This window comes from Akebia trifoliata, chromosome 11, assembly GCF_017979445.1.
Source record: "Akebia trifoliata isolate Shusen 1 chromosome 11, ASM1797944v1, whole genome shotgun sequence".
NCBI lineage: Eukaryota > Viridiplantae > Streptophyta > Magnoliopsida > Ranunculales > Lardizabalaceae > Akebia > Akebia trifoliata.
In genome coordinates, this window is record NC_141385.1 from 3,097,882 (window position 1) to 3,168,428 (window position 70,547).

General features: G+C 35.6%; 9 protein-coding genes across 20 annotated transcripts in view; 4 read left to right on the forward strand and 5 right to left on the reverse strand.

Annotated features, from left to right (window-relative positions):
- Positions 1-2,899, reverse strand: part of LOC147390353 (Met-10+ like family protein) — a 12,760-nt gene extending 9,861 nt beyond the window's left edge. The window contains exons 1-3 of one of the 2 annotated variants that reach the window (XR_015182771.1): positions 1,812-2,899; positions 641-739; positions 67-186 (exon numbers count right to left, since the gene is read on the reverse strand). Coding sequence is in view for 1 of the 2 variants with exons in the window: in XM_086458392.1 (XP_086314518.1) it covers positions 67-186; positions 641-739; positions 1,812-2,687 (1,095 nt within the window). In the remaining variant the exon portion in view is untranslated. The remainder of the gene's footprint in view (positions 1-66; positions 187-640; positions 740-1,811) is intronic. The other variant, XM_086458392.1, reaches the window with a different exon arrangement.
- A 5,855-nt stretch (positions 2,900-8,754) lies between these two features.
- On the forward strand, positions 8,755-23,506 carry UBP14 (ubiquitin-specific protease 14). The gene is made up of 20 exons (XM_086457955.1): positions 8,755-9,036; positions 9,152-9,323; positions 12,896-13,008; positions 13,096-13,432; positions 13,590-13,684; positions 14,717-14,850; positions 14,982-15,038; positions 15,165-15,242; positions 16,990-17,044; positions 17,130-17,171; positions 17,620-17,700; positions 18,921-19,119; positions 19,197-19,254; positions 19,336-19,458; positions 20,211-20,299; positions 20,424-20,513; positions 21,630-21,800; positions 21,889-22,022; positions 22,715-22,841; positions 22,945-23,506. The coding sequence occupies exons 1-20, from the start codon at positions 8,929-8,931 to the stop codon at positions 23,121-23,123; spliced, it is 2,442 nt and encodes an 813-aa protein (XP_086314081.1). The 5' UTR covers positions 8,755-8,928; the 3' UTR covers positions 23,124-23,506.
- Positions 23,507-26,206: 2,700 nt separating this feature from the next.
- On the reverse strand, positions 26,207-33,950 carry LOC147390355 (heme A synthase COX15-like). 9 transcript variants are annotated; one of them, XM_086458740.1, is made up of 9 exons: positions 29,540-33,460; positions 29,367-29,436; positions 28,690-29,028; positions 27,998-28,593; positions 27,889-27,915; positions 27,670-27,849; positions 27,428-27,538; positions 26,971-27,102; positions 26,207-26,866 (listed from the first exon to the last, which is right to left on the reverse strand). In XM_086458740.1, exons 4-9 carry the CDS (start codon positions 28,175-28,177, stop codon positions 26,486-26,488), a joined length of 1,011 nt encoding a protein of 336 aa, XP_086314866.1. In that variant the 5' UTR covers positions 28,178-28,593; positions 28,690-29,028; positions 29,367-29,436; positions 29,540-33,460; the 3' UTR covers positions 26,207-26,485. The 9 variants fall into 9 exon arrangements, with proteins under 9 accessions (XP_086314866.1, XP_086314863.1, XP_086314864.1 ...); XM_086458737.1 differs by adding an exon at positions 33,500-33,950 and having other exon boundaries at positions 26,208-26,866; positions 27,670-27,915; positions 29,540-31,839; XM_086458743.1 differs by having other exon boundaries at positions 26,209-26,866; positions 28,493-28,593; positions 29,540-33,456.
- On the reverse strand, positions 31,101-31,829 carry LOC147390356 (protein FAR1-RELATED SEQUENCE 5-like). Its single transcript, XM_086457843.1, has one exon. It carries the CDS (start codon positions 31,827-31,829, stop codon positions 31,101-31,103), a length of 729 nt encoding a protein of 242 aa, XP_086313969.1.
- A 1,256-nt stretch (positions 33,951-35,206) lies between the features above and the next one.
- On the forward strand, positions 35,207-39,777 carry LOC147390357 (pectinesterase-like). Of its 2 annotated transcripts, none has more exons than XM_086417234.1 (3): positions 35,207-35,387; positions 37,482-37,992; positions 38,348-39,777. In XM_086417234.1, the coding sequence occupies exons 2-3, from the start codon at positions 37,503-37,505 to the stop codon at positions 39,070-39,072; spliced, it is 1,215 nt and encodes a 404-aa protein (XP_086273360.1). In that variant the 5' UTR covers positions 35,207-35,387; positions 37,482-37,502; the 3' UTR covers positions 39,073-39,777. The 2 variants fall into 2 exon arrangements, with proteins under 2 accessions (XP_086273360.1, XP_086273361.1); XM_086417235.1 differs by lacking the exon at positions 35,207-35,387 and having other exon boundaries at positions 36,806-37,992; positions 38,348-39,033; positions 39,310-39,748.
- A 45-nt stretch (positions 39,778-39,822) lies between these two features.
- On the reverse strand, positions 39,823-40,380 carry LOC147390358 (pectinesterase inhibitor-like). Its single transcript, XM_086457847.1, has one exon. The coding sequence runs from the start codon at positions 40,378-40,380 to the stop codon at positions 39,823-39,825; it is 558 nt and encodes a 185-aa protein (XP_086313973.1).
- Positions 40,381-43,263: 2,883 nt separating this feature from the next.
- Positions 43,264-45,172, forward strand: LOC147390359 (Tetratricopeptide repeat (TPR)-like superfamily protein). The gene has a single exon (XM_086417457.1). It carries the CDS (start codon positions 43,430-43,432, stop codon positions 45,032-45,034), a length of 1,605 nt encoding a protein of 534 aa, XP_086273583.1. The 5' UTR covers positions 43,264-43,429; the 3' UTR covers positions 45,035-45,172.
- Positions 45,173-48,875: 3,703 nt separating this feature from the next.
- Positions 48,876-61,019, forward strand: LOC147390360 (putative disease resistance protein At4g19050). 2 transcript variants are annotated; one of them, XR_015183171.1, is made up of 4 exons: positions 48,876-49,065; positions 50,513-54,138; positions 60,576-60,688; positions 60,773-61,019. XR_015183171.1 is itself a non-coding variant. In XM_086459760.1 (3 exons), the coding sequence occupies exon 2, from the start codon at positions 50,524-50,526 to the stop codon at positions 54,097-54,099; it is 3,576 nt and encodes a 1,191-aa protein (XP_086315886.1). In that variant the 5' UTR covers positions 48,876-49,065; positions 50,513-50,523; the 3' UTR covers positions 54,100-54,138; positions 60,576-60,689. The 2 variants fall into 2 exon arrangements, 1 of the variants encoding a protein (XP_086315886.1); XM_086459760.1 differs by lacking the exon at positions 60,773-61,019 and having other exon boundaries at positions 60,576-60,689.
- Positions 61,020-63,243: 2,224 nt separating this feature from the next.
- Positions 63,244-65,449, reverse strand: LOC147390361 (uncharacterized). Its single transcript, XM_086457849.1, has one exon. The coding sequence runs from the start codon at positions 65,447-65,449 to the stop codon at positions 63,350-63,352; it is 2,100 nt and encodes a 699-aa protein (XP_086313975.1). The 3' UTR covers positions 63,244-63,349.
- Positions 65,450-70,547: the final 5,098 nt, after the last annotated feature.

The window sequence follows — 70,547 nt, forward strand, 5'->3', positions numbered from 1 at the left end:
AGGTAAACCTTTTTAACCACGATTATGTTGCTACAATGTCAACTAATATTTACTAGAAGTAAGCACCTGAGCTATAAGCTTCTTGTAAGGTAGGTGTTCATCCCTCAGATTCAGGTGCACAATATGTCCAACTGTTTCAAATGCTGTGGGAACAAGCATACCCTTGGGTAGCAAGGCCTCTAAGATCTGCAGGAACCAAATGAAACTTAGAAGTACCCACACCTAGGTAACCATACAAAAAGGAAGAATATTATCTCTAACAAATGACTACTTTCAGATAGCCTGCATTGGAATACCAAGTTTTCTTTTACAGGATTGGCATTCTGGAAAATGCTATGAGAACCCCCAATGTGGACATGCTCCATTCTTTTACTTAGATAAACTCTAGTAATTAGAATTCCATAAAGTAGTTTATACAGAAAAAGAAGATAAAAGAAAATATTGTAAACCAAAAAGAAAATACTATTAACACAATCAAGGCCCCAATAGCCCTCTTTCTTCTCCAATTTCTAGCCATCTATTACTCGTCAGAAAATAGCAATGGAAAACATATTCATGAAAATCTGGGGGAAAAAGTTGATGGAGAAGAAGAGTAACAGAAAACAACATACTAATAAATGGCGTCAGATGTGTCAAATACCGCATTCATTGGCCAATAATTGTAAAACAAAGTCAGCTTGCATTGTACAAGCTCAGATATTACTGCCCTACTTTGCCCGACACTTTCCTTTAACACAACCTGAAGAAGTTAAATCAAGTGTCAATCACAAAGTAGTAGGACAAATAAATAACAGATAGAATGAAAAATATGATTACAGAGATAAAAATAATTCAAAAAGAAAACCAACATAAGGTGCCTCATCCCAAGAAGAGCAAATCTAGAAAAGAATGAAGAAAAACCAAGTCCTTTGCTTAGCAATAAAAAATATCCATAATAACCCTATTTTCTCACTGATTTGCAAACATGTTTTCCATCATTTCATAACAAGGGCAGTAGGGCACCCCATAATTTGGCTGTGTTGGGCACTGGAGTAATGGTCACACATGCCAACACATATTTAAACAAACCTTAAATTATCAAATATCTTATTGTAAGCTATAATTTCATTACTGTTTTAATGATGTTCATTTATAATCTATGTATCTTATTACGTGACTTTTTCAACTACTTTATGTTGCACAAATCTCATATATATATATATATATATATATATATAATATATATATATATATCAGTTAACTAAACACTTCTATATTATATTCTTTTATATGGACTGAATAATTGTCAAAATATATCTTACTATATATGGAATCAACTGTTAGGGTGTGTGCTGTATCAGGGTTTTATTCGATGTCAGACTTACATTTCCAACAGTGTCAAACACCAACATATCTCTATGTCTAAATTACGTATAAACTGAAAACATCAAAGCAGCAGAAGTCACGAATAGGTGGCCTTATGAGTGCTTCCAACAATTTATCATTATGCACCGTAACATCAACGGCCATCGATCGATAAAGCATAACCCAAAAGTTGGATAAGCTAGATTATCTCAACTTCCTTTCTGTTGAGCTAAAATTTTGATGTCTAAGATTAATAAGGTAAAAGCGCAAGGTTCATGGGACATAGGGAGCATTGTCTTCCGCGGTCACTCCTACAAGAGTTTCGTTTTTGGACAAAATAAAAAAATAAAAAATTTGTTTTTTATAGGTACATTTTTCAAAAATATGATAACATATCAAAACACAGAACAACATATGGAAATAAAAATAGAATCAAATCACAATGCATCAAATGTTAGAACAGTTACCTTGACGGCCTCGGGGAGCTCTTCAATTCCTTTATTCGCATACTGCTCATCCAAAAGCAGTAACCTTGTCGAACCTCTCCACCTCCCCCCTTTAAACTCATCTCCCAGCAACCCACTCATATCATTCTCTTCATCATCACTACTTCTAACAACTTCAACTACAACGAAATCGTTCTTCCCAATTCTCTTTTCCCCTTCAAATCCATCTCCCTCCTTTACTCCCTTCTTCTTATTCTTCTTCTTTGGTCTTGAAATCTTTGCAAGATTCCTGAATTTCACGAAACCACGATAATCGAACGACTTCGTGAGTTCATCTCTATACAAAACAGGACTCAAAGTTTCACCATCACCATCGGCTCTCCCATAGATACGCCGATTCAATGAGTCGAAGCTTTCTTCGTCATCTTCGTTATTGGTTTTTTCTGGCAAAAGCTTCTTGAATCCATCCTCCATTTCATCTCCAGGAACCCTAGCAATGTTTCGAACACGAGGCCAGTTCAATAGATGACCTCTCAGTCGGTTTTCTAGGGCGAAACAGTCCTCTGCAGGTACTCTAATGGCGGCAATGTCGAACACTCGAGATAAGCTCTCCTTGTCGATTACAATCTCTTCTTCTCCCTCGTCTTCTACTTCATTGCAAATATTTGCAGGAGATTGAGAGAGCTCATGTTGTTGTTGTTGTTGTTTTTGTGGAGATTGAGACGGATTTCTGCCTTTGTGGAGAGATGGACCGTATGCGAAGTCTCGATCAAGAGTTAGGGTTAGGTTTGAAGTAATGGTGGAGAAAAGAGTAAAGTTGGGTTTTCGAAGTAAACGATTTGCAGAGAAAATGGCGAAGGGAAGAGGATGAGATCGAAGAACGAGCTTTGTAGCCATGGCGGTAAGAGCAGTAGAGCTACTCGCAAAGTTGCAAACTAGCAATCCAGTACTAAGTGGATGGAATACTGTCTAAATACTGCGGCAGCGTAGCCTTTGTGTACACGTATGGGGATACCAGCCGTCCGATCCTGTTTTAAATATCTGCAATAGAAAAAAGCATAATCAGTGATCGGATGATTGTCAAGCTTGTTTGCAAATAATGATTTGCCATTCAGCCTTGCTTGACGCACAGCCAGTCACATTTGCAAATGCCAAAAATTTACCAAATTCAAATTTATGGGTGCTTGATTACACCTAAGATGAGCATAATTGCACCCACTTTTTGACCCACCTACACCACTTAGTAGTTAAACCACCAATTTTAAAACACCCCCCCACCCCTCGGCACCTCTTTGATGTACGCCCCATTACAGAATCATAAATCATTTGTCTTGGGATACACAAGAAAAAGATTTATTATTCTGTGTATCCTAAGGCAAATGGTCTACGTTGGGGGAGTATGTCAGAGGGGGCATCTAAAAAACAATATTCTTGTTAATATACCAACTTAGTATTTACACAAATCAAAGAGGTTTTGTTATCATCCACTATTAAACTTCTTAACTCGTCTTCATCTTTTTCCCACAAGGAACTTCACAACAAAGTCTCTTCATCTTCAATTAAGTGTTGCTGAATTTTGTAAGGCATCAAATTTAAGGGTATGTTTGATTGCATGGAAAGTCACTTTCCATGAAATTTAAAATCCATGGAAAATTAGTTGTGAAAAATAAGTAGGGTTGGAAAATCAAATTCCATTATTTGATTTCACTTGGATAAAATCATGGAAAAAATATGAGAAAAAATAAGAAGAGGAGAAGGAGGAAGAAGATGAGAGGAGAGGGAAAGGAAGAAGAAGATGACGAGGAAGAGGGAGGGGGAGGATGTGGCGACGGTGACGGTGGCAACAACGACGGCGATGGCGACGATGGCGGCGGTGACGATGGCGACGACGACGACGGTGATGGTGACGGTGGCGGCGGCGGCGGCGACGACGATGGAGGTAAGTGAGGAAGATGGGGGGAGAACGTGGTGGTAGTGGTGGCGGAGGAAGTGAGAGATGGAGAAGAACAGACAGAGAGAAGGTGGTCGGAGACGGAGCCGACAATGATGATGACGACGACGAGGTTAGTGTAATGGTGGTGGTGGTGGTAGTGGTGGTGGTAGGGAAGAACTGATGATGGAAAATATGGGTGGATTTCATTTTCCCACTTATATGGGTGGGAAAGTGAAATCCATGATTTAGTGGAATTTTTGAATGGGGTGGAAAATGAATTTCCATTTCCATGTGCAATCAAACACTTGAAAAATGTCATTTTCCATGAAAATTGATTTTCCACCCTATTTTCCATGTGCAATCAAACATACCCTAAAAGTTCTTTTTTGTTTGTTTATCATCTTTACTTTGTAATATGTTTGTGATGGATAAAAAATAATAGAAAAATAAAGACAAATTGTAGGAATTGATTTAAATTAAAGTTAAAACTACAATGTACAACATTTGAATGCTTAAAAACATTGACAAGTGCTTTTAGAGAGAGTATTGATGGTAATAACTTGTTGATAATGCTTTAAATCTACCCCCCCCCCCTTCCAAGAACAAGGGTTTTTTTGTTTGCTTATGTCGACCTTGAAAGGTCGACATTTGTTGAGCCACGTCAGATGTGTCTTGTATGTATATATTGTACCTAAAAACTCTTTCTTGACAAAACACGAGCTACATGGATTAAGCCATGTCAAATGTGTCCTTCCAACACATTTTTTATACCTAAAAACTCTGTGTCGATAGAACACGAGCAACGTAGTTTAAGTGATATCAATATGACTCGAGTAAACGGCTTAAACCATGTTAGATGCATCCTGTTAGCATAGAGTTTTTATTTTTATTTTTGTAAAACGTAAGACATAAAAATGAAAATCGATAAACGCGTGTAAAGATATAAGTTTTGTTTACAACTCCTGAATCTTGTTCGTTGTAATTGTGGTTATTTTATTGAGTTGTATCCTTTTTAGGTTGAGTTCTTGGGATCATCCATTTGAGTTAAACACAGATGAAAAAAATCAATGCGAAAAATCTAAAAATATAATGATAGCTAACTTCCATTGTTGTAATCCGTCGAAATAATGATTTTAAAACCTTTTTAAACCATGGAATCAACCAAAAATGAAAGAATTGAGAGGGGTTTTCTTCGTCTTACCCAATGGCACAAGCAGAAGTTTAGGATTTTATTTCAAAAGGTTAGTTGTAATCGGGGGTCCAACTACTAACACTAATGGGACTCATTCATGTTTTTTTTTTTTTTAAGTGAGTGTAAATGCCTCAAAAAGTGGGTGCAAGTAAACTCATCCTTAGACCTACATCACCCAATCCATTTGTACCAATCCAAATCATGAATCAGTATCAACCACATAAGTTCGTGGAAGGATTGGTTTTGGATTTGTAAAATCAAGCTAACCATGAACTCACTTAATTTTGGTCGGGTTACTTTATTATATATTTTTATATTGTAATTTGAATTATTATATTAATTTGTTTCTATTTAACTTATGATTTTCTAACATTATAATTGAACTTATAACTTGTATACTTGAATTATATATACAAGTGAACCAAGCTAACAAACTAACCTAAGGAACGAAAGCGAACCAAGAAACAAATTATATCTACCTATCGTATGAACCAGGTCCATTCTAGAGTGGCAAACCACGAACCCAAAGTTGAATCGAATGAACTTAGTAAGATAGGATTAGACAATGCAAATCAATCACCACATATCTACTTAAAGTTGATTTAAATCCTTACCAAATCCTTGATCATGAAATTTTTATTGGAGCTCGAATTGCGGTGTATTGGATGTTTGAGATGCTCCCTGAACAAGAAAATGGTTTGGATGTCATTAATTCTTTGTTTTTTAGTTGGAAAGTCCTCAATAGTTCTCCCCAAATATGTCTTTAATTATTCATTTTCTAGTTGGGAAGTCCTCAATATTTCTCCCCAAATTTGTCATATTCAACCTTAGGATTAAAAGAAGACTCGTGATGGTTGCCCACCACATGCTCACAAAATGAAATTTTTGTTTGCTCGTATAAAAGTCAGTTCAACATTTCATAATATTAACTAATTGCATGACGTCATATGTATCGAGAGAGCTTCCCTTACGCAAGTATTTTGTAGAATAAAGATGTTCTCAAAACAAGCAACATATGTAGTTGGTCAATCTGGATCCTATGAAATCCATGATTAACTTTTTTGTGTGCAATTTTTTTTTCTTGCAAAACACGTCCTGCTTGAAAACATGGAAATGCCAAATCGACTCATTCAATATGTTCATTTTTTTAAGTGAGTCCACGTTTAGGATGGTGGGAGGCATCGAGTACTAGTCTTCAATATATATATATATATTCATTTTTTTAAGTGAGTCCGCACTTAGGATGGTGGGAGGCACCGAGTACTAGTCTTAAATATATATATATATATACATAGGGATAGTTACTTATGCTATGTTTGGATTGAGATAAATGGAGAGAAGAGAAGAGAAAATAAGTGAGTTTCTCTCCATTTCTCTTGTTTGGGTGGTTAAGTTGGGAGACAAGAGAAAATAATTAGAGAGAAGAGGAGAGAAAAAAATGTTAGTTTTCTTTCTCTCCAAAAGTGTAGATAAATCCTTTTAAAATATTTTACAATTCCAACTTTGCCCCTAGGTTGCTTTTAAGATATTTTAAAATTCCAAAGTTGTCCCAAGTCCTCTATTGTTAATCCAAACATGGTGGAGAGAAATTGAATTTCTCCTCTCTTCTCTTCTCTTAATGAGTTTCTCTTATCTTCACTTATTTCAATCCAAACATAACCTTAATGAACTACGATGGAGTGATTTTTGTAAACATCCCATAGCTTTTCAAAGGTTGCTTGATAGTTCATTTAGTAAACATTGTCTTTATTAATGCCCCTCACCCACTTTCAATTGTTGAAATTAACAATCAAAATTATCAAGATCGACAATTCAAATCATGGAGATCAAATGCAACCATCGATATTGAAGTTTTACAAATACCTCTACTAGCAATTATAAATCTTGATCATGATGTGCGAACTTGAATATTTTGAAAAGTTGACCTCAATGATTTGAGTCTAACATTTTATCAGGTGAGGGGACATTACGAAAGAAATATCTTACTAACTGGGTTACTAAGATAGTGCCTCAAAACTTAGAGTGAATTTAGAAAGGTTCCTATTGCAAGTTCTATTAAATTTCTCCAAAAAATTTGTCTTCAACTTCTACTTTAAGTTTCCAAATCTCTAAACTCACAAACATTAATAAAATATAATACAATATTTGTGGAGAAGTAAAAGACGATGGATTTTACATTAAAAATTAATGGTCTATAAGTCTATTTGAAGGCCAGTGTAGAGATATAGAGTTTGATTTCACTACACGTTTGGATGTAGATTGTTGGTGGGTGAAAGTTGGCAACTTGCAAAAGTTAAAATCTTTGGATTTGGATCCCCTAATTATTAAAGATTGTAACTCATCAATTATTCTTAACTCACATTTTCTACTTAGTGGCGATTATTTGCCTATGAGGTGAGAGTTACAACTTCTTATTTAGCGAGAATTTGATAGCTCGTTCTAAAACATGATCTAAGTGAAGGCACAAAGTTTGTACAATAAACCCTACATTTATTGGAAAAAGAGTATGTAATAGCCCCTCGTATTTGCTATTACTCACAAAAAAAGGCCTTATGGTTATTGGAAGGCCCAATACCTCCAAATTGAGCTTTTCGACTCAGGATGACCTTTTTATGGTATGGACTTGGATTTTTGCAAATAAACACAATGGTCCTAACATGGCCAAGTGATATATATTAAGTCACAGGCCTACATGACCATAAGATGAGTTAGCCTACCATAAAAACTAATAAAATTCACTAAATGGGTTGGTCAAATCACCAAACAAATTGATCATGAACCTTACAATAAAAAGATGGTATGGACCCACCAAAAATCATTAAAACCATCAAAATTGAAAAGAGATAATTTTGACTTTTAGATCAAGTTACTAACGTTCATTAATTGGGGTATAATTGAAAATCATTTGTACTTGACTATACAAGTATTGAAATCTAATCATTTAGAAAGACCTAGATCATTTTTTCTCAAAAGAGAAGCTCTCTATATAGAGAAAAATAAGCTCTTAAACCTCTCTCCAGATAAAAAGTGAAATTCTTCAATACTACACTTGGATTCCAATCTTCATAAAAGATCAAGAACAAATCCCTTTTCTAATGATAAAACATCGTTATTAGACGATAAAGATTGAAGAGAATAAAACTACACATCATCATTTTTTAAGGCCCAACTGTCAATCAGAGACGAACATTCAATCAAGTGTGTGTATCGAGACTTGCATCACCGTCATCTTCATCAAAATCAATCAAATTATTCATCATTCATGTTTCACATATCCTTGGGTAGATCATGAAATTTACTATCATTGAAAAATGATGATGAAAAGAGAGAAGAGGAAGACCCAAATATCACAATGACATAATCGTAATCATCCAACCATGTCAGGTTAAAAACATGACACATTTGTGTTGATTAGCTTACTTGGTAAAGTCGTTGACTGAGGATATTAGAGACTTGGATTCGAACGTGTCAACTTCGAGTGATTGAACTCATTAAAAAAATTCGAAATAAATAGATAAAACATGCAGGTAGCCCATTATAGATCGATAATCCTCGATGGAGTCAATTGGGCATATATTTTTTTAATATGAAATAATTAATTTTTGAGTGATTTAAATGTTTGTTATTTAAATAAAAATACAACACGAGATTTTGTGGCAGACATCTAACCCACCTTATAATGAGAAAAATATATTATTTAAACATAAATACATATTAATAAGTGTTTTAAAAATACATCAAACGATTTATCTCTTGAGACAAGATGACTCGAACGAATCAACTCGGTATCCGATTTTAAAACCGTTCTCTACACCTTTCCATGGTCAGTCTCCAAAGACTCATTTGAGACAGAAGAGACCGCTAAAGTCCCCAAAAGCCTTGCTTCGTGCTTTCGGCGCAAAAGAGCTGCAGAAGCTTAGGGCAAAGAACAGATTCCTTTCGTAAAACCCTTACCTTCGAAACTATCTTTTTTCATCCCCAAAACTCTCTCTCGGTTCCTTCTTCAAACCCTAATGTCAACTCCAATGGAACTTCTTAGATCGAACATCTCTCGAGTTCGAATTCCAGAGCCCACCAATCGAATTTACAAGCATGAATGCTGCATTTCTTTTGATACCCCGGTAAATTCCCGTTCATACATTTGTGCTCTTGAATTGGTATTTTTTTCTCTGTTTGAAGGTTTGAATTTCTCAACGGTTCCATCTTTAATGGCTTTTGATTCTGTACGAGTTTCAGAGATCTGAAGGTGGCTTGTTCATCGATTTGAACTCGTTTCTTGCTTTTGGGAAGGACTATGTTGGTTGGAACTACGAGAAGTCTGGTAATCCAGTTTATTTGAATATAAAACAGACAAGAAAATCGATTCCTGAAGACAGACCCCACAAGAAACCGACTCTTCTAGCGATAGGTATTCTTGTTGTTTCTCAATGTTGCTATGAGACTAGTTTGATTACTTTGAATTCTGTTAGTAGAAATTGAAGTGTTATCTTTTATGAAATTACACTGCAATCGGATCATTACATGTTCAAATTATTCAAGAATCTCATTTCAAGCAGTTGGAACCGAGTTTTTTTTTTTTAAGTTCTACCGCAATTGGATTATTATTTGTTCAAATTATTCAAGATTCATGTGCCATGGATGTATGCGATATAGCAGGGGGAATTCTTTAGGTCAATTAGGGTATGTTTGGTAACACTTCTGAAGTCTGAAGTTTGTTTTCTGAAATCTAGAATCTGAAATCTGAAATCTTATTCTGGAAAAGTTGTTTGTTTATCATTTTTAAAAGCTTCTGGTTACAAATAGAATTTTAAAACATAATGGCCATTTTGACAATAATACCCTTTTGTAATTCTAATAAATTGTTAACCGAAAAACATAACATGTTATGCATAATGAAACCATCCACACATTTAATTTCTATTTCTAACACATCAAACACCCCAATAGTATTGTTTTCAATTTGAATTCATACTTGAGAAATTATATTCTAACAAGATAATACTCAAACAATAAATAATCATTCATTTGCTAGTTGAAAAATATAGGATTTTAGGGTTCGCATAAAAATATAGGATTTTCAAACACGAAACGAGAGAAAGGGGAGAGACTTTGACAACACGGTTGTAGAGGAAGGAGAGGTAGAAAAGTTAAAAATAAGGGTTTTAAGGTTCAATAAGGGTTTTAGGGTTTGTATAAAAGAAGGATAAGTGATAGAAATTAGGGTTTTGAGGAGGGTATTTTAAGAATAAAAAAAAAATTCAGATTTCAGAAGTTTCGTCTAGCATTTCTCTATAATTGGTTCAAAACTTCTGAATTTTGGTTCTAGAGTCTGAAATTTGAACCAAAACAAATGGAAATAAAGCTTCTAAAGTCTGAATTTTAAAGGTGGACCACCTCCATTCAGACTTCAGAAGTGTTACCAAACACACACTTACTGTTTTTTTTCCCTTTCCCACAAGGCTGGTGGGAATCATCCAATCATTTGCTTATTCATTTCTCTTTTCTCAAGTGAGATTCGGTCTCATTTTCTCTTGTTATTCAGAATTCTTAGTGTTTTTCGTTCTTGATCTTAGTTTTATTCCAATGCTGGCAATCAATGTAGGAAATCTTTGGTCCTTAATCCCCTTTGCCATTTGTTGGGGAATTTGGTTGGAGCAGAATAGTAGGATGTTCAAAGGAAAGGAGCATTCCTTGCAGGAGGTCCTTTTGTCGAATCTCGGGGCTTACATTCTCTTGGAGTAAATTTTTTAAGGAATTCAAATGAATGCTCTTTGAGGATTTTTTGTCTAGTTTTTTTTTGATAAGTGTAAGATTTTATTAATGATAGAAGAAAAAGGAGGTTGAGATATCCCCTATACAAAGGTAGAAAATAAAATAGAAGCAATACAAGATCAACTAAAAAACCTACAAAACAATCATCAAATCTACATAATACGAAGAGAATCTCGTCTGAATACAAAATCTTGAAACGATACCCCCTCAGAATCGATGCTCATCTTGGACCAAAGGTAAAGTAGGCTCAAAATTTTCAGAAACAAGTCTTAAGTCGTACTTTCCTTACCATGGAACACACTAGTATTTCTCTCTTTCCATAAACCTGAATCAATTGCTGAAGGAATAATAGCGCTTAGATGTTTTTTTCTGAGAGAAAAGATATTAAGAGTTTACCCTTCCAAAAGCGAAAAGAATGTTTGAGGCTGAACCCACTCCATTTGAAAGCGAGAAAGGAAGAACATTCAAATATCACGAGAGAAAGAATAATGAATTAATAAGTGATTAACAAATTCTCCATCTCTCTTGCACAAGAGCAAAAATTTGGAACAATTCAACCACGGGAGATCAAATTATCCAATGTATGAATCCTCCCTAAGGAGGCAAGCCACACAAAAAAGATTCCTTGGGTGGAACAAATGCAGACAAAATAATAGACTCTGAGAAGGATGTTTCAAAAGAGGGAAGTAAGGATTTGTAAAAGGAGCAGTGAACAAAGAATCTCTTTTCCTTACTCTTGAACCATTCTCTCCCATCTTGATCATTTTCCCTGAATTGGAAAGAATTCAAGAGATCTATGAAAGATGTTATCTTAGTTATCTTCCAATTGTTGAAATGCCTCCTAAAACCTAGATCCTAAGACAAAATGTTTTTGTTGCGAATCAGTCAATGCTACATCCAACGGTTTTTTTTCAATGAACAAGCGTACAAAGAAGGATATTGAGTTGACAAAGATAAATTGGCGCACATGTTGCAACATTATGTACCTGTTATCTTTCTAGTGTGCCAACCGAACCTCTTCTCCCCATATTTTGTTAGAACAACCCTCATCCACAAACTACCCCTTTCCTCCCCAAACCGCTAAAGCTATTTACCCAAGAGTGCTTTATTTGTTACCTTAAACCTCTAATCCCTAAACCCCCATTTCTCTTTGGCCTACAAATCAACTTCCAATTCACCAAATGATATTTCCTTCCCCCATTCTTATCATTCCACAAGAAATTCTTCATAAGTCTTTCACTTCAATAGGTTTTCCTTGTGTGTTCCTGTTGGTATTGGCATATGTATTTTTTTTATAATCCTTGTATTGTTAGGTGGCTTCCTTGGGCACCTCCCCCCCATTAATTTTTTTATTATTATTATTAGTTATTAATAAAGCTTTACCTATCATGAGATGGGTGCATGAGATTCAGTCCAGTCATCTTTAATGATAGAAGATACTAGTCATCTAAGGCAAGAAGATGAGTCATTCTTGAAGTTAAATTCATAATATGTTCATAATTTTGACTCTAGGTGCCAACTTAGCTAAATTGGTAAGGTGTGTAGTGTGTTGATTCCACAACTTGGGTTTAAAACCTGTTGAACCCATGCTCACACTGACCACTAACCCTTGCTTTCCTAGGGAAAAAAAAAGCATTTTGACTCTGATAATCATAAGAGCTATGAGGTGTGCCATGGATTCCATTTACCTATTGTGCAGTGGAAATTAGAAATTTACATTAGGTGAGCACAAATCATAAGCAAGGGAGCATGGGAGCCATACACAACAAAACTGATGGATGAAACACAACAGTAACTACATTTTTCTCAGCTCTAAACTCACGCCTCATTTCGTCACCCTCTTCTCTTGCCTCTACTTGGCCAATAATAAGAATCTCTTATATCCTCTCATGCCTTATTTACTCAAGTTGCTAGAGTTTTTTTTTGTTTATCAGTTCTGTGCCGACTACTGGTTTTCTGGATTTGGGCACAGAAGTAGCATTTGTGCATTTGTTACTAGTTCTGTGCTTCATGCTGTAGTTGTACTTGTATACTGTCTTGTATAGTTAATCAATTACTTCATTAGTAATCCGCCCTTAAAGTTTATAAGCTTTTTATAAGGAAAGTTATGGAAACTACTGAAATTGTTAGGTGAGATTTATCTTGGTATTAGTGTATGTTCACCACGAACAAAATGATATATATTTCCAAATTTGGTTTGATTTACAGGTATCGATGGGGGATTTGATAACCATGAACCTGAGTATGAAGAAACTCACAACATCGTCATATTACCCGATTTTGTTTCACTTCAATATCCTTCCTTGGAGCTTCCAGAAAAGGTTATTGTTGCGTTTTTCTATTTATTATTGCAAAGGTGACTGCGTTTGGTTGTAATGTCAAAGTTACATCTTTTTTTTAAATTGCAGGTCAGGGCGGCTATTACTGCTATTTTAAATGCTGAGGGTGCCGAGCGAAAAGAACAAATAGCATCTTGGACAGCTGATAAGAAGCAAGTTAGTGCATATGCCATGAATCTGCAACAGATTGACAGCGGTATTGTTGTGCCTCCATCTGGCTGGAAATGCTGCAAGTGTGACAAGACTGATAATCTGTGGCTAAATCTAACTGATGGAATGATTTTTTGTGGGAGGAGAAACTGGGATGGAAGTGGGGGCAACAACCATGCTATTGAACACTACAAAGAAACAAACTATCCTCTTGCTGTAAAGCTTGGAACTATAACTGCTGATTTGGAAGCCGCAGGTAATGCTATCTTACATCTGTAACAGTGAAGTTTCTTCTGCCAGGTTATCATTATATGAAGGCCTTTTCTGTTGTTTGATGTGGTTACTTGGGTGGTCTGCCATTTTCTTTGCATGAATTGGGAATTAATTATGACAAACATATTGTGGCAGCTCAGATGTTTTTTCTTATCCGGAGGATGAAAGTGTTGAGGATCCTCTGTTAGCTCAACATTTGGCATTTTTTGGCATTGATTTTTCTTCGTTGAAAAAGGTTAGTTATTGCTTTCTTTCTGAATGCGGTCTTAATCTAAACTTTGTATGAACTAGACATGGCTATTATGTGAGAGATTTAGTCACTAAAATAAATATTTAAATTTATATGCTCTTAATGAGCTAAAAAATGGTCAAAAAACACTAGTATGATCAAAATGATACTTTAGTGTAAGCTGAAAATGAGAACCTTTTTTTTCTTCAAAAAAAAAAAAAATTATTTTCTTTCTTCCCCTCAAGCTTCACTGTTATGATGTTGAATCGTCAATTTGTCCTTCGGCAAGTTCAATTATTCTATCGTGAGGGCAATTATGCCCACAAGTTGGTCATCAAGTGAATATAAGAATCAAGTTGGTCTCATAGGATTATATTTCTCTCTTTCAAATTCTATTTCCATTGACATGAATAAAAGGTGTAGTGTCTGATAGACCCACCTTTTCCTCAAAAAATATTTTGCAAGGTGGCACATATTAAAGTTTAGAAAATCTCATATATTAATCTTTTGTCTTTTAAGAAAATATACTATCTCCACATCTCAAAAAAAAAAAGGAAAAAGAAAAAAAGAAAAAAAGAAGAAGAAGAAGATTCCTATCCTTTTGCCATATTTTCTTAGTTTGGTTCATTTGGATATGAAAAACTAGAATCACCATCATTTATGAAGTTGTAGCAGTCATACTAATAGTTGTCACACTGAAGGATAGCTGGCCTAGACAAGTTTTTAATATTGAAAGGAGATATCATATTCCAAGTGATTCCACAATGACCAACATCAATCTGTTTCGTCATACACCATTTTCACTAGGTTCGGGAAATTGAAATACAAGGCTGGTAAATTGTCTGTTATTGGGACAAGTTGTGTTAGCATGAAGGGAAACGCCTATATAAACATGGACACATATATAGGGCATTCATTACATCTATTAGTCTGCATGAATTGAAATATTTGTCAAGAATGTATATATTTTCTAGCTGTTGAAAAAAGCATCTGGTAGTTCTCATTGCACAAGGAAAGTTATTCATTTCTTATTTGCAGACTGAAATGACGACGGCTGAAAGGGAACTTGATCAGAATACAAATTTTGATTGGAACCGCATACAAGAAAGTGGACAGGAAGTGGAACCACTATTCGGACCAGGTTATACAGGACTTGTCAATCTTGGAAACAGGTAATTTTGGTCCTAAAAGGGTGATGCTAGGGTATGTGAGTAAGTTTATTGTTCGTATTATTGTATTCTTCTTTAGGCTGTTTATTTACTCTTCATCTTCTGCTTCTCCTTTTTAAATCTTTTCTTTACAGTTGCTATTTGGCATCAACAATGCAAGTGGTTTTCTCAACTCATTCATTTTATTCACGGTCAGTATCATATTTTGTCGCATGTTGGGTGGTTGTTTTCTATTTTGAATTAAGTAGTCCATGTGTTCTTTTATATTTTCTGTTTCTGATTTAAAATTTTATCTTCTAATATGTTTCTTTTATTAGATATTACAAGAACCAGAGTTTGAAACTGGCTTTTGAGACTGCTCCTGCTGATCCCACTGTAGATTTGAACACGCAATTGTAAGTAATCATGGCATTTAATTTCTTTTGCTTTAATTCTTGGTATACTATGGGTATGGACGTATGGTTACTTTCCAAGCACACAATTGTATGGTTAGAAACTGATGTCTTGATTCTGAAAAATCTTTGGCAATCTGTATCCATGAATTGCCTACTTTTGTTTTTTTACTTATCAAAAAAATAAGTGAAAGTGAATTGCATCGCTGTGCATTTTGGACTTGTGGGTCCTCCAAACCGCACGAAATGGTCGCCTATTACGTGGCTCACTAACTTTGCCTGGAGTGAGGATACCTATTATTCTTCGGCAGTCCAGTGCATGCCTACTTTGTAGGTGTGTTCTTCTTGGACAAAGTCATTTATTGAGCACCAAAAGATTCCTTCACCCTATATATTATGTGAACTACTCAAGGATCCCTTGTCATTCGTAGCAGAACTTTTAATCTGTACTGAGATTGATCAAATGATTATAGAAGAAAAGAATGATTCATATACTAGTCTTTGGGTTGTTTCTCTACCTTGTAAACAATGTTTTGACAATAAAATAGGATCATAAGGTTAGAGGCTGGATCAGATTCGACATATTCAGTGTGCTGGGGGATTTGGTTGGAGAGGAACATGAGAGTCTTCCAAAGAGTGGAATCCTCATCTTGAGAGCTTACAATTAATATTTTATGGTTGCTATTCGTTTGATGTAAATTGTTCTTAGAATTTAAATGTGTTTTCTTCGAAGAGTTTGTATTTAGGTGGGGCTCCTTGTGTTTGACTTAGTTCTTATTTCTTTGTTGCAAGGTCAGTCATTTTGACTGCCTTTTGTACATACACTTTTTTATTACTTCTGATTATTTTCAAGTAGGATTCAAACCGACTCCTAAACATTTTCCCTGTTTTTTGAATGTGACTGTAAATTATGAGTCGTAAATCATACGATTTTAGCAACTGTGTGCAGTATATATACAAAAATATTAGCCAAATTTTATGTATATTTTGTGAAAATATCTTGGAGGGGTTTATGCATTACTATGAGGTCTAGTGTAGGGGATATTGTTTCTTTTCTTTTCAGTTTTGCTGAAGGAAGAAAACAAGAAACAGCCATTGTAAGCTTTTCTGTGTATTTTTGTTTATTCAACAGATGTGGAATTTCTGGAATTTGGTTTTTCTTGATAAGAAACTTGGTTTAATTAGAAATATTTCTGAAACATCATCTTTGGTCTATGTATTATACTCGGTATTTAGGGTTCTAAAGAAGGTTAATCTGTGCCAGCTGCTAGCGACAAATGAAGACCAGTGATGATATAGTATACTGAAGTAGAGTTTGATTACATGATGTTTTCCAAGAAAATGTTTACGCATGCCATGTGGTGTTTTTTTTGGCACTAATTTCTTATGTGGATATCCTAATTTTTGAAATCCACAGTTTTTTCTTGACTTGCAGTGACTAAATATTTTTCTCTTCTGTATTTATGTTATTTGCCAACTCACCCCCTCCAGCTCCCATCTCCACATCTCGTAGGTTTTCAGTCTGTTTAAGAGACATGATGTGAGATATGTGAAGGTGCCAGCTTTTTTAGTTGGTTAATTCTGTGGTGGTAGTGGTACTACCACAGACTTGAGTTCAAAATTGGCCTTCACCCTAAAAGAAAATGAATATGAAACATGTTGAAAGTAATTACCTGTCAAGGTTACTTTTCCATTAGTTGGAAACTTTTTTTATTGTATTTTATTTCATTATGTTTCCATTGTTTGGTAGGACAAAACTGGGGCATGGTTTGCTGTCTGGGAAATATTCAATTCCAGCGCTGGAGGTATATAAATTATAAAAGCTCTATGTTCCTTTGCCGCATTGTTTTCTGTTTCTTGGGTAATAACATATTCTTGCTCTTGTTCCAGAAAGATGAAAAAGGATGTTCTGCAACAACAACTCCAAGTACTGTAAGTTCTCTGCATTAACCTTTTGCTCTTGGTGAGACTACTGCTTTATTTATATGACTACTAAATTTAGAATTCCAATCTGATTTGGTAAGGAATGTGCATATTTTGTAGATAAAGTGAATGTGTGGATATGATTTTTTAGATCCTTTGTGCTTTGCCAGGAGCCCAGGGTTTGCTGATGGAATTCATTATGCAGTTTCTATTTACTACTTAAAAAATGAACTACTTTTTGTCTAAACCAGTCAGAAAGTCTGATTTGCAAGCCCTTTTTTCCTTTTGAAAATAATCAATTATCTAATGTTTTAGTTGGTTTGCATTCCTTTTGAGCATTTTGAATGTTGATATAGAACAGAATGTCATTTAGATGGTTGCATGCTAGCATCTTCTTCTTCTACTTCCGCTTCTTTTTCAGTGAATACTTGTAACACTTGTTTCTTTCATCTTTCAGAAACAGGAAGGTATACCTCCTCGGATGTTCAAATCAGTTATTGCTGCTAGCCATCCTGAATTTTCTACTATGAGGCAGCAGGTAGTGGATCACTTGACTGATATATATGTGATTAAGATATTTCATTTTGAAAAACAAGCTCCTATTTAGTTTCATAAAAGAGATTTCAGTGAATTTTAAACTTAGATGGTGAAGAATCACATAGAATTTGATGTCTTAGATGTAACTCGTAGTGAGTAAAATTGAAGGTCCGTATGTTCTTTTGTATTCTGATTAGCTTACCTCTTCCACTCTGAAGGTCTCTACTCTCACTTTCCCTTGACACACGTGCACAAATAGTGTTGGGATGTCCATACGAGGCTTTGGCATACACAGGTTACTCATAGTGTTGGTGATGAGTTGAGGGCTGATCTTGGTGAGGATTACATACTCATCTTGGTGATCATCCAAACCAAAATCGCCTAATTCTAAAATTCTCTATTCCTGTCAAATATAAACTATAAGCTAAAACTGTTTGATTTAAGTGAGGTTCTTTAAGTCACTTGTGATCCTTTTGTTGTATTTTTTTAGGGGTTTCTTGTTTTTGGCTTTGTTTGTATTGTTCTGTTGCCCGGTGAGTGGCCTCCTTTACCACTCTTTTTTCTCTCAATAAGTTTCGCTTTTACCTATCATAAAGCATTTCGAGCCTTCCATCTCATCATTAATTTATGATCATTTTACGTAGGGTTAAAAGTCTCAGATTTTTTTTGGGGTGCTTCTGAATGACTTTTTGTGAGTCTTTTGATTGCGTCCAGTTTTATTTGATTAAGCTGAGTTCATTTGATTCTGGCAGTGTTGTATAAATCATAGTAGTCATGAGTTATCTATAGTATTTGTTGGATAATGCTGTATGATTTTTTAAAAATGTCAGATATTTGTAATGGAGGTTAGTAGACACAATGCAAAAAATATGATTGTCATCAATGCGCTTATATGATAGAAATGTCTCCCAAGTGCACTGTGAAGCTGGATATCCACTCCTTCTACATGAGCCATAAAGCATATCTTTAATTTTGAATTTTCTCTTCCCTTCTTGAAAACACTTTCAGAAATCTATTTAGGTTAACGGTTCCTTGATCCTTGAAAATTTGATCAGTCTTATTAATTATGTTAATGCTACTACTGATCAAATTGATTGACTGGAAGCATGTTTTATTATCTACTCATCTCTATCATAGATTTCTCAAGTCTGCGTATTTTAGAGGAAAAATGATCATAATATATGTCAAGCTTACACAAATTGCTTGTCATCTTCTCTCTAGGATGCCTTAGAATACTTCCTACATCTTCTTGATCAAGTTGAACGAGCAAATTCTGGGAATCCTGAATTGGACCCCTCGAGAAGTTTCAAGTTTGGCATTGAAGAGAAAATTCTGTGTTCATCTGGAAAAGTTGCTTACAATAAAAGAGTTGACTACATCCTTTCTCTGAATATCCCGCTGCATGAAGCTATTAATAAAGGTAAGTTCCAATGTCATTTTCTGCGCTGAGCCATTCTTCTAGATATTTCCTAATGGTCTCGTGACTTTGGAATTCAGAACAGCTAGAAGCCTTTCACAAGTTGAAAACCGAAAAGAGTTTGGACGGAAAGGAAGTGTGAGTGATAAAAAAACACTTGGTGTTATATTTTCATTCAATTATTTCTATATATCCTACTTAAGGTACTTAATTTTGCAGATCAGGTGATGAAATTGTACGACCAAGGGTGCCGCTAGAAGCATGCTTAGCAAGCTTTTCAGCTCCAGAGGAGGTACATGATTTTTACAGCACTGCCTTGAATGCTAAGACAACAGCCATCAAGTAAGCATTCTGATGTTAATCTGATGTCTGCATATGTTACTGATTTATGTTCTTGCTATGTGTTAGATATATTTTATTAGACTTGGAAGTTTGGTTTAACTTTACATACTTTCTTTGAATGTCTTTTCTAAAATGTCTTGGTTTCGCCCGAGATTCGAACGAAACATTTGACCCCAAGGCAGTGATCGTCTAGATGAGATTTTAGACTTTGATTGTAAATATCATTTATTGAGAACATAGACGATGGTTCTATAAGAGCAAATAGGAGAAACATAAGGAATGTGGGTTGAGACAGTGAAAGCGGACATGAGCTCTCTTTCAATAACAGAAGATGTGGCTCAGGACAGAATTGAATGGAGAAACAAGATTCGTTTATCTGACCTCAAACCTCTGGGATAAGACTTTGATGATGATGATGGACTCAAGGATCATCATCCTAAGTTAACCCTAGCCCCATACGACACCTGGCTCACAGCATTAAAATATTGAGATAATTACCTAACCAAAATTTGAATGTGGAACAGCTTAAACATTGAAGATCTGGTAATAGTTCTTGAATTAAAATTGAAGAAATGACAAGGAAGATGTATCCCTATCAAAAGAGAAAAAGAGAAAGACGGAGGGGATATATTTTGTGAAGATCCTAGCATAACTGTCATGTTTCAAAAGTCAAATGTCATAAAAACCACATTGATCACATGATTGTTATAAATAGAGGGACTGAGGCTTTGAATTGTCTTGCTTTCTTGCAGAACTGCTTGCTTGACTTCGTTCCCTGATTACCTGGTGTTACATATGCGGAAATTTGTAATGGAAGAAGGTTGGGTGCCAAAAAAACTTGGTATGTTTCCTGTTACCTGTCTTTCACTGTTGTAAGTGTTTGTATTTTGTACTCTTTTCTCTTAATTTTCATGTAGTATCTTACGTTGGAAATTGTTGTGGTGTTTGTTCTGGGTGATCTTCAGATGTTTATATAGATGTACCTGACCTTATAGACATTAGTCACATGCGCAGCAAGGGCCTTCAGCCAGGGGAGGAGCTATTACCAGAGGCAGGTGGGTAGCAGAGTAGCATCATCAGCTTCCTTTTTGAGTTTGATTTAATGTCTAATTTATAACTCCTTATCCTACTTGTCTGCTATGGAGTATTATGGCTTAGGGTGATGATTAGGAGAGTCTATGATTAACCAAGTACCTGGAAAACTTGAAACTGAATTGTTGAGGCTCTAGTCGATCCTACTAATTGTCAGGTTGTTCTGAGTATCGTGGTACAATATTGTCCTGTTCAATGCATGGTACTTGTTAGATCAATCCTCACTACCTGCAGGACTGTAATAACTTGATCAAAATGGGGGTGATTTTAACTTCTATGTTCCAGTAAAACCACAATTGGCTGAGTGAAAAAATGGGTTGTTTTTTACAACCCTTGTAGAGACCATATTTTGCAAGTTGCAACCATATTTTGGGTACTGGGTTAGTTGACAATGGACTCTAAGCTTTCTGACTGATCTTCTTCTTTGTTGTATTGATATCAACTCTAAATCAGCATGTTGTACTCTTCTTTTGCGCCTCCAAACTAGAGTTTTTCCCTAATAAGTGAGTGACTGGTAGAAATGCCCAGAAAATATCATATTCGTGAAGCAGAAACATATCTGCACTCCCATGAATAAGAAAATTCTCTCAAATCTGCTCAGAATTAAATATGGGACATATTCTCATGTGAAAAGAATGACTTGTTTTTATGCTTACATTATTTTCTTGGATCTTGAGCTTTGAGCGGAAATCCCTACTTTTCCGACCTGGTGACCTGTTTTTCTCGATTTCTCCCTCTTACTCCCTCTTACTCCCTGTTATTCTCCTTTTGAGTTTCTTCTTCCTTCACATGAGTTCCCTATGTGAAATAGGCTCTTAATATTTTTCCAAGTATTTTGCATCTAATTTAATCGAAAATGTGCTTGTGCTACTTGATCTAAATTTCTGTGCTAATTCAACATAAGATATCTTTTAAGCTTTGACAAGATGTTTGGCTCTGATCAGTGGATCTTATAATTTATAAAATATATTTTATGAGGTTCATGTGGGAGTTTCTCTCAGTACAACTATTTTCATACTTGCTTACGTTACAAAAGTATGGTTTTACGAAACAATTTTCTGTTTTCTGTTGTGTAATAGGTGGGTGTGGGGAGGTGGAATCAAAGAAGCCTTGGGCCAATGAGGAGATTGTGTCTCAGCTTGCAGCCATGGGATTTGTCTATCTTCACTGTCAGAAAGCTGCCATTAACACCTCCAATGCTGGAGTAGAGGAGGCAATGAATTGGTTGCTGTCTCACATGGAAGATCCAGGTATTACGAGCCGGATGATGCTTTTGAACTTATTATTGCATCCATTTTTGTTTTGATAGCATGATGGATTACACATTTTCATTTTCAGATTTAGATGATCCTATCTCCCAAGAGGAGCAAACTGCCGAACTTCTGTTATCAATTGTTGACCAATCAAAAGTCGATACTTTGGTTTCCTTTGGATTTCAAGAAGAAATTGCTCGAAAGGCATTGAGGGCATCGGTAAGATCCTTGTACCTCCTTTAATAAATAAATAAATAGTGGTTGTAGATGCTAAAATCTTGCATTACCTCGAGATATGCAACCCCCATACTGATTCTCCCTTCCTCTTGTGAATTCTCCTGAGTGGTACTTACACCACAAAGCCTCTGTCGCCCCGGTTAGCCACAAAACAATTTTGACAGAGTTTTAGGGCAAAGAATTGATTTTCATGGTTGTGTGCCCCTTTTATAGAAAATGGGATAGGATCATCCTTTTTAGACGTTTCTTCGTCCATCCTTATCCTAATTAAGTAACAATACTTAATTATGATTTATCCTTTTTTTTTTTTATTCCCTATCCATTTAGAATACTTCTGGTAACAAAATCCTTCCCATTATATGCTCAAATCCCTATAGATCATGGATTTAGCGTGATCAGTGAGGGCACACTGTTCAAGGGAATCCCCCAACCTTATACCCTTCAACTTCGTCCTCCCCTTTACTGAGCTCCAAGCCATCCTCCCCTGACCTTAGAGCTCGGTTTGACTCTGCTACCACAGTACCACCGACCTCTCCATATCTCGAGATGTCACATGTTGTAATCCTGGGGCTTTAATATTTGACTCCACAATGGATATGGAAATATTATTAGAAATCATTTATCAAATGTTTGGAACTTAATTCACTGCTTCATCTGTATTGAAATCTTCACAGGGTGGGAATATTGAGAAAGCGACGGATTGGATATTTAGTCACCCGGAAATTTCAGATCCATCAGATATGGATGCTTCGTCAAGTGTGAATTGTGCTGTTGATGCAGGATTACCTGATGGAGGAGGAAGTTAGTTTCCTCAACTTCAATCCTTCTTTATCTGTCATTTACACTTTATTTTTTATTTTTTTTGTTCTATAAAGCTCAATGTCTCATTTTCACTGTTGAACAGGATACAAACTTATCGGACTGGTGAGCCACATTGGTACCTCTACCCAATGCGGACACTATGTGGCTCATATATACAAAGACGGTAGATGGACGATCTTCAATGATGACAAGGTCGGGGCCTCTATTAATCCCCCCAAGGACATGGGTTACTTGTATTTCTTCGAGAGACTCAACAGCTAAAAAAACTGTAGCAAGTGATTACACCGGAACCTTAACTGTTATAAAAATGTGGCTGTATCAGCCATCAATGATCGGTGGTGGAGGGTTTTGCTGAGTTTACGTGAAGAATCACAGTTAAAGCGACACATTCTTATGATATAAAATAGACATTCTTTTCATGTTCTATGTATGTAAGTTGTTTTCGTACTGATTTACATGACAGAAAGATTTCATTTTCTACTGAAATGAGAACCGTGTTATCAAATAGAACGTGAGCTCATTCAATTCAGCATACCCAACCTGCCTGGGGTGCTTTTGAACTTGGGGACGTGTTAATCCAGTACATCAAAGGCATGAATTTGACTTGTTTTGATCCTTTTTATATTCAGTTTCGATCTTTTTTATATTCAGTTTTGATCACCAGAATAAGATCTCTTTCAAGCGCATCTTGGATTGGTAATGGAATATAGGTGGGCAGAGTCAGGATTGCTTTCCGAATAACTTCATGGGCAATGCCTTATATTGCATACTTCTTAAGGTGTTTTGGTTTGATTGAAATTGAGGTACTCTGGTTCTAAGTCTTTCTCTTCTTAATCAGATTGATTCGTATCTGATAGAGGTTGATATAAGTTTTTTTAAAGTTAACTATTTGTTCCAAATATGTCTGTGATTGAGTTAATAGCTTTACGAACAAATGGAATCTTAGATCAAATTGGAAAAATAAAATATTTTGAGATAATAACTTATCCATACTTATCAAATTGACTCTTAAACCTGTATGAATTTTTATTTTTATTTTTAATGGATCTCTCATGGCTTTGGTAAATATTTGAGATACCCTTTTTTCAAACTGATTGCATACCCACCTGGTCACAGTTTCTCTAATAGATAAATAAAAAATGACTTGCATATCTTCACAGTTTCTCTATTTTCATTCACTTGTCAAAGTAGGGTTGGTAGCGGATCGGTATGTTACCACATCAATACTGATCCGAATGTTTAAAACATGTATCCGATCCAATTAATGAATATGTAAATCGAATCCAATCCGTTTCATTTCATCCTTGAATCGAACATATGCATTATTTTCAAATTATCAATGTTCAAAAAATTTAACATTATATAAAAATTTAAAAAATTCACCTTTCAACTACAAATATTGAAGGAAACAAAAAAGCTTTATTTCTATGTATTTATATGAAATGAAGAATAATAATTTTTTTATTAAAATATGTTTGGATTGGATTTTTTTTCAAAGCGGATTGGGGTACCTCTGAATACAATTCGAAGATCCAATTTTTCATGTTTTTTGGATCAATTTGGTCAGGTATATTTCAGATCATTGTCCGCCCTATGTCAAAGTCCATGATTTTTTTCTTTTAAAAAATACGTGGTCTTCAACTTTCCCAAAAATCTCATTTTTTGGAAATTTTTTGATAAGATAAATGGATAAAAAAGAAGGCAGGATTTGAGGCCCACTGATCCAAAGCTTTGAACCAACTTATTTTTTTGATAAGAGATCTAAAAATTATTGAAGCAGTACATGTTCTAAAATATTTACCAATCATTTTTCAGTGTCATGATATTACCACACCACAAAATTATGTATAAATCCCAAAAGGGATTTTGTCATAAGAGAAGAAAAGGAGGAAAAAAGAATTAAAAAAAAAAATCACAAATAATCCGTTAGTCCCCCCCCCCCTCCCCTCCCCTCCCCTCACCACACAAAATCATACCCCAGCATAAATTTCAATGAGTGCATCTACATTCATTGTGGGACCCACTAAGCAGTTTGGCAACCAGTATCCATTTAAAAATAAATAAATTGTAAGATGGATCTATATATATATATATATATATATATATATATATATATATATATATATATATATATATATATATATATATATATATATATATATATATATATATATATATATATAGGGTCAGGTTCAAACGACAACCATTTCAACACACATATAGACAACGTGTTTTGTCTTATATGGGAAAAAATGTTTGGAATGGGCTGATTTTTTGTGAGGATGATCTCTGTGGTGAGGAGATCATCCTTGCCAAAAATCAGCTCATTATGAAACTTCTAGACCGTCCAATTTTTATTGAAAAATTATAGACCGTCCAATTTTTGTAAATCAATTTTGATGGGGTTACAAGTTTTGAAATGTGATGATTTTTTGCCAGGATGATCCCCTCATCACAGAGATCATCCTCACAAAAAATCAGCCCATTTCAAACATTTTTGCCCATATAAGACAAACATGTTGTCTATATGTGTGTCGCAATGTGTGTTGCAGGAACCCGACCCATATATATATATATATATATATATATATATATATGGGTCGCATTCGGACGACAATCATTTCCACTCACATCTCAACAAACTATTCCAACCGTTCGATGTGCACTGGATCGACGACTCAGATCATTTGTTACAAAAGGATGAAAATGCAAAATATTTGCCTTTTCAACATTTAACAATGTCTTCGATTTCTTATAGCTAAGGGGGAGATGGGGGAAATCAGAGGATTCTTCTTGGCAGTAAATTGAAGAGCTGCCATGCCCATGCTACTTTCAATCAAACGATATTTGTCCAATTTTCTTGTCACCTACCACAAACAACCTATGGAAAGCAATATTGCAGTTGGTAGAATATGATGCTCTAGCTATAAAACAACAAAAAAAGTTTATCAAGCATATGTGGGAATGAAGAAAAGTTTTTGAAATGGGGTGTGGGTGGATGCAAATGATAGTTCTTTGAAATCAATTTATGTTATAAGGCAAATCAATTGATAAACCATGAAATTATTCTAAATAACAACATGTTTATATGGCCTTTTTTGTTTATGTGGATAAATCTTAGCTGTTGGATTTTGTGTTCACATGGTGGAGATCATGTGTTTTCTCACTCTTCGTGAGTGAACGGATCCCAACCCAAAACTAAAAGCACACACCAATTCAAAATTTACAGAACTTACTCAGCATTTAAAAAAAAAAAAAATTTAAGTACCCTGTGATGCGTTGTTAGTTACAAAGACCCAAGAATTAACAAATAACCGAATCAAGAAAAGAAAATTTGCAAGATATTGAGAAGTTCCAACTTGTTCCCAATTCAATAGTTCTGTACTGAACTCTATAAAAGCATTTTCATTAATCAAAATCTTACAAATTATTAAATATCCAACTGGTAAAAAGGCCTAATGTAGCTGTAATTGGCTTCTACAAGACTACAACATCAAATGAACCAAGTAACAATAGATTACGGGTTTCCTTTTCATCTCTTTAAATACTTACCCATCAGCAGCACTGCCTTGTCGAAAAATCATAAAGGCTTTCCATGTTCATCAATATATGAATTTTGGACTCTAAAACCAGAGATTAAGCAGCAATAACCCAAAATCCAAACCATCAAGCTGCCTACCTGCCAAAAACAATATTAAAAGAAAAACAAGACGGACACCACCTACATAAATGCCTAATAAGATAAACAAAATTGTGGCCCATCTCTCGGCAAGGCGGGGGGGGGGGGGGGGGGGGGGCAGGGGGGGGGGGGGGGGGCATTGTGACCCAATGGAAGCCTGTGTTCTTGGAACTGAACCCAAAGTTTTGAGCAGATTCATCGAAGGTCTTCTCACAGAATGGGTTAGGAGGATCATAAGTGTCAATAGAGTTAATGCTCCAGCTTGATGGGCAGACCCAAGGGAAACTGGAACATATGAGAGAAGTGTTGATATTCCCAGTGTGACCTGCAATAATGATAAAATTAAGGAAACAATTACTAAGTAATTACTTAAAAAATGTATTGGCACTAGGAAAAACACATTTTAAATACACGTGAACACAAAACAACCTGAAGACCAGCCATGCCCATGGTGCTCCCAATTAAAGATTTCACTGCAGGATGTATGTCCAACTTTCTTGTTGCCCACCACAAACCACAGATTGAAAGCAATGTGGTGGTTGCTAGAATACGGTGATCGAGCTGTAAAACAATCAAAAAATGAATATAATTTAATTACTACTGAAATAATAATACTCTTTAAAGAACTTCTGGGTACAAAAGGCCTTATTAGCCATTTCTCATTTTAAGCTAGTGCACATAGTTTACTGAATTGGAAGCAAATCAAGCCTGCCTCATTTGAAAAGCATGGTCAATCACAAAAATAGAGAGACTAAATCACCATAAAGGTTAGGAGAACACTTTCATAAAAAATAATTTGATAGATAACTACAATTTAAACTGTCGAATCGACAAATAAAACCATGAAAGTATCTGTATACCCAAAACTTAGCATGGAAAAGGTTACCTGTACGGTTGATGTGTTCTCAAAGAAGTTGCGCATAAGTGGTTCCATGCTAAAAATATCATTTGGAATCCATGTATCACCCATCTTTGGAAAAGTACTAAAAGCATGACCCTGGTAACCGAGCATGTGATCAGCTATTACATCATAATTTGCTTTTGGGAGACAAGTGACAACCACCTAGGCTATCCACTAAATATTTGAAAATAATGAAACAAATGAGAAGAATGGGAATAATTTCATACAGCATCATTTCCTACGACAAAAGCTCCTGACACAGCAGTAATGCCAACAAGGAAGCTTATAGGGAGGGCAAGTCTTTGAACTTTAGATGCCCCACGAACCCAAGCAAGAGATTCAAAAGGTGGTTCAGGCATGACAACTGAAAGACCTGTCCAAAGAAGGCCACAATATATAACAAACGCTGATGTAAGATGAGCTGCAAGACGGTAAGGGCTGACTCTTGGCTGAACATATTCAGAAACTGGCTCCTACAAAAGCAGAACCATATTAGTGAATTTCGTGGCTAAAACAAGTCAACACACATTAAAAGAATGTTTAAGTGCTTCGTACTTCTAAACCACTTTTCACCATCCACCAGCCAATTAGTCCCTGCCCAGCACCAAGTGCAAGGAGACAAGAGAATCTCAGACCAAGTCGAAAGGTTATAAATCCCTTGCTAAGAAAATATGTAAATGGAAGAGCAAACATGACACCAAGCCCCCTTCCCCACATCCGGTGTGCATATTGCATCCAATATATAAATTTAAAATCTCATAACAACTTGCAAAAACAACTTTGAGGTCGTGGGTTCAAGCCCCCTTCTCGACACATTGCAAAACAACTTTGAGGTCGTGGGTTCAAGTCCAGCTTACCCATAACAATAAAAATAAAGAACTAGATGAAGTTCTATGTAATTAAAAGCAATTAAAATGATGGGCTTCAATAACTTCTACACCCTGTTAAGGGGGAAAAAAGAGATCAGGAACTCAATAATGTCTAAACAAATGAACAAGATTATGTGAATCATGGCACAACTTAGAAGATAATGAGGTTAAAATACCATGCCTTATTGAATAAGGTAGCAGAGTCCACTGTTATCTTCTTCCCCATATTCCAGTTGGGATGCTTCAAGGGTAGTTCAAAGGAAGAAATCAGATACCATCGAACTGTAATTCAAAGGGTAGTTGTTATAGTCTTACTCACATCAACTAAAGAAAGAAAGAAATCAGAATATTTGTTCAGTGAAGTTGTTATAGTCTTACATTAATGAAGATCCACGTTTGTTAGTGGTGAACTAGAATTGCATATGAACAATCCACCAAAATTCCAAGTCACAAACAGACCATGATCTTGAGCAGGATGATTAACTATTGCCAAGCATCCTATGGCATCCTCGACATCAAACTCAAAACTCCAAACAAGTGTATAAGGACAGGCAGAACAACACCAATCTGAAAAGGACATCTCATCTATGTAACTCTTTTGAAGGCTTGCGCTAGATCACCCATCACCATCCTACCTCCACACCATGTCTGTACATATCCAATGGGTAGGCAGAACAGCTTCACATCCTCCCATGGCACGCATCAGTCCCCAACAACCTAGATTTATTTGAAACTAATTAATAAAACAATGTACTTGAAACTTACTAATAACCTATATTGATTTGAAAGTGTGAATCAAACTTAATGATGTGAAAGATCAAGTTTTCCTTCAAACGTAATACAGCCTTCTAAGATGTATATTAATCAAAAACCACAAACAAATTAAGTGAAAGTGTGCTCGGATTGTCACAAAATAAATTTTTGATACAGAATATTGTAGCTCATCAATTGTGTATCAAAGTGAACAACTAAATGAAATATGACAAGTAAGTAGAATGTAAAAAATAACACATAAACATCACCCAATCATACTGTCATCCATGTCACAGACATACCCTCATTCTAAAGGAAAGGCCTCGTGATCGCTCTCCATGTCTTTGCCAAATTCTTGTATACCATCAATTTCTGAGAAAAAATTCATAAATAAATAAATAAGGCATTAGTTATAATTTATTCAATTTAAATACATTAAATTAAGTCATTAGTTTATAAAGGTAATTATAATTACCTTGAGTGCAATATTTTTTCTTTCTATTTGGATTCATAGGACATATTCGCTTATCGTGTCCAAGTTTACGACAGAATGCACATTTTCTTTTCTTCTTTTGTTGGCTCAACTCAATACTGCTTTTCAGCCTACCCGTAGTATCAACATTTTCTTTTCCCTTCTCATCCTTCTTTCTACCCTTTGTTTGCGTGATATTCGGATCCAAAAGTAACTGAGATAGGTCACATTTTCCTTTTTCATTTGCCTCTTCATTCAGTTGAGCAACAATTTCTACCATTTTTTCCATTTGAATTGCATTAATTTATTTTGACAAATCATTTATGGCATTCGTGAAAAATGTGTATGCTTTCATTGAAGATGATGCATAACTGGCTAATATATTAACCTGTTTACACATATTGCCATATCTCAATGCTTCTGACGATTCATTCCCATCGATTGTTACTTGTACATCCATCACCCTAAATTTATTAGCCCCTTGTCTCCATCTCTCAATAATAAAGTGTGATGGTATAACATCAATGTCAAGGTGTGTGAACACCTTTAAAAAATGCCGACAAACAATTCCAAGAAACTCAAATTTTTTGCACCCACATGTACCCTCATAGGTATCCACATTTATTTTCAAAATAAAATCATCAGGCTCGCCAAACTTTGTTTTCACAAAAAACGTCTGAATTCCTTCTTCCATCTCCCTTCTTTCAACTTTATATCGGAAAACTTGGACCCATTCTTCCTTTAATTTTTCAAATATACTTCTCGTATAAACTGTTGCTGCATGTTTCAAAAGCAAGTCGTTGTCATTGACACATCGAAACTTGTGCTCTGTCTCATAATCTTCATCACTCTCCTTTTTCAAAATATTCTTCAAAGCTTCTTCATACTTCACAACAAATTCTCTGAGATTTGTTGTCGAATTAACAAATCCATCAAATAATGCATTGGTATTCATACCAGCAAAAAAAGTTTTTCGATTATACGTAAGCACCCAAGATTCCCGTATTTCAAACAGGTGTTGCAACCATTCATTTTCTTCTAATCCATTTTCCTGAATCACGTTATGCCATTATTTTTTGAACTCTTCTCCAGTGTATGTTGACCAAATACATTTTTCAATATTACTTCTGAAAGAAGAATTTTCAAAGTATTTATGGGACAACTTCTCCGCAAACTTCTTCCGAATGTGCTAAATACATAGACGATGACGGGTGTTGGGGAAAACTTTGGCAATTGCATTCCTCATTGCCAAATCCTGATCTGTGATTATTGAAATTGGATATTTTCCTCTCATAGCTTTAAGCCAAATGTCGAACAACCATACAAAAGTAGTCTCTGTCTCATCTCCTAGAAGAGCGCATCCAAATTGGATAAAGTGAAAATGATGATTTACTCCAGTAAATGGGACAAACGGCATCTTGTACTTGTTTGTCCTATAAGTTGTGTCAAATGTCACCACATCACCGAAATATTCATACGACAATCTTGACCTCGCATCCATCCAAAAAAAATTAATTGCTCTCCCATCTTCATCGCATTGTATCCCATAGAAAAAATTCGGATTTTAATTTTGTTTTTCAATGAAGTACTCGAGTACACATTGTGCATCGCCTCTTTCCAAATCCTGTCGTCTAACATTTCGAAGGTGATTGTAACAGTTTCTACCATCAAAACCGATCATATCTCTGCAAAGAATTGATGGAACTTTATTAATTTGAAGGTTTTGATTACGGAATGTTTCTGTTAAATCCTTAGCTACACTCGGCATATTTCGATTCGACTTCATTTTCATCCTCCTCGATGGAGTGGCAACCTTGTGATTATGATTATCGTTGAAAAGCGATACTTTCCATTTTACAGTAAATTGGTCAAATACAATGCGCATGTATGCTTCACATCCACATTTAAAAGTGGAACAACTTCTTGCAACTCTCTTCTTTCCCATTTCATTCTCATTTGTTATCGTATCTTCTTTTGTCCTCGATAAATATTTGCCTTCATGTATGCAGACATATGTTATCCCAGTCACTGCATTTGAACCTCGTATTGTCCTTGAACTACTTCGTACACGAATGTAAAATCCTTTCTGACGTCCGTATTCTTCATAGTATTTTTTTGCTTCCTCAGTTGAATAAAAAACCATCCCAACATATGGGGCATTTAACTTTCGAATATCTTTGTTAGGACTAAGGCAATCAACACGTTCCCCACTATCTACTTCCATGATCGAAGATAATCCCACATTTTCATTCATACGTACACTCAAACACTTGTCAACGTCAATCGTATCCATGAAGAATTATCTAAAACAAATTAACAAATTAATTATTTTCGATGATTTGTCATAATCACATGCAATCTTGTTTATAACGAATAAGATTATTTTGACTCTTCAACTACGCACACAAACAAACAAACACGAAAATCTCCAAGCCAACAAACCAAACTTATTATTGAAGCCTAATTCTTTCTTTCTCTATCTTAAATTTCGATGATTCATAAATTTTTATACATAAAAATCAGCATAGATTAAACAAATAAAAAGTGGCATTCGGGTTGTAAATGAGTTCAGTCCACCTCAGGCAGATCTTATAATTTCTAAAAGGAAAATATATCCCGAATGGTAATTTCATTTTAGAATTAGTAATGGGACTAATTGCAAGCGTGGAAACAGGACTGACGCTACAAATGAATAGAGCACCTTGTCACTGATATGCCTACTCATCATAGGAATGTCTGATATAAAAACAGTGTGATAGTTTCTTGCTATCGCAATATAATCTACTGCACCAAGCTGAAGAACATTAAGACGAGCATGTAAGTAGTAGACACAATAAATATAAGTATTATAGTGTGTTATATGTAGAACATAAGACCAAATCTTTTTATTAGGGCAAACAAACTAATATATTCAACTGCACTCAATAAACAACCAAGTGATCTGGGCCAGTCCTTGTTCCTAATATTACTTGAGCAGTTCTTTAAGACATGGTAACTAACATCTTTGAAGAGAAGAAAACAAGGACTGATACATGATGGGATTGAATGATCAGATGCTGGAGGAAATGTTATAGCAGGGTAAAATCCAGCTAAAATTGTTTCAATTTGGTCCAAATAAAGGAAAAAAATAACAAGAAGAAAAACATTATGTTGGGGATAAAGGTAGTAACAAACAACAGTCACGCGAGACTACTCAACTGCAAAAAATGATCGGAAAGTATTCATTAATGTGAACCTGCTTCTACTATGAAGGTTAATGACTGTAGGTCGGTAGCTACTCCTATGCAATTGGGGGCTTCTTTTAAGCCAGCCCACCCTCATATTGCTTTGACCCTCGGGTTCTGTGACTTGAGTAACAAGAGCTCTACGCTAGGGCACAAAAGAACAACATCTCTCTATCTGATCTACGACCACCCTTTGGTTCTATTTCGATGACTTTCAAGTCTGTTTTAGTATATGTTTCATCATTTCTTATAGTTTCATAAAATTCGTTAATATTTTCACATCATTTCCATGAAAATTGTATAAATTTCCACACTAATCGAAACATGTTCATGAAATGTTTTGATTTCGAAGCTAACTGAAATAGACACCGAATCCACATTTAGTACCTCACACCAACACAAAGATGTGCATAAGCAAAAAACCATTCACCATTTTAGATTAAATAGGTTTTGGACAATTTGGTGTCATCCAACCAGATTTTATATAAAGCTATAAAAACTCATGTACAGTATTCATACATACAATTCAGAACATGAAATTACAAAAAAAAAAAATTTAAAAATAAGAGAAAAGGGTTTACCAAAGGGTTTAGCTTAGGTAGGCAAAAAATCACTCTATTTTATCAGTGAAACAAATCAGCTTTCGAAACAAAATTTGTCGATGATTCGTCATAATCGATACATAAAAAAAACAAATGAAATAAAAAAAATTAAAAAATAATAATAATTAAGGGTTTACCTTAGGGTTTCTTTGGAGAGAGAGAGAGATGAGGACGAAGCCGAGTTGGGTTTCTTCGTTTCCAGCAGAGGAAGTTCAGTCGAGTTGGTGTTCTGTCGATCTCTTCGTTTCATTTCAACGAGAGAGAGACAGAGAGATGAGGACGAAGCCGTGACCTTCGTTTTCGCCGTTGCAAACGAAGAGGAACGAAGAAGATCGTCGTCGTTAGCAGACGAAGTCGAAAAATCGAAGATCTGTTTGAATCAAGAAAATAACGAGTTTCGACTTCGTTTTTGGGTGATTCGAAGATCTGTTTGAATCGAAGAGATGAATTCGTTTCGATGGTAGATCGAAGAGTGAAACGAAGAGGAAGATGCATATTTGTTTTTCTGCTGGAAGAGGAGGATCTCATCTGAGTCGAAGAGGAAGAGTGAAACGAAGAGGAAGATCTGTTTCACGGTGAGGCAGTTGGAAATAACGAAAATTCGTTAGTTTAAAATCGATTAGAAAGTAACAAATGATCTGAGTCGTCGATCCGGTGCACATCTAACGGTTGGAATAGTTTGTAGAGATGTGAGTGGATCCGAACGCAACCCTATATTTAATTTTATAAAACTCAATGTTGGACGTATTTAAAATATTTTTTAATTAACTAGTAAATTTGTTCCATATAGAAAATTAAATTAATAGAGTCGTTTGAGGTGGTTTGTGCATGTTTCAAAGAAGGTGGATTACAATTCTAGTTAAAATAAAAATAGTTGCACTATTTAAAAGAATGAGAGGAAAATCCCAAAAGAATGTAGATTGGAATAACGAAAGTAGATACGAATTCACTTTCAATGATAGAAGACATTTGGATAAAAAAACTCATTTAATCGACCCCAAATTTTTTGGATAATACTGTTTGTTGTCATTGTTACATGTTGTTATAGACTTGAGTTTTTTTATTTTATGTAATAGAAGAAACTAAAAAACTTTACAAATACAAGAAAAAAAAATGAAGATATAGATAATGAGGGGGCAGCGACAATCAATGACATGGATCCCACATTGAACCAACCTTAAAGCTAACTTCTTTCATACTACATGGTTTGGAAAAGAAAAAAGTCTTCATAGGTGGCCCTATAACTTCTAGACTTGTTCCTACTATAAGGTAGATCAAACATTAATGTGTTATTAGTGGATCTGTTTTAAGAAAATGTATCACATATCAGGTGAAGATGACTGGGATGGAGGTGCAAACAAGAGAAAAAGTGAATTTTTTTTTTTCCAGAAAGAAATCCTATTGGAAAAAGGTTTCCTCAAGAAGGCATCTATGAATTTCATGGTGGATACTTAAATCAGTATTACCTATGTTGTTTGTTTGCTCACCTAAAAGTCATTGTTTGCTCATAATTATAAACCAAACACCTTTCATTTTGTGTGTGGTAATGAGGTGTTTAGTGTGAAGAATTTAGTGCCTTTGCTCACCATTTACAACCATTAAAGTATTCTTCTAAAATGCATAAACTTCAGTATGAACTATATATTTCTGGACAATTCTAGGTTAGTAATGCACTTGTGGTGCTCGTGTTTCGGCTGAAACTATGACTCAAACTCCCAATTTAAGAACACTAATCAAATCAAACCAATCAACTGTTTCAATGGGGGAAGTAAACACCACATGTATGTATGAACTATTATAAATATGGGGGGTGGATGACTTTCCACGCAACTCCACGAGGTAGTTTGAAGGATTCTTCGCTTAATTCTGTCTTTCTTTCCTTCCTCACACCTCCTCTATTAAAACCATTTCTCTCTATAAATCTTTGAATGAAGTCAGTCTTCTTTTATTTCCTAAAATTGTAGAGGTCCATCTTCTCTACTACACCTTATTCCTTGCATTGTTTCTGAACTTTTTATTTCCTAGGTAAGAAAGATTAGTGGTAAGTATTTTTTTTTTTTTTGAAAGGTCAACAGGGTTAAGGCAGACCCAGACCAGCTACAAACGAGGGAACGGGATACCACAGGCATCCTGATAAATAACAGAAACAAGGTCACTAGAAAGCAATCCACAATCTAATTCAGTACAACCAAAGTTATTCTGATAGGAAGCTAGCATATCGGCAGCCTTGTTGGCCTCTCTAAAGACGTGGAAGAAGGAGACTTCGCTTAAACTGTGGAGCAAGTTCCTTATATCAAGGACTATGTGAAGAACAGTCCACGGGGGGTTCCACCTACCCTTTAACACTTGGATAGCTTGCAAGGAATCGGATTGGATTTGAATCTTTGAGCAACCTTTGGAGATGGCTAACTTGATCCCATGGAGAATGCCTCGGAGCTCATGGGAAATGACAGAAATCGGGGCTTCACAACTTGCAATAGCTGCCAACACTTCTCCTTCACTGTTCCTAATGATTGCACCAAACCCTCCTCTACTAGTGGAGAAGGAGCCATCTGAGTTAATGGCCCAAGTGCCTCTATCTGGCTTAAGCCAAGAGCAATACCTTCTTGGCTTGTGGATAAAACTAGCTTGAAGGCCCCATGCATGAGTGAAGGCACGATTCACATCAGAATCTTCAATGTCTTCTAGAGATCCCTCGAAGTTGATCCTAATATCTTCCACAATCTTGCGAATAATCGAATCCGGATCAAGGCATTTATTTTGATAAATTCTATTGCATCGCTCCCTCCAAATGTGGTAAATAAAGGCACATAAAGCCACTTGCTTCACCCTTTGAATAATCGACTTGCCTTTAAAGTTTTCAACCACCCAATCAATCTCTTCAATCCACGTACCAGAGGCTCTTCGCACGAGACATTTCAAGAGAATACCATTCCATACCCACCTCGAAAAAGGGCAACCCCCAAAAATATGGTTAGAATCCTCATCATGCACTCCACACAGGCTACACTTAGCTTCATTGATGAGACCCCACTCCTTAAGCTTGATCAAGGTCTTAAGTCTCCCTTTGAAAGCTAACCACGCGATGAAACTATGTCTAGGAATCTTGTTCTTGCTCCAAACTAGGTGAACCCAACTGATAGGAGTAGAAGGAGTAGAAGCATGCAAAGATTTAACCGCTGAACTCACCGAGAAGGTACCATCCGAACCCGCCTTCACCTATTCACCGAGAAGGTAGCTTCATTGAATAGGTGAAGGCGGGTTATGAACCCATGTCATGGTATCAACACTCACAGACTTGAACCAACTTAGTATTGACATTGTTTTTGTATAGTTAGCACATAGCAGTCTTTGAAGTGATTTTCCTTGTAAAGTTTTTTTTTTAAAAAAAAAAAAAGCAGAAAGAAGAAGGGATCAAAGGTATACACACACACACACACACACACACACACACACACACACACAAATTGATGATTTTAGCTGTTGTTGCTGCTTTCTAAAACCCTCAGATTCATATAATTATATAGTGTTCTTATGATGAAGACTTCTCTCTTGGATACTTTTTAAGATGCATTGTCACCCTATTGAGTGTTTGGTCTTTCTTTGAGTCTTAATTCTAAGAACAACATGAGTCTTGGTTCTTCTGAAAGCTAAGGTAGAATCCCATATCTCTACTTCTCTGTCTGTTGGGTATGTAAGGTGATGGGAGGTTAGAAACTTATAAGATCCATTAAAAATTACTAATTTTACCATATAATGCATCTTATTTTTGATGCTTTGAAAAGGGCTAGTTTTATAAAGTAATATTTTTCATCTTTTCATGCTCCTCTGACGCAACTCCTCATTCTACTGAAAGATAAGTTCAATTGATCTTTATCGTTATTTGCATATCTTGCATCACCATTATCAACAACACTATAATAATAATTCTAAGTATTTCATTGCTTAGCTAAAACCAAGGTCTAATTATTTCATTAATAATTGATACTTACATATTCTTCTTATTACTTTAACCTTGTGATAATATTTAAAATATGATTATGATTATTTTCACTGTGATTTCATCATGCACCAAATAAATAGACCTATTATTGATGATGAGAATTTGCATGAATGCAGGAGAAGCATAAGTAAAGATCAATGGCTGAGATACCTTCTTCATTGACAGCACAACCAGAAGCACCAAACCAACTTCCAACTCCACCAAATGCCATGAATATAGAGGCAAACCGCCGACTAACTCCTACTGCTATTCTTGAGGCACTGCAGTTGCAGACGCTAGACAGAATACCAAGGTGGTTAAAATTAATGCTCGTTCTGTTGTTTGGTTATTTTATCGTGTATAAAATTGTACACAAGAAGCGCCACGACAAGTACAAGTTTGAGTGCAAGCCCGATTCAGTTGTCGCACTTGATGGCAGTGGTAACTTTGCCTCTGTGTCTGGTGCTGTGGCTGCTGCACCAAACAACAACAATAAAAAACACTGTATCTTCATCAAGTCAGGCATCTACCAAGAAAAAGTAGAGGTCAGTCCAACTAAGATAAATATTGTTCTTATGGGAGAAGGAATGAAAAGGACAGTGATCACGTCTGACTGCTCAAGCCTCAAAGGAGATAATGCAACAGTTAGTAAGTTACTGTCTTTATATTTTAACTTGTTTAAATCATTAATCTTTGATGATAATGGAAGAGATAAGAATCTCATTCAAGGTGTCTTCATTATGGATCCAATACTGCTTTTAACACTCTTAACTAACAAGGAAGAAGTGGGATAAAAACTTAAATCAATTAATCTATTAATTTGTATCTCTTTTTAATATCAAATTATTTGGATGATGAACATGGGTCTTCCAAGGTTTCATTTTTATTTTTTTTTCCAGTCAAGCAGATTGTCCTGTTTCACAAAAAAGTATTTAAGTTTCATACTGAAATCATTTGATATAATTTGACTATAATAACAATGATCGTTTGTTTTATTCAACAGAGGTCTTAGCAGATGGATTCATCGCGATAAATTTGACTTTCGAAAACACTGCCCGACCTGACAAAGAGAACACCATAGCATTTCATAGTGAATCACACCGATCTGTACTTTATCGATGTACATTCCGTGGGTATCAGGCCACCTTACATATAGTTCAAGGCGAACAGTTGTTCAAGGATTGCATTATATACGGAACACATTATTTCATCATTGGAGATGCAAAGGCAGTGTTCCAAAAATGCAATGTGTATGTGAGAAATCCCCTCCCCATGAATACTAGTACTAACGTGATCATGGCACAAGGAGGAGGAGAAGATGATGGAGAGTCTGGATTTGTATTCCATTACTGCATCATAGACACCGCCCCCGATGTCATACCATCGCTAGGTAGTATATACTTGGGTTCACCCTTAGGAGTTCAATCTACCATTGTTATTATGCAGTCCTTCATGGGTGGGTTAATAAATAAAGCTGGGTGGGTTCCTTATAATGGAACTGGAGTGGTAAATTCAGTTACTTATGGGGAATTTAACAACACCGGGCCAGGAGCAGTTACGATAGACCGTATTCCATCGGAAGAATTTAGAATATTAAGTATATCTGAAGCAAAGATGTACACAGTAGGAGCTTTTATCAATAAACATGACTGGTTGTTAGCAACTGGAGTACCTTACCTGGCTGGCTTGGTGAGACATTTTGAAACTTGTTATATTTCTTGTTTTTGAAAGAAGGGGTTTTCTAGAAATATTATTTTCCCATTTTTGTAAATTTTATAAAATCTCAAAATTTAATTATTAATTTACTAGATAAAATAAATTACTTTCAAGAGAATTTTTGGAAAAAAAAAGAGCTTTGGAGATTACTAATGTAAAAACTAAAAATAAACCATGATGATTTATTTTTATTTAGTAATTTATTTATTTATTTATCTGTTTGTTTGTTTATTTATTCATTTTTGGTAGTCTCAGTGATCCATTATATCCAACACTGGGGAATCAAGCTGATGCCAGCACGGGGAGGAACACTGGGGACCAACTTCATCATGCTTAGATCTTCAGTTATAAAGACATCATTACTTGTATAACAACATGTATTTGATAATTTTGCCAAGTACGAGATTTCCAGAATGATTTAGTGGTCATAACTTGTACAAAATATGAATGATTGATGAATTTTGGGCTTTGAGTGATGGGTTAAAGGACATTCCAAATAATTTTCCTCATCTTCTAATTGATTCTAATTCAATGATCCTTATTGATGCTCATAGCATTTACTAATTTTCCCCCTTTGAGGGTTGGGTATTGGTTGAAATTCGAGAGAAATATTATATTAATTTGGCTCCCACAATGATATAGATCAGAAATGCATAGAAACATATTACATTTTGTTAAAATTTATAATCACCTATTACATTTTATTTGTATCTCACCCATGAAAAGCCATGCCAAAGCAAAGACGAAAAAAAAAAAAAGAACCTAACGTTCAAGTTGACGTGCAAGCACCATCATGAGATCGATAAGAACATCCACAATGTGATTCCTCTGTGTTAATGGAGATTCAACCATTGGTGGTGATTTTAGTGTCTCCGTACATTTAGCAAGAATATTTCCAGTCTGCCCTGCTAGAAGCCTTACATCGTCATAATAGTGGTCTTTGAAGCTATTTGCAACCGAGTTAAGACCTTTGATAACACTTAGGTAATTATCGGAACAAAGATTGAGGCGTTCCTTTAAGTCAGGGTCAGTAGTATTGGAAAACAAGGAAATGATATAGTTGGATGTGTCTGTGGCATTGACCAAACCTAAATTGACCGAGACACCTAGGAGGCCTTGAAGATCTGCGGTTTCTGTACGTGGATCGGAACTTAGAATGTTGACACATAAATTGGGATCCCCAGTCTTAGAGCATAACTGGTTAACCAAGACCTTGGTAACCTTCACAGACACACTTGCAGAGGATGGGTTCATGAAGAAGAGAAACAATAGGGAAAGAGAAACAAGCATGCAAGAGCTATGAAGGAGAGAAGAGGCCATTCTTTCCTTTGTAGTTGTTATGGAACTATACAACATATGTAAGACTCTTTTAATGCTTGTTATGATGGAAATGTTTGGTGAGATTATTTCAAGATTACGAATCGCTTTGCAGATTTTAGGGGATTCTCTATATGCCAAGTTTAGCTCTATCATTTATTACTTGACATAAATCACAGATTTCATAGAGATTCCTGAAAAAAATGTACTAATCCCTAATATGATCTCACAAAACATTTCACCATAGAAAGCACTATAAAATGGTCTCTGTATTGTTTGTGAAATTCTATCACCCGATCCTCAAAATGTCATCAACAAGCGTAGCTTACATGGCAGACTTGGTGAGGCATTTGTTAGTCCTCTCTGATTTATCAATATTGTTGTTTTTTTTTGTTTATTTGTTGATCAATGTAAGAAAATTATATCAAGTTGCAGATTTTTAGTACAATTACTTATATAATAGGAAAGTTTCACAAAAAGTAAGGGACAACTCCAATGGTGACTAATTAGAGCTTGCAAACAGGTAATGTCATCCTGCTTTGAGGATGCAAAGAAGCTTCAAAGACTCCAAGCCTAACTATGATCTATGTCAAAGATGTTTGTAATAGTTTTCTTTTAGATGTATAACTCTTATGAGTGAGTGATATTTCTTGGATGTTTTAATCACTTTAATCTTGGTTAGGTTATTGGGGATACTGGACTACACCATCTTTGTTAGAAGATATGTGTTTCAAATCAGAATATTGGATGAGAGAATGTTCAGTATACATAATAACAACATATAAATTTGAAAATGCATAACCACATATTAAATTTTCATTTATTTATTAATATTATTTGAGATCCATTGATTAGAAGATCTGTTGTTTCTATATTAGAACTTAGAATGTCGACACGTAAATTGGGATCGTCGGCCTTAGAGTAGAGATGGTTAAGCAAGACCATTGTAATCTTACACTTGTTATGATGGAATTTAACAAATTACAATAAACCGTATTTGATGGACCGGATTTAGAATTTTAAGTATATCTGAAGCTAAAATGTTTACGGAAGGAGCTTTTATCGAGGGGCATCATTTGAGGCCTTTCTGCCCAATGGCCGGGCCAGATTAGGCAAAAATAATATTTAAAGAGAACTTCTGTTAACACATCAATTTTTTTTTACTTATGACATACCAAGCTATATGATCAAGATAGATATTTGGGTGAATTACCATTTCGTGTGTTGAATTAGATGAAATTTTGACTCTTGTACATTATTCATTTTAATTCCCAAGACATGTTTTTACTAGCGAGATCGTCACTTTCTTACCAGTGAGATCACTAACGAACTCACTTGAAAAACACGTTTTGGAAATTAAAATGAACAGTGTATCTGATTTGGAATTCTTGAAAAGGTGTGCATGTTTTGGGAAAAATCTCTAAACATACAATTTCAAAAGGATTGGCCTGATGTTAGTAAAACTTGGTGCACCAATATAATCTCTCTATTTAAACTAGAGCTTCTATTGCCAGACCAACTTTTGCTAATGCCACCCCAAGATTTGTGAAATTCTTTGGTGATTTACATTGGGTGAATCTCCATTTCGTGTGAATATGTATGAGTTTGGTACATTGTTCAATTTAATTCCCAAAACATGCATTTCCAGTGAATTCGTCACTTTTTTAATCTATAAATGTCACTTTTACGACATGTTTCAATTGAGAGAAAAGAAAGGAAAAAAAAGGTGAGTTTCTCTCTATTTATCTTGTTTTTTGGATTGGTAAGTGAGGAGAGAAAAGAAAATTAATGGAGAGAAAAATGGGACAATATTTCTCTTTTTTTTTCTCTCTCCAAATTGGAGAAAAAAGAAAAGCTCATGACTATTAAGAGTACTAAAAATTACAATTCCACTTCTTTCTCTCTCTCTAAATTTAAGTTTTTCTTTTTTTTTTTGTTGTTAAACCAAATAAGCTGAAAAGAAACTGAATTTCTTCTCTCTTTCTTTTCTTTTAAGTGGAAATTATAAAAAAAAACCTAAATTTTTTTAATAAAAAAGTAATACATTTTTTATAATTATCAAAAGAAATACAAATAGGCATTTGAAGTGCTGAATTTTTTTTTAAATGGCGCACGCCCTTTGGCTCATAGGCCAATAAACATTTGACATATGGCGCAATGACACCAACAATAGAGAAAACTTCTCTCTTTTGCCCGTTGCCCACAAATTTATTTTTTTAGATTTCAAATTTTAAAAAGGATTGTTGGGCCCACATTGATTATCACATTGACAATCAACAATACAGCCTTTTAGATTTCATGAAAATATTCATATTCAAAATATATATATATATATATGTATGTATGTAGTATTTTTCGAGACTAATAAGAACACTAAAAATTATATATATATATAATAGATATGTATGTAGTATTTTTCGAGACTAATAAGAACACTAAAAATTACAACTTTACCTTTTTTCTCTCTCCAAATTTAGGTTTTTTTATTGTTAAACCAAACAAGTTGGAAATAAACTGAATTTCTTCTCTCTTTCTTTTCTTTTAATGAATTTCTTTTCTCTTCATTTCTCTCAATCCAAACAAACCGTTAACATCTACAAATTTGTAGATAAATACCAACGATTTTGCCATATCAACGATGTTGTTGATAAATTACTAACAAATTCATTGATGATAAAAGTGACGAATTCACTGGGAAAACATGTTTTGAGAATTAAAATGGACATTGTGATGAAACCGAACTTTGGACATAAGTTGCACAGGTTTGGGAAAAATTCCATTTACATTTTGAATTGGGGTGGTGTTAGTAAAAGTTGGTGTGGCAATAGTATTTATCTTAAAACTATTAGAAAACCTTCATAGATAACTTCAATTTTGACGTTTGTAGTTGGCCCATAAATTACTCAGTAAGGATGATTATCAATGATCCACGTGAATGGTCACGATGTAGGGAGGATCAATAGGTAATGCTCCTAATGTGCACCATTTACATTTTTTTTACGTACTATTACTATAGAAAGTAATCTACCATCCAAACTAAACCCAAAAAGAAATGAAAAATGGGCGACGACTAAGGCCCATAATTCCATCACTTCAAACCAATAACCTAGTCACAACAAATCAAATTTTCCCGCCAAAAATCGAATACATTTCCCATCCAAACCCCACCACTTTATCTTCAGCTCTTCAACATTACATTCAATCTGATTTCCCTTCTCATGGCCAGAAGATCCATGCCCACATCCACAAAATTGGATTTGAACCCAACACCAACATCTCAATTAAATTTCTTATACTCTATATCAGATCCAATTGTTTATCTTATGCACGCCAAATATTCGATCAGATGTCAAAACCAACTGTCTCTTCTTATAATTCGATGATCGCAGGGTACCTCAAACAAGGCCAAATTGATGAATCATTGAATTTGATTCATAAATTCACTTCCTCTAATGAAAAACCCGATGGGTTTACGTTTTCGATGATTTTAAAGCTATCTTCGATTACTACATTAATGTTGCGAAGTATAGGAAAACAAGTCCATACCCAGATATTGAAATCTAATATTGAAACGGATGATGTTCTTTTCACGGCTCTCGTCGATTCATATGCAAAGAATGGGAAGGTTGATTATGCTAGGAAAGTGTTTGATGCGATGTTGGAAAGAAATGTAATTTGTTCTACGGCTATGATCACAGGATACATGACACTAGGGTCTATTGAAGAGGCTGAAGAGATCTTTGAGAGAACAATTGACAAAGACACCATAGTTTTCAATGCGATGATTGAGGGTTATAGCAAATCGCTTGAAACTGCTAGGAGATCACTTGATGTTTATATTGACATGCAACGGTTGGATTTCCGTCCGACAATTTCGACCTTTGTGAGTGTGGTAGGGGCTTGTTCTATGTTGTCAGCATTTGAACTCGGTCAACAAGTCCAAAGTCAGCTCATGAAGACTGAGTTCTTCGGAGACATGAAATTAGGAAGTGCTCTTATAGATATGTACTCGAAATGTGGGAGAATTGAGGATGCACGTAGAATCTTCGACCACATGAATGAAAAGAATGTCTTTTCATGGACTTCGATGATTGATGGGTATGGAAAGAACGGAAACCCAAATGAAGCGCTTTTTCTCTTTGAAAAGATGCTAAAAGAGCACAAAATCAAACCCAATTACGTTACGTTTCTCAGTGCTCTTTCGGCTTGTGGGCATGCTGGGTTAGTTTCAAAGGGATGGGAAATCTTCAAGAGTATGGAGAGGAATCACTCATTAAAACCAAGGATGGAACACAATGCTTGCATGGTTGATCTATTAGGGCGTTCGGGAAGTCTAAATGAGGCATGGGAGTTCATAATAGAAATGCCCGAGAAGCCAAATTCAGATGTATGGGGCGCTCTGCTCGGTGCGTGTAGGCTTCATGGTGACGTGGAAATGGCATGTGTTGCTGCCAATGAGATTTTCAAGTTGAGCAATGATGGAAGGCCGGGGGCTTACGTTGCGTTGTCTAATACATTTGCGGCGGCTGGGAAATGGGAGGGTGTTAGTGGAGTAAGGGAATTGATGAAGGAGAAAGGTGTTTCTAAAGATACTGGTTTCAGTTGGGTTGGGACTGATAGTGGTCTATGTGGGTTTCATGTAGGGCAAAAGATGTGAACTAGCATGTAAGGTAAGGGGAGATACAATTTTTTATTTTTATGTTTAATAGCTTTGTATCATATATTTATTTAGCCATTCAAGTTTTCTATCTGCTAGAAGATACTTCTGATATAATGTAAATTGTGTTCACCCTCATATTGTCTTGATTGTCCCGCCTCCATCAAAATTTATCAAAGCTCAACTCTGATCTGACTCATTTACGAGTGAATAGTGCTTCAAAAGGCCTTTGGTATATTCTTCAAATAGCAAGCATGTTAACTGATTCTGCCCAAAATGATCCAGGCAATCCCGTATGTAGCCTCATACATCTCTCCCTCTCCATATCCAATCTGGTAGAGTAACAGTATAAGTAAGAAAAATTGTCTACCTTGGCTCATGACAACCTTGGGGTTCCCACATAATTGGTAGTTTCCTTGTTGATCCCTAATTATTCAGTTTTACCTTTTGGCATGTGGATTGTCACCCTTTAACATGTTTCTAATCTGTTAAATATTCTCCAAGATTCTCGGATACCTAACCAAGACTTTCTAAAGTCATTAGGCAGATCTATGAACCACCCAATATATAAGAATTACTAACTGCCCTTTTTAAAGGGATCAATGTCAATCTAAGATTGCATTCTTGCCAGATGCTTACACCTATTGTACATGAATTAATTAATTAAAGGGTTGGGATCCGAGGACTCCTAAGAATGACTCAAGAAAAAAACACATGATCTCAATCTCAACCCTCTAAACACAAAATCCAATGGTTGAGATTTATGAGTATCTTGATAACACAAATCTTGGAGGATACTTATCCTGAGGATAAATCTCCACCATTGGAATTTGCATTTAAAGGGTTGGGATCATGTGTTTTTTTCATGAGTCATTCTTAGGAGTTAAGGGATCTTGATCCATAACATACAGATTGGATTATTATTCTCATAATTACGTTTCAAATTAAGACCCAAGTTCTTACATCAAAATGATAATTATTATCATCAAAAATCTTATTTCAAGAATTTGGGTTAGCTAAAACAAATGACATTACCTCATCACAATCTTTTAAGGGTATATTTGTTATTATTATTTTGAAAATCGGGTATCCTAGTAGACAACGAATCAGGTCTGTATTTGGGCTTTGCCCACTCCATAGACCATAGTCTTGTCCAAGGACTAGTCTTGGGGCACGTGCAACGCGCGCACATCACATGCACTAGGTAAGTGAGGTTGCACTCTCCCGGTTGGCCCTTGAGGAATTAATGCTCATATTAGGTTTCAAACTCATGATCTATGGGCATTAACCACTTATCGGTCTGAAATTGCTATTGAGCCAACCCCTCAGGGTTTCAGAGTTACAATATTGTTATTAAAAGTCTATTCATATCCATTTCGACTATTGTAATGCGCATTCTTTTGGGTTCTTCAGTTGGCATATTTCTCTTGGACGGTTGTAATCAGCTTTTGTTGGAAAAAACTCAAATCATCTTAATTGATTTTATCTTAGTTTATCATCTATTCAAATGTCTACATTTGTCCAATTACCATCATTTCTAATAATTTATTGAAATCTCTTATGAATCATGATAATCTTACTATCCCATGTGGCACATTCAATTGACTCTCTTGACGTGACAAGTTCATGAATCGTAGTTTTGTATGTCTTGGGATATAAAACTATACTTCCCCATAAAAATGTGTATCCTGAGGCATACAGATATACGATTCCTGAACTTGTCTCACAAGGAGAGTTGATTGAGTGTGCCACGTGGGATAATCAGATTATCACGGCTCATCTCTGATTAGAAGTTGACAAAGTTTTTACAACAGCTGTCAACTTGGCCTTATCCTTTATTTTAACTTTGGGAATCTCAATGTATAATGTAAACGATTTATTGCACAAATGCCGTTGAACAATATTGCATGTGGCACGAAATAAATGCAGATTGTAAAATATTGGGAAAATTACTTAAAGAACCCTCGTGAGGGATTTCTTTCTAAATAATCCTAAGTTTTGAGTGGGATCTTAATGATCCATTTAGTAAATCTTTCTTTTCTTAAGAGTCCCTCGATCTCATTTCCCACATTTATCATGATTGAATGCCCTAACCATTCAAACTTATCGTTTTCATAATTTTTTATTTTTTATTAGATTTTTGACATCACAATTGAGTTTCGGCGACTCCATTATGTTGGAAAGGATTTACGAAGATATATATATATATATATATATATATTATATATATATATATTTTTTTTTTTTTTCAAAGGGATTTTCAAACATTTTGAATATGTATGTAAAAAATTAGAAAATTTTCATTTTTCATTTTTTAGTTTTTGGATGAAAATCAATCAAGAATGGTTTTTTTGGGTAGAAATTATCAAAACAAATCATTGTTTTTAATCGATCTTTTCATATATTTTAATTGAAAAAACTCAAAAATTAAAAATATGTGGGTTTTACCGATGTCGAGTTTGATAGTAAAAATTGTGAACTTGATAGTAAATAGTAGTAGGTTCGATAGTAAAAATTGTGTCGAGTTTGGCAATAAATAAAAGTGGCATACTCGACCGAAAATAGAAAAGTGGTGAGTTCAATAATAATGAGGGACTGCAAAAATTTAAGGATTATTTAGAAAGAAATCCCTCCATGAGGGTCCTTTAAGTAATTTTACCTAAAATATTTGTACTATAGAAAATGATGACCATATACAAAATTAACTATAATTTAAATTCTTGGTACTTAATAGGGTTTAGGGTCAATCCCATTCATGTGAACATGCAATTTAAATTCTAAAAGTCCCATTCATGTGTACATGCTTATCTATCAATAAATAAATAAAACAAAGATGCGAACAGGTTTGAATTTTCTACGAAGTCCATTATATACTAACCACATGGCAACATGTGCAGAAGATGGCCGAAAATGATGTATAAGAGACTAATATAAAATATCCAAACACCCGTGGACTTCAATCTCTTGCTAAAAACCCTCGATTTCTATTTATAATCCATTGTTTTCCATCTTTCGGGTAAAAATATTTGATTAATATGCCATAGCCAACATTTGATATATATATATATATATATATATATTTATCAAAAACTTTTTTCCAATATAACTCATCATCTTCCACCCTTGTTATATGAGTTGTCATAATTTGACACCCCCTCTGATATATGCTCCCATTACAAAATCATAGATCATTTGCCTCGAGATATATAAGAAAAGATTTATAATTTTATGTATCCCTAGGCAAATGATCTACTGTTTTATGATGGGAGTGGTGTATGTTAAGGGGGAGAAAAGGGTTAAAAAAAACCATTATTCTTGTTTTATTTCACAAAGTCATGTAGGGGAAAATTTTATTTATTTATTTTTTACTATTTTAAAACATAAAAAAAAAAATAGGTAAAAACTAGTTGATATTATAATGAGGTGAATTGGGTAAAATTTCTGAATGTCACGTCCCATTCGACACTCTATCACGTGACACTATTTAAGTAGCCACATTACTGTGGAGGGTCCATATAAGGACTCGAAGTTAGGACCTGAGTAGCATACCCAGTCCCTCCTTACCATCTCACTAACTTCTCGTGGATAAAATCAAAAGTCAATTAGAATTTTAAGAAAAGCGTAGTTCGGTCATTTCCTTTGGTATCCTACAGAAGACTGTGGTCAAAGCGTGTAAGTCGTCAGTTTGAACGTAGAGAGAGGCCTAGAAGGGTATAAATAAATAAATAACCGCAGCCAATAATGAAATTTTAGAGTTGTTCGCAGTTTTTTTTTTTATAAACTAAATATCAAGTCATCCTCTGGTCTTTTATTATTATTATTGTTAATTTGTTCTTACTAAACACCTTTTTATTATTATTTTTAAAGTCATCTTGGTTTTGGAGGGCGAAAAGAATCTTCAAATACATATAAATGTTATATAAACAGCTTCAATTATGCAAAGAGGAAAGACTTTAAGGTGTGATCTTGAGTTGGAGTAAGGAGAAGCAGATTCCATCTTTTTCTCTCATTTCTCTGTTCAAAATTTCCAGGTTTCTCTCTTCTTTTACTTTTAATCTCTTATTATTACTGTTTAATTTAATTGGTCAGTTGTTCTTAAGGAATGTAAAAGGATACCCTTTCAAGATCTTGTATTTAGATGGGAAATGTAGTTTAAATTATTTAGATTTTGCTTTATTTTGCATTTGTTTTTTGAATTTAGTCTTGTCTGGTTTTGTTGGGGGCAAACTTTTCTTTAGTTGTTTTAAGTAAATTCTTACTCAAGTAGAAAATTAATTATTGTATCATTAGCCCATTTAAATAAATTTTATAATATAAATTTAAATTGTGATGCTCAATCACAAGTTTACATTTCATATAGATCACAAAGATTTAAATTATTAAAATTCAGTTATAAATTAGATGAAGAAATACCAAAATCGGTAGAATTGGCCGATGGAGTTTATGTAAATCTTGATCTAGATGATTTTAATATTGGACGAGCCAATGAGATAGGTAATTCAGAGCCGATATCTCGCGCGTGTACTTCTTCTTTTGCTAATCCTGTGTCCATATATGCAATGGAGTTTCTAAAACCCACCCATTTCCTTATGAGTTGTGTTGGAGTGACCTCAAGATTGTACCTTATATCGCACGTCCTGACGTGAAAGTGTGTAGGAACCATAGATGCTCTTTCGGAGTAGGTTGTTGGTTTACAGATGCTTTTTGACTCGTATCTCGATGAAATGCATCTATGGTTCCTACACACTTTCACGTCAGGATTTGCGATATAAGGTACAATATTGAGGCCACTTCAGCATTATTCTTTCCTTATAGGTATATGCTTTAGAAAATATAATGTACATATTTAACAAGGTTCCAACTAAGTCTACTCTGATTACTGTGTTTGAGTTGTTAATAGGTCCCAAGTAAAGTCTACAACACTTTGGTTACTAACATGGAGTTGCATTGCACATGTAAATAGACTGAGTATAGAAAAGTTAGATTCTGGAACTGAAGTATGCTTCCTATAGGGCTATACAAAAAGGAACTAACGGGTTTTTATATTTGTAACCTTAAGGATCAAAAGGTTTGAGTTGTGATGTTTGCCTAGGATAAATTGAGATCTTTGATGATGTTTTTATAACAATTTGGGCAAATTTTGATTTCGGGTTTTCTCTTTTGTTGTTACCCAGATAGTTTTTAGTCAATTTTTGGAGTTTTTATCGAAGTTGAAAATTGTATTGTAGTGATATGTCCTTGAGTCTCTCTGTATTTCTTGCTTTACTTATTTCTCTAGACCTTTTTTTGCTTAGAAGAAAAAGAAAAGAAACAAAGAACATGTCCATCCTATCGACTTGATTGTTAAATTATGTTTTTGGTGAAATCTTCTTTATTTATTTTTTAACAGATAATTCTAATTCTTTTAAATTTCATCCATAGTTTTATCCTTCGACTTTAGAGTCAAACTTTACAAATGAAATTGGGCTTTTTCTGCAGTGGGTTCTACAATGGCAATTTCTACAAGGGAGAAAGAGATACAACAAATACTAAAATTTCTAAGTGACGAGGAAGTTAAAACAGTAACGCTTGTTGGGCAGGATGGAGTAGGAAAAACATGGACAGCCAGACAAGTAATGGACCAAGCAAAGAAATCCGGACTCTTTGAGTTCGTTATATGGCTTACCGTGGGCAGTAACTACAACATTGGGAAGATGGAAGAGCACATTGCATATCAAATGACATTATATAACATGTGTGGGGATGAAAAGTTCTTGCTAATTATGGATGATACAGATCAGTCTGTATCCACCCTTATGGATAATGATACAGACCAGTTTGTTTTCTCTTTTATTCGTGATGATCAGACTGTTTTCCCTATTAAGCCGAAAGAAAAGGATGGTTGCAAGATTTTGATAACTAGAACAGAAGCTTCTGGTGTTATTAGAGTATCTACTGCCCCTGATATAATTCTTCCTATGGAACCACTGTCCTCCTCTGAGGAAGCTTGGAGCTTCTTTCGTGAAGAAGTCGGGAAATCGGTTCATTTAGATTCTCAGGATATCCATCTCTTAGCTGCAGAAGTTGTCAGTAAGTGTGATGGTCTGCCACTAGCGCTCTCCGTGACAGGGCGAGCGTTGCGAGGTGTGGGAGTGAACGGGTCTTCTGAATTGAAGAAGGCATTGGAGACAGCAATTGATATTAGTCACGGTTCACATGGGAAGATATATCACATTGGTTATGAAATGTTACCAAGTGATAATACTCTAAAAGATTGCTTTCTTTATAGCTCGCTACTCTTTCCAGCACAAACTGCTATTCATGCCATGGAGTTGATTTCATGTTGGATTACAGAGGGATTTATTAATGGGTCGTCTGATCATCTTCAGGACCCATATGATGAAGGCCGTGGTATGTTGGAGGAGCTCATAAATCGTGGCCTACTACATAAACTGTACGATGACTATGTTAGCGTTCATGTCTCTATAAGAGAAATGGCCTCGTATTTCGATGGACATGGACATCATAATATCATTGCAAAGGCCAGATTGGGATTAACTGAGTTTCTGCAGGAGTTCTTGCACTATAGCGTCTTATCAGAAGAAAACGAGCTAAAGTTATGTCTGGGTACTTTACAAAGGTACTGGATTCATTACAGAAAGTTGTTGATCAATGGAAGTGGAAGTGAACTATCAAAGGAATTCTCTAATGGGGTCGTTTGGCAATTGGATCAACATGGGTTGGATGAACTCGAGTTCCTAGCCATTCTTAATGTTGGAATCAAGGTACTTCCCTCGTCCCTTTCTGCATTGCATCAACTTCGCGTGCTTGTGTTGCGAGGCTGTGATTCCCTAGAAAATGTAAACTATATGGAAGGACTAAAAAACTTGGTGGTGCTTGGGCTTCCGGGTGCTAGCACCTTGAAGGAAATTCCTGATGAATTCTTTTCTAGTTTGTCTGGCCTTAAAGTCCTTGACCTTTCTGGTACCCATCTTGAACGGTTACCGTCATCCCTTTGTAAACTCTCCAAGCTTTGTCGACTCTTCCTTAGAGATTGTATCCATTTGAAAACACTTCCACGTCTTGAATCTCTTACAGATCTCAAGATTCTTGATCTTTCGGGTGCTAGTGTTTTGAAGGAAATCCAAGATGATTCCTTTGAGCATATGCAGTCCCTCCAATTACTCGATCTATCTGGAACCTCAATTAAATTGATACCGTCCCTTTCAAAGAAAAGCATTCTCCGCCAGCTCTTACTAAAAGGTTGTTCCAGATTAACAACATTGCCACTGTTGGGTAAACTAGAAAAACTTGAGGTGCTTGATCTCTCCGGTGCTAGCCTTGTAAAGGAGATCCTGTATGACAAATTACCATCAACGGTTCCCAAGCTGCAAAATCTCCGAAAACTCTTATTAAGTGGTTGCTCGAGTTTAGAAACATTGCTTCATTTTGGAGAGCTTACAAGACTTGAAGTACTTGATCTTTCAGGTGCAAGCAAGTTGAAGGAAATCACAGGTGATCCTTTTCGAACCATGGATCATCTTCAAGTCCTCGATCTTTCAGGAACTCATGTTGAACGGTTACCATCTTTTGGACATATGCCTTGTCTTAAAGTAGTCGACCTCTCTGGAACTCCAATTGAACAGTTACCATCTCTAGATGACCTCAGTGGCTTACATAAGCTATTACTAAAGGGTTGTTCTAGATTAAAAACACTTCCACATCTAAAATCACTTAAAAAGCTTGAGGAACTCGATGTGTCCGGTTCTAGCAATTTGATAGAAATGTTAGACAAATCCTTTGATTCTTTGGATAAGCTTCACACACTTAACCTCTCTGAAACGCTCATTGAAAAGTTACCATCCCTTTCTAGTCTTATTTCCCTCCGTAAGCTCTCACTAAAAGGATGCAAGTGCATTGAAACAGTGCCAGATCTTGAAGCACTTACCAAGCTTGAAGTGCTTGATCTTTCAGGCACCAAAATTAAAGATTTCCCTCATGGAATATTGGAGTTGGGTCATCTAAAGTTTCTTGATTTACGTGATATGAAACAACTTCGAGGAGTTGATTGGGGAAAGATAAAATGGTTACCTGAAGAGTTCAAATGGGTTGAATATAATGCCTCTGATTCAGAAATACCTGGAGATTGTGGAAGGCCTTGTATGTCTGTATTTAACGCTAGTTCTTTCTTGTTTTTACATGAAAGTTCTAAATTCTGGGAGAAGTGCTTCCAGCGCTTCCACTTATCCGTGTGCTCCCGGGAAGAGCGTGCTAGAGAGAAAAATATCTTCCAGAGAAACAGATGTGTTTTTGGAGATATTTACTTCCAGAAGAGATATTTTCCTCATTCTATGGAGTACGATCGGTGTTTGGAGTTACGTGGTGTTGAATTATTTCCAAGTGGTATCGAGGGGATCCTCAATCATGCTGACCTTGTATCTTTAAGGGACAGTTCATTTATTGAACGGTTATCGAAGTTACGTGGTGAAAATGTAAAGGTAATGAAAGAGTGTTGGATAGAGAGATGCAAGAATATGGACATGGTCTTTAGTGGAGAAGAGGTCGAAGAAAATGCAGCATTGGGCAAATCCTTGGAGAATCTATGGATCTCTAATTTAATTAAGTTGAGGAATGTAATTAAAGGGGAGGTTCAGTCCGGGATTTTTGCGCGCCTAAAACATTTACATTTGGAATATTGTCCAGGTGTCATCGACGTCTTCTCTTCTGCCTTAACTCTAGTAGGCCTTTTAACTTTCAAAATCAAATTTTGTGATAACTTGGTGAATATATTTGGAGAAAGTGTGGAAAGAGAAACTTATAAAAAAAAAAGTGTGGAAGAACATGAATTCCCAAATTTACACACATTGTTTCTCTGGGAACTACCAGAGTTAAGGAGCATTTGTAGTGGGACACTGAAATCCCTACAAAATCTAAAAGTTGGAGGGTGCCCGAATTTGCAAAAGCTTCCTTTTCAGAAGAATGACTTTAACCAAAAAGTTGTGATACGAGGAGAACTTGATTGGTGGAACGACTTGGAATGGGACGACGAGGATATTAAGTCAGAAATCAGCTTTACAGCATCTTAACTTTGGCTTTGAGACCCCTAAACAAATTTGGATCTGAAGGTATGTCATGAAATAACTATTAGTTTGCCCTTATGACAGTTTTATATGATCCTATTATTCATATTGGATTTTTGTTCAGTTTAAGATTCTTCAATTTTCTCTAGTCAGAATCTAACTCATATACTGTTGTTATGTGTAAAGTTTTAGTGCATTTTATGGTTTTTCTCAAAATGGAGAGTCTCATTGTAAGTAACAATGAACTTTCAGAACAATGTACAAATTGTTAGGCTATTAAGTTGCGACTGATGGTTTGACATCTTCAACTTGTTGAAGATTTGAAGTTTTCAAAGATATCAAAGCTATTTCTGCTGAAAGAGAGAAATACTGAAATTGGGATAGTTTTATAAATACCAAATCTCAACTCTTAATTTCTTAATCCAGCTCATATGAGTGTTGAATTTCTTAACCAAACTTGCATCACAAACTATATTTTGTTTGACCACAATAAAGTTTCTAGAGAAAAAGCAGAACTGGGGTTACTTCAATAGCCGATTAATTTTGGCATTATAGTACTGAATAGGGAACACATTGTAGTTATTGGAATTTTCGATACAAATTTTTCTTTGAATTTTTTTCGAGACTACAAAACAATTTGATGATGGGTATGTTAAAATTCAACACCAGCCCAAATTGAAAAAGCCCACATTTATTGTCCAAGCCCAATAGTTATTTATAACCCAATTTCTAGAATCTTCCTAGAGAAAACTCTAGATGTCTTTAGATAAGAGAAAAATAGAAGATTCTAGAATTATAGATATTTTGGTAGAAAACTCTGGACTAATAGATATTTTTAGAAAGTTCTAGATGACAAAATTGTAACCACTAGATTAAGAATGTGTTGGCACAATCCTAACCATTAGTTAAGGAGGTGCCACTAGTATAAATAGGGGTGAGTCCTCTCATTTTGTAATCAAGAAGTAAGAAACAAGTTGTGAGAAATAAGTTGTGAGTAAGAGATCTTGAGAGGTTGTAAAAAGTGTGAGTGTTTTTTTTAATAGAGTGTTATTTTCTTCTTCAACTTGTGAGTGATATCTTTATTGAGGGTATAGTACAAGTAAATTGTTTACTTGTTTATATCCAATATTTGTGCATTTAGAGTCAAGTACTCTAGATTTTTCTTCAACAATTGGTATCAGAGCCAGGTTGCCAAGGATCGATTTTGGTGGAGTTATCTTGAGTCGTGAGGAGTTTACTACTCTACAAGATCGTTAGTCAAGTTTGTCCGTTCAGTCGAAGCTCTGTCAGCACGATGGGTGACCTTCAAGTAGTTGGAGGAATCAAGAAGCTCAACAACCAAAACTACAACACGTGGGCAACATGCATGGAGTCTTACCTACAAGGTCAAGACCTTGGGAGATTGTCGGTGGTAGTGAAGTTACACAACCGACAACAGAAGATGCCAATGGCATCTTGAGAAAATGGAAGATTTAAGCAGGCAAGGCGATGTTTGCTTTAAAGACTACAATTGAAGAAGAAATGTTAGAGCACATTCGAGATGCCAAAACACCGAAAGAAGCATGGGATACCTTCGCTACACTCTTTTCAAAGAAGAACGATATAAAGCTACAACTTCTCGAGAACGAGCTGCTATCAATGGCGCAACGTGATATGACGATCGCCCAATACTTTCATAAGGTGAAGTCGATATGCCGTGAAATTTCAGAGTTAGATCCGAATGCTGCTATTGGAGAAACCAGGATAAAAAGAATAATTATCCATGGTTTGCGACCCGAATACCGAGGCTTTGTTGCTGCAGTACAAGGATGGCCGACACAACCATCACTTGTTGAGTTCGAAAATTTGCTTGTTGGTCAAGAAGCTTTGGCTAAGCAAATGGGAGGAGTCTCGTTGAAGGATAGGAAGAAGCACTTTACACAAGCAAAAGTAAAGGTAGCTTCAAGCAGTACGTCAGAGGTGGATCTAAAACGAATGGTGACAAGATAAGAGGTCATCAAAGAGAGGGAGGCTCTCGTCCAGGGGGAGCTTCAAAGAATCACGGTAATAGTAGAAGGTTCGAAGGCGATTGCTACAACTGCGGGAAGAAGGGCCACATGGCGAAAGACTGCTGGTCTAAGAAAAAGCATGCTGAAAGTAATGCTGCTACTTCCAGTTCTAAGAGAAAATTGAAGATGAATGGGATGCTGAAGCATCGTTTGTAAAGGAAGAAGAAGAAGTAGCTCTTACAGCTACATCTGAACGGATTGACTACGAGAATGACTGGATCGTAGACTCGGGGTGCTCAAATCACATGACAGGTGATAGACAGAAGTTGCAAAACTGTCTGAGTACAAGGGAAGTCGTGTGGTGGTGACGGCTGACAACTCAAGGTTACCGATATCTCACATCGGTAAGACGATAGTCACACCTCGTTATAATTCTAACCAGGTGCCACTTCAAGATGTCTACCATGTTCCAGGAATGAAGAAAAATTTACTATCTGTGGCTCAACTAACATCATCAGGCTACTATGTCTTGTTCGGTCCCCAAGATGTGAAGGTGTATCGTGACCTCAAAATCTCAGAAAAGCCAACGATGGAGGGACGACGATTGGAGTCAGTTTACGTAATGTCAGCAGAGTCTGCATATGTAGACAAGACAAGAAGGAACGAGACAGCAGATTTGTGGCACATGCGGTTGAGTCATGTTAGCTATTCCAAGCTAAGTGTGATGGTAAAGAAGTCGATGCTTAAGGGACTTCCTCAGCTTGACGTGAGAACAGACACGGTCTGTGCGGGATGCCAGTATGGTAAAGCACATCAATTGCCATACGAGAAATCGAAGTTTAAAGCAAAGGAACCATTAGAGTTAGTTCACTCTGATGTGTTCGGGCCAGTCAAGCAACCATCAGTCGGCGGAATGCGGTACATGGTGACCTTCATTGATGACTTCTCTAGGTATGTGTGGGTTTTCTTTATGAAAGAAAAATCTGAAACCTTTTCAAAGTTTAAAAAGTTCAAAGAGATAGTTGAAGGAGAAGTAGGAAAGAAGATTCGTTGCTTGCGCACAGACAACGGAGGAGAATATAGCTCGGACGAGTTCTCTCTATACCTACGAGAATGCAAAATACGTCGTCAGTATACATGTGCCAATACACCACAACAGAATGGTGTAGCAGAAAGAAAGAATCGACATCTTGCAGAAACTTGTCGGAGTATGCTACATGCAAAGAATGTACCGGGAAGATTTTGGGCCGAAGCTATGAGAACAGCAGCCCATGTGATCAACAAACTTCCTCAACCAAGGTTAGAGTTTGTTTCACCCTTTGAGAAACTGTGGGACATAAAACCTACAGTTAGCTACTTTCGAGTATTTGGATGTGTATGCTATGTATTTGTTCCTGATCATTTACGTAGCAAGTTCGATAAGAAAGAAGTCAGATGTATCTTTGTTGGATACGATAATCAGAGAAAGGGGTGGAGATGCTGTGATCCTACAACTGGAAGGTGTTATACATCGCGAGATGTGGTATTCGACGAAGCATCTTCTTGGTGGTCCTCAGGAAAAGAGGTGTTGCCAGACTCAAGAGAATTCGAAGACAAACTACAACAAAAGATGGAGGAGCACACTGTCAACATTCAACCAAGTTCAGATGAGGCTGGAGATCTGCATGACAGTGATGGTGATCAAGAGATGGCCCAGAATCCTTGGAAACTGGTGTGTATCAACAAGAAGATCATCATGAGAAACGGAAGTATCAACTCCACAATCACAACTGAGAAGGTCAAACAGAATTCGCAAACCAAATCCCAAATATGCCAATGCAGCCATAGCTGAAGAAGCAACTGCTAAAGAACCCGAGACATTTGAAGAAGCATCACAAAACTCTGAGTGGATCAAAGTATGGAAGAAGAAGTCACAGCGTTAAAGCAAAATCAGACCTGGGATCTGGTGCCAAAGCCAAAAGATGTGAAACCCATATCCTGCAAATGGGTTTACAAGATAAAGCGTCGTCCAAATGGATCAATTGAGAGGTATAAGGCTAGACTGGTGGCTCGAGGGTTTTCTCAACAATATGGGCTAGACTATGATGAAACATTTAGTCCGGTGGCGAAACTTACAACTGTACGAGTCCTACTAGCACTTGCAGCCACCAAAGATTGGAACCTGTGGCAGATGGATGTGAAGAATGCCTTTCTACACGGGGAGTTAGATCGAGAGATCTATATGATCCAGCCAACAGGTTTTCAGAACCAAGATCATCCTGAGTATGTGTAAGCTGCGAAAGGCACTCTACGGATTAAAACAAGCACCAAGGGCGTGGTACGGTAAGATTTCTGAATTTCTTACTCAAGGTGGCTATTCAGTAACACCTGCAGATTCGAGTTTGTTTGTTAAAGCTAATGGAGGAAAGTTAGCTGTCGTGCTTGTGTACGTGGATGATTTAATCATAACGGGTGATGATGAGGCAGAAATCCTTCGAACAAAGGAGAATCTATCTGTTCGTTTCCAGATGAAAGAACTTGGACAACTCAAGCACTTACTTGGTTTAGAAGTTGATCGTACACAAGAAGGAATATTTCTCTGCCAGCAAAAATATTCTAGAGATTTATTGAAGAAGTTCGGAATGCTCGAAAGCAAACCAATCTCAACACCAATGGAACCAAATGCTAAGTGTGTGCACATGAAGGAAAAGACTTGAAAGATGCAACGATGTATCGACAATTGGTAGGTAGTCTTATCTACTTGACTTTGACTCGACCTGACATTTCTTATGCAGTTGGTGTGATGAGTCGGTACATGCAAAATCCAAAGAAGCCACATTTGGAAGCAGTCCGACGAATACTAAGATACGTGAAGGGTACAATTGACTATGGTCTTTTGTACAAGAAAGGCGAAGATTGCAAGCTAGTTGGCTACTGTGATGCTGACTATGCAGGAGATCACGACACTCGCCGATCAACTACTGGGTATATGTTTACTCTTGGATCGGGAGTGATTTCTTGGTGTAGCAAGAGACAACCGACTGTGTCTTTATCAACAACAGAAGCAGAATATCGAGCAGCAGCAACAGCAGCTCAAGAGAGTATGTGGCTGATACAGCTGATGAACGATCTACATCAATCAATAAATTATGCGGTTCCATTATACTGTGATAACCAGTCAGCAATCCGTTTGGCAGAGAATCCAGTTTTTCATGCAAGAACTAAACATGTGGAAGTGCATTATCATTTTGTTAGAGAAAAGGTTCTTCAAGAAGATATAGAAATGAGACAAATCAAAACAGATGATCAAGTTGCAGACTTGCTCACAAAATGATTGAGTACTGGCAAGTTTGAAAACTTTCGTCGTCAACTCAACATGGTGCAAAGAGTAAGAGCTGGTGTTGAGGGGGAGTGTTAAAATTCAACACCAGCCCAAATTGAAAAAGCCCACATTTATTGTCCAAGCCCAATAGTTATTTATAACCCAATTTCTAGAATCTTCCTAGAGAAAACTCTAGATGTCTTTAGATAAGAGAAAAATAGAAGATTCTAGAATTATAGATATTTTGGTAGAAAACTCTAGACTAATAGATATTTTTAGAAAGTTCTAGATGACAAAATTGTAACCACTAGATTAAGAATGTGTTGGCACAATCCTAACCATTAGTTAAGGAGGTGCCACTAGTATAAATAGGGGTGAGTCCTCTAATTTTGTAATCAAGAAGTAAGAAACAAGTTGTGAGAAATAAGTTGTGAGTAAGAGATCTTGAGAGGTTGTAAAAAGTGTGAGTGTTTGTAAAAGTGTGTTTTTCTTAATAGAGTGTTATTTTCTTCTTCAACTTGTGAGTGATATCTTTATTGAGGGTATAGTACAAGTAAATTGTTTACTTGTTTATATCCAATATTTGTGCATTTAGAGTCAAGTACTCTAGATTTTTCCTCAACAGGGTATTCCAATTGATTACTGAGAGATGCTCAAATGAAGGAAAAGAGAAAGATGAGAAGTTAAAGGAAACTAGTTAGAGATTCTTAATATGTGTAGAAATCTGATTTTATTGAGAATTTTTGGATGAATATTACATGAACCCTGATGAGATACATTGATATGATACAATGTATCTCATGTATCATAATATGATGCATCCAGTTCTCTAACAATATGCAATTATTTTCTATGTGTCAAGGAGTGCGAGTAAGGGTATTCTTTCAATCTATCATTGAGTGAAATGTTTGGTGTAAATCATTATCTAACTGTGGTTTTGCTTCTTAGGGGCACTTTTCTTTTTCATTGATAGTTGAAGCTCATCACCCTCCCAACTCTTCAATTTGTTGTGCTGTTTTTCAGAATGTATTAGATTTAGTAATAAGAAGTTGCTGTTCTGATGTTATGTTATTGGAAATATAAAAAGAAGTGGTTTTTGAAATTTTCTTGTAGAAGTATATGAAGGTTTTGGAATCTCTTTATATCACCTCTTATTATTGATTTTCCCTTTTCTTACTTGGCAACAACAAAAGGAACTCTACATGTAGATGAAATCACTTCCAGCAATTCTCTCTGTATCGTTTGGCATTAAGATGAAGTTGGTCATCTATGGGAACAACGACAGCCAACATGAGACTCATCAATGGTATCTTATCCTTGTCGTTCATAACATTTCCTTTTTTATTTAAGTGGTCTTTTTGATAATGATAATTTTCGGATTTATTTGCAGGAAGAAAAGCAACTGAGGCAATCGACTTGTTGAAGGAGATTTCCAAGAATTGTCTTGACTTGGGGAGAGTCTTAGCTGAAGAGATTCGTCAAATGCAACTTTTTGGGCTTCCTTGAAGATTGGCACTTAAACAATACAATGTTCGTTTATAATGAAAAGCCTAAAGAGATAGGCAGCCAACGTTTGCCAAACAATATGTGGATTCTAAAGCACATAAATGGTGATTTTCAGCAATTTTTTCTTCCAACTTAGTTTATTTGAAAGCACAAAATTTCAGATATTGTAGGCAGAATTATTTTGATCATGGTTTACGTGGAGGAATAAATTCCCTAGCCACAGGAACAGTGAATTAGGTTGGAAGACTGTCTGATACCTTATCCGATCTAATGACTCCGATCCATATATATATTTGCATAACTTAGAATTTTTTGACATTGTAATGGTACTAATAACTTGAAAGCTTGCTTACAACCTTGAATTATAAATAAGCAAACAATCAATCTCTTCCTAGCTCAACAAACTGGGCTCCTTCTTGAGTGGTTGTTAACCACGGACCCAAATTCAAACTGAGCAAACCAAGTAATATAGGTTATGATTCCTATCAATTATGTTACGGTACCAAAAATATAACCAAGATGATGATGCAATAACCCAGTCCTGGGTACTTTAACCAGCTTTTAGCAAAGCTGGGACCTTCTTGCAACAACTACAAGGTATTTGTTTAATGGATTAAAGAGTAATAATATCATTAGTGCAAAAAAGAAGAAAAAGGGGTTGGGTAGCTAGAGTTTGTATGCATTCAGATCAGAGACTAACTAGCTCATGTGATCGATATCATCAGTGCAATGAGGTGTTTAAAGACATCCATTTTGGAGTGATCGAAGACAATCACCAATTTTGTGGTCATAAAGAGAAAATCAACTCTAGAAATCACGTATATGTTGGAACTCACATAAAATCCTCCTAAAATTGGGTTACTTGGTTAATGATCATCATTTGTTTTTAGGAAAGATTGGGTAAAGACCCATGATCATAATTTGATTTTAGGAGGGTTTAGAGCAATTTAAAACAAATGGATATTTTAAATTATAGAAACCAAAAACCTTGAAATAAACTAAAAATGGGCATTCTTTTAAAATGAGCCAAAAATCAAAATATATGACTAGAAATCTAAGGATTAGAGTTGATTGAGAAGAAAATGATTACATAAACTAAAGGGAAAATTACTTAAAGAACCCTGGTGGATGGAGAGATTTTTTTCTAATTAGTCCCTAAGTTTTAGGGCTTCTCTCCCCCCCCCCATTTTTTTGTAGGATGCACATACCAACCACCCTAGCATGTGTTTAACAGTTAAATATAGTCATTTTAAAGTAGAGGGGCATATAGAGATTCGAAGATATAACTTGTGGAGCAAAACTTTTATTTCTAATTAGCCCCTTAACCCACTCCACACATCCTTTACAATTGAAATATCAAATTGCAATAATCATTAAAAGTCACCAATTTCGTCCAAAAAAATTGGATTTTCGACATTCTAATCGAGTTTCAGAAACTCCATTTTGATGGAATGGATTTGAAAAGGAAGAAGAAGCCATTTCAAGGGTTTTGAATATGTATGTAAAAAGTTAGAATTTTTTTTTTTTTTGAATGTAAATCAATTAAGGATGGTTATTATGGTTTGAAATCATCCACACAAGTCGTTATACCAAGTTTTAGTCGATCTTTTTATGTATTTTAGTCCGAAAACTCAAAAAATGAAAATGGGTAGGTTTTACTAGTGTCGAGCTCATCATTTTTATGTTTAGGTTCAACATTTTTATTGTCGAGTTCGACATTTAAAAAAAAAATTATTGAATTCAACAATAAAAATTGCTGAGCACTGCAATAAAAAAAATATTATTTTTCGAGCTTGATCCAAGGTGTTGAAAATGGATGGCCTGCGAGCACTCAAATTTAAAAATAAAGTTCAACGATGAAAATTAACTATTTTCATCGGATCATGTTTTTGAATGTCACACGGTGATCAGATCAAGAAGTTTTTTTTTTTCATTGTGGGCAGAAGAGAGAAAAAGGCGTTAGCAAAAAAATTACGATAAATTTGGGGGTCAAACTAAAATTCAATTGGCAATGAGTGGAGAGGCCTAGGAACTTATAAGAGAGAGATAAGGCAATTTGTGTCCGATGTGGGACTAAACTCAAACCCCCTCCCCCCACACAAGCACATGTGGGCCAGACTGAGTAAAAGCACGTGGAGATATGAATTAGGTGATGTGGATACCATGATAAATTTGGAGGTCAACTAAAAGCCAATTGGCAATGAGTGGAGAGGCCAGAAGTTTATAAGAGACAAACTCAAGAAACTATGTCATATCATCAAAATTCAATTTCATCTGTGTAATGGAAGAACATATGAAGAAGATATATAAATTTTCAACCTTCAATAATAGAAAAGGTTCATATTGAACCACAAATACAAGACTTATTAAAGCTTCAATTTAAACACAAGTCCATGGATACTACATTGCCTTGCAACAGAAAAAGAAAAATTCAAATGGAAGAAAACATAATCTGCCCATTTTACTTTCCCACAGTTAATTTTAGTCTACTAGGGCTTGCCTTACGGAATTGTTCACTCATGCCTAAATGTGTCATTAGTAACCAAACAAAAGTAAGAAGCTCTCCGCCTTTACTGAGTTGCTGGGCGTGGGTGTTAGCAAGGCTGTGACTCGCGGCGTAAGACATCAACTCCAGCCACACTTTGCTCATTATGTTCCATTTCCCATTTTGCAACTTTTCTAGTTCTTTGGCTAGCCTTACCGCATCAAAAAGCACAGATTGACTCCAATCTCCCTTCACATCTACCGGTTTTAGAGTTGTATCTACATTACGTAGCTCCTCACAGGCTTTTTTAGATTTTTTAGATTCCAATTTACATCCACAGATGATTTTTAACATTGTCAGTAGACTGCTTTCAGAGAATTTGAGGAAGAATCTTGAAGCCTCTGCACAAGTGTCACGGTATCTAAGATGCTCCATACCTGCCACCGCGGACATCATTTTAGGCTGCATAACCAAAAGATATAACATATAATCCGATATGAGTTTACAGAATTCACGAGCATGTTTGACATCGTGATCAGGAATGTCATTCACTTCCACCGTTTGGTAGCATATTTCGGTAGCAATGTGCCACAATAGGAGGCTCTCATCATACTCAACCTCAACACTCCATCCAAGTGGTTTGCGATAAAGGGTGTCGCTCAGAACCCAATCACCTCTGGCTGAACATATATCCTTTGCAGTCTCTGAATCAGCAATAATCCTTAATTTCCTCTGCAGCTCCCAAAATATGAATTGCTTTAACTCTATGGTAACTGGTTCTTTGGATTTGTATTGGATCTCATCTAAGAATTCCGTAAGCCCCAAGTAATCAGCAATATTGTTTATCCATTTTGGACGTTCCCACAGGCAGATGGTTATCAGATTGAGCTGTGATATAGATAAATCCCACCGGGACGTGTTGAGTATAGGAACCCAAGTGAGAACTGCAGATATAAAAGAACTGGATCTGGAACTCCTGAAGGAGACAATATTCCAGTGAGAGAATATGAGCATGAGGAGAGATACGCAGTCCAGGCTAATTGCACCTATTAGCAAAGCATAAGTGATACAAATGTCGATCCTATCCAGCCCATATTTATTACCGGATATGAACATCAGGAAGGTTGTAAGGGTCGAACTGAAGTAGATAAAGCGGAGGAAGTACCCAAACCGAGAATGAACCACTGAAACTTTTGTGTATAGCACCTCGTACATAAAGGTAAGCTCAATTGCAATCACTCTGAAGGCATTTTCGGCTGATCTCATGAGAAAGAAATCTAGGCTCTTTTTCCGATCATTGAAGGTGAAGACGAGGTTGACAATTAGTCCTTTGAAGATATTAAAGAAGTCATAAGCATAACGCATCATATCGAAGTTGTGGAGATTATCTTCAATATCTTTTTCTTCAATGGTATTGTCATTGATAGAAACGATCCATTCTTTATTAGTCTCTGGTTCTTCGATTTTCTCAAACTTAGTTGGAAGATTGGCTTCACTCATCGACACGTATCTCTCCATGAGCTTCTCATAATTTGGACCTGGGTTTGGTTTCTGAAGGATGGACTCTCTCCAACTACGGAAGCTAGCAAGATATAGGGCACGAGTCCTCTCAGCATACTTGATGAGTCCAGAAACAAACATGAGGATCGTGGGGACCCAAAGTTTATTAGGGAGTGATCGTATGAAAACATAACAAGCGACACCAAGCTGAAACAAGAGCCCGAACAAGTGCCTAAGCCACAGCTCATTGTCCTCAAGAGCAAAAGCAGTGATGGTATCAGGACCCCCAAGGTGTAACAAAAGGAAGGGTGCCCAAAAGGCTAGAAGATCATCGTTCTGAGGCGAGCCCTTCGAGTCACCTTGGCTGTTGGAGATTAGTCCAAGGGCAAAAGCTGCAACCCAGTCAGCGAGCAAGTAAGCACACCAGAGAAGTATGCTTAACAATTTGTGGTTCTGTCGTTTTCGCAAGGATGCAAGGAACATTAACAAGATCTGTAACAGAAGACTGGAAAGAACAAAGATCCTGAGATCCCATTCCCGCCATAGATTCAGCACAGTTTCTGGGATGGGATTCATACTATCATTTCTTGTTCAATTGACCCTTGAGAGTTTTTTTAAAAGTCTTTGCTTAATTTTTTCACTGGTCAAACTACATATTATATAATAATCTAATATTTTTTTTTTTACATGGATGATGAAGATAGTAAAAACATATTAAAACCATGGGTGGACCAAATATTTATGGGATAGTGGGCCGAAATGAGTGAAATATATTGCGTGCATGGGTTAGCTACTCCTACACTAATCATAAATTAAAAAAACATCAACTTTTAGACCAAATCAGCAAAACTCATTTACACTTAATTAACTGTCATCAAGTCAACAAAAACAAATCAAATTTACAAATTCCTTAATCTATTAAGAAGCAAGCAAGAAGGGATAAATACCGTACAAGTTGGGGAATGAGACACACCCAACTATTAGGAGATGGAAATGCTTAAGCTTGTTTGTGGTTGAGCATATTTATATATATGATTTTCTATTATGGGGAAATAGAACAAAGTGAAAGTTGAAAGAGAAACAAAGAAAAAGAAAATAAAAGTGAAAGAAGTTGCTGCATCAAGTGTAATCAGAGATAAGTATTTAAAGGACAATTCAGCATGCATTTTGTTAAAGTAGTAGCCAAAGACATTTCAATGCTCGAAAAAGAAGCACAAAATCATGAAGCAATCATGAAAGACTTGTTAATGTCAGTTGTTGCATAGTTGAATCGACCTTGTTAACCCACTTATCATCATCTTTGAGTTATTAATTAATTTATAAATTTGTGGTCAACTAAACAAATATTATTATTCCAATCATGTCTTCTCTTAATTCAAGTGTGTTTATATCCGTTCTGATTACTTTAATCTGATTATTTTTTTAAAGGAAGAAGAGTCAAATTAAAATGGTCATGTATGATACCAAAATCACTGGTCTAGACATATTTTTAAAATATATTTATAAAAAGAGTCATACCTGTTTTGATATTCATTTATTTTTACCAAAATGGATATGATTATGCACACGTTAATTTTTTAGTCTTCTTGTGAATCTCAAATCAAAGATCACGTTTTATTTTTATTTTTTCACAAAATTATGAAAAAAATCAGAATCATATTTAGGATTTATTTTAGGTTGAAAATAAGGGTCTAAAAGGTCATTGGACTAAAGGTCATTAAAGAAGAACATATTTTGGTAAAATAAACAAATAAACATTTCAAAAAAAATGATTGGACTAATAATTTAGACAAAGTACTCGGCAGATGCATGTGGTCAAACACCAAGTGTTGCCTGAGTTAAATATTCAAATTTAAAAGAAAAAAAAATATATTTAAAAGGAACCTGGCATGGGATTTCTTTGTAATTAGTAACTAAGTTCTAGGTCTTCTCTTAATAGTTTATTTAGTAAATTTTTTCTTTCTAATCAGGCTCGAAATCTCACTCTCCACATTTCTCGCGATTGAAACGTCGAATGCGCTCTAATCGTTCAAACTCATCTTTTTCATTAAAAAAGGAAGATTTTTTTGCATCCCAATCAAGTTTGGTAGACTCCATCCCGACGTAAAGGATTTGAAAAGGAAGAAAAAGTCATTTTCAAGCATTTTGAAAATGTATATAAAAAAAGTTAGGATTTTTTCAATTATTTTTCATTTCATTTTTAGATGAAAATTGACCAAAGATGGTTTTTTTGGTTTAAAATCATCTAGCTAGACAATTCATTACGTCAAGTTTTTAGTAAATCTTTCCATGTATTTTAGTTGGAAAAATTCAAAAAACATAAACGGGTTGCTTTTACCAACGTCCAGTTCATCAAATTTTATTGTTGAGTTTGACATTTTTTTAAAAATTGTCGAATTTAATAGTAAAAATTGTCGAATTCGTAAAAAATGTTGACCTCAACAATAATGAGGGGCCATTTACGTGATTCAGCAAGGTTGCCTATATGTCCTTGGGTGTTTCTAACATCCTTTCATCATTACCATGAAAACAAGGTTACAATCACTCATTGTTGTAGCTATACCTGTGGTTGTATGGTCCCTTTTGTCAACACCATACCGCCAACAAAATGGAAGGCACACACATAACATTAAGATTTAGGTTCAACTAAACGAATCATATTCTTCCATTCCACTTTCTACAAAGCCAAGTCTTTTGAAATAGTAATACATATTTTTTACTTATTTTGTTTTATTTTAGTATGAGATCTGATATTCTAATCACAGGAGTAGAGGGATTTGGATATCAAATAGAAAGGATTAGTCAATCATTGGATGCATGCATAATTGTATAACCTTATTAGGCTTACAAAGAAACTAAAATAATGAAACCCTAACCACTCTAACTAATAGATTGATACTAATCCTCAACAAATTGGTCCAATCCTGTTTGGTATGACCCCGTACACATTATTACGATAAATCATAACCCCATACTATCTTTAGGTGCTTTTTGATTGGTGGTCGGATCAAGTGTGTCTTTATTTCATTGGATAAAAGTGCCCCTTAATTGCCTCATACTTTTAATTACTTTTCCTGAACTTGAACATCATGACTTATTTCACTTCTTTTCTTTATTCCTCAACCTGCTTCACGCACCAAGTTCCTTAAAAAACAAGTTGATTTGCTAGGGTTAATTAGTAAGATTGGTTCAAAACCGGAAAAAGATTTGCTCACAGGATCTGAGATCGACCAATTAATCACATGAACCCGCATGTATTGAAAGGAATTTCAATTTATAAAACTACCCTCATTAGGCTTCATGTGTCACAGGGTGAAGACTGGAGAGCATGTGAAATCTGTGACGAAAAAATCTGGGAGCAAAAGGTCTCTAATCAAAACTCACCATTACAAATATTTATTGATTGAGTAATGATTGAAAAGACTCCCCCATGTGGCATACTCGCCTACGTGGGATATGCCAAAATCATAGACTTTATGCCTTGTTGTGCAAAAGTGTGGAACAAATAAAACAAACAACGAGCAAGAAATTCAATGCAAACGAAAATAGAGAAAAAATAGAAAACAGAAAAACATGATTTATGTGGTTCGACAAGATGCCTACGTCCATGGACAACGATGATCAAGCCACTATCGTCAACGGTATTTTACAAAGTTCATCAGAAATTCTAGTCTCCTGTTACAACCCTTATCACTATCTCTCTAACGGCTCTCTCTTGTACATTAAGAATTAACCCTAAGAATATCCTTTATTTACTTAGGGTTACAAAGAATAGAAACATGTTGGGTCAAAACCAAAACCAAAACCAAATGGGTCCAAATTTTCGACGTCAAATGGGTCATTAATGGATCATCAAAAAATCGGAATGAATTCAATGCAATTCTCCAACAACTAGAACCATAGACTTTATGCCTCGGGATACACACCATACATCCCCATAAATCTGTGAAGTTGTGTATCCTGATGAAAGAAAATCAAAGATTCTAACACGCCCCACGTCAGGTGAATATTTTAAGTATGAAGTGTGGGGGAGTCATTTTATCACGGTTCTTATTGGTTAGATTATGTTTGTTAATCTATGAAAAAAGGGAGTAACTAGGGAATATGAGAGATAAAACTCGTACATTTATCTAAGATTCTTCATGACAAGGTCTTAACCTAGAGCATATAAGAGATAAAAGATAAACTTTTACATTCACCTAAGAAAAGGGATTACTAAATCTCATACCTATGGGGGTACGATGTAAGACGACAGTTGTGACACAAGCATTTACTAAAGGGCCATGACAAACTGACTTTAAAAAAAAAAAAAAATACTTAATTGACGTGGAATGTGCACAAAATATATGGTTCTGTACATGTTTCACTTCAGTTGAGCGAATTTGAGTATCTTTTTTTGAGTCCGGTTAGTATTATTCTTTATTAGATCACATGGGAAGTAAACAACTTCCACTATGACCCCCCTTCAAATAATGGCGGTAAAGAAGCCATGAGTTTGTAACGAAAAGTAGAAAAGGTTGGAGCTAGAAGATCATTAACGAAGACATCGAAAAGTAGCAAACAAGAAATGAATTCTGTAGTAGATGGAATTTTGAATAAAAAAATTAAGGGTTAGTTTTTTAGTCACATACTCGTATTTTAAAAATATCGAAACAAAGGAATTTCATGTTCGAACTATCAGAATGACCTACAATACAAGGGAAGAAGGGTCAAAGATGAGGTTCAATATATTAAAAGTTTGTTGAAGAGATTAAAGATGGTTGTTTCTGTAAATAAAAAAACTAAGGGTTCTATGGATTATAGGTTGTAATGATGAGGGCATTTAGGTCATTTTTCTATAGTCTATATGAGTAAGCCGAGGTCAAGGGAGCATCTCTTCAATTTGAGATTTGAAAACATCATATGGCAATGTTTTAAAAATCGAACCGATGATCCAATCAAAATTTTTTCTTAATTGGTCAAGCTGAGGTCTTGGTATATATATGTAAGGTCTTGGATGTTAGCATTTATATATATATATATATATATATATATATATATAATATATATATATATATATATATATATATATGAGTGGTGTTCTTTTGACAAAATCCTAGACAACATTGTAGACAAAGTTTGTCTTATATGATTAAAAAGTTTTGGAATGAACTGACTTTTTTAACGATGATCTCTATAGTGAATATATCATCCTTACAAAAAAATCAGCCAATTTTGAAACTTCCACTACAAAATTGTGGGGTTTTAGTGACAATATATAGGGGCGGCCAAAATTCCCGTCACTATAAAGCTTGTGTTTTTAAACGCAATCCTTCGCGCGCGACAATTATCAAACGAACGTCTCTTACTATCTCTCTTTCTGCTTTGTATGCAGGATTTTCGAAACTAATGGTAAAAGTTTGTTGGAAGAGGTATTCTCTCTCTCGCTCTCTCTCTTTCTCTGCATGTATTTTCTCATTCGATTTAATTAAATGGTTTAAGCTCGATTTAACACTTCAAACACAAATCATCTCACTCTCTGTATCTTCTCCTCTCCTCTCCATCTAGGGTTCTAGGGTTTTCGATATTAATGGTGGAAATTTGCTCTTTCTAACAGGTATCTTCTTCTATGTCTTCTCTCTCTGACTCTATCTAATTTAAAAACACAGTCTTTAAGGCTTCTTTCCTTTAAATC

What these genes read in the sequence shown, in the direction of transcription:
- UBP14 (XM_086457955.1), top strand. Translation starts at nt 8,929, where the DNA reads ATGTCAACTCCAATGGAACTTCTTAGATCGAACATCTCTCGAGTTCGA. An exon ending in TGCTGATTTGGAAGCCGCAG is followed by an intron (nt 13,433 to 13,589) that starts GTAATGCTATCT and finishes GTGGCAGCTCAG; the next exon opens with ATGTTTTTTCTTATCCGGAG. An exon ending in GCTAAGACAACAGCCATCAA is followed by an intron (nt 19,459 to 20,210) that starts GTAAGCATTCTG and finishes GCTTTCTTGCAG; the next exon opens with AACTGCTTGCTTGACTTCGT.
- LOC147390355 (XM_086458739.1), bottom strand. Translation starts at nt 28,177, where the DNA reads ATGCAATATGCACACCGGATGTGGGGAAGGGGGCTTGGTGTCATGTTT. An exon ending in TTGTCGTAGGAAATGATGCT is followed by an intron (nt 27,539 to 27,669) that starts GTATGAAATTAT and finishes CTCGGTTACCAG; the next exon opens with GGTCATGCTTTTAGTACTTT. An exon ending in TGGGCATGGCTGGTCTTCAG is followed by an intron (nt 26,867 to 26,970) that starts GTTGTTTTGTGT and finishes TCATTATTGCAG; the next exon opens with GTCACACTGGGAATATCAAC.
- LOC147390356 (XM_086457843.1), bottom strand. Translation starts at nt 31,829, where the DNA reads ATGGATACGATTGACGTTGACAAGTGTTTGAGTGTACGTATGAATGAA.
- LOC147390357 (XM_086417234.1), top strand. Translation starts at nt 37,503, where the DNA reads ATGGCTGAGATACCTTCTTCATTGACAGCACAACCAGAAGCACCAAAC. An exon ending in AGGAGATAATGCAACAGTTA is followed by an intron (nt 37,993 to 38,347) that starts GTAAGTTACTGT and finishes TTTATTCAACAG; the next exon opens with AGGTCTTAGCAGATGGATTC.
- LOC147390358 (XM_086457847.1), bottom strand. Translation starts at nt 40,380, where the DNA reads ATGGCCTCTTCTCTCCTTCATAGCTCTTGCATGCTTGTTTCTCTTTCC.
- LOC147390359 (XM_086417457.1), top strand. Translation starts at nt 43,430, where the DNA reads ATGAAAAATGGGCGACGACTAAGGCCCATAATTCCATCACTTCAAACC.
- LOC147390360 (XM_086459760.1), top strand. Translation starts at nt 50,524, where the DNA reads ATGGCAATTTCTACAAGGGAGAAAGAGATACAACAAATACTAAAATTT.
- LOC147390361 (XM_086457849.1), bottom strand. Translation starts at nt 65,449, where the DNA reads ATGAATCCCATCCCAGAAACTGTGCTGAATCTATGGCGGGAATGGGAT.